Here is a 71,471-nt window from a genome sequence, read left to right as displayed (position 1 = left end):
ATTAAGCATTAATTCTAGCTTTATGACTGTTTCTGGGACAGTAGAAAGCTTGTTTGCAGTGGCATCCCTTCGCTGCCATTGCTTTCCTGTCTTTGACCTCAAAATAGCAGAGGTTAGTGCCCCCCTAGAGCTGTGGGCATCCACTGCCTTACAGGCAGCAGCTCAGATTACCCCTGTCTGCTCAGACTGGTAAAGCTACCAAATGCAATGCTAGACATTGATAACTAATGCCATGTAAAACATCCCAGATAGAAAACCTGTTGATGTAATAACTAGGGAAGACTTCTGTCAGTACCCGAATACAATCTGCAGTCTCTTCAGCCCCAAGTTCACAGCTGAGAAAAATGTGACTCAAGAGCCCACAATTGGCTGAAAAAAGTAAACACTGCTAGAACCGGGAGAGCCAGATTGGAGTCCAGTATGTGGCAACAAATGGGTCGGGTGGATGGACCTCCCATCAGTGGGGCAGCAGTAAACTCTGACACCTTCCAGCTGGCTCGTGGCAGTGGAACTCTGTCCAGGAGTGTAGGTAGCAAGGAGTCACTAGTCACCCAGGCTGCCATCTGGGTAAAGGCTGTTGTAAAATGCACAGGCAACCCAACAAAAACTGTTTCCTGCTCTTATTAATAAAGGATACTTAGGAACAAAATGTCAGATGGCCTGATTCTGAATATGAAACAGATGTTATAGGGAAAAGTCTTTGAGAAAGTGATTTTTAGCATTTATTGGCTACAGGACAAGAAGTTCCTCACCTGCTGCCACCAGCAGTCCTAGTTGGAAGTATGCGGCAGGGCTCAAGTTGTAGTGTCACTACATTGGGAATTGGAAATAAAGCAATTAAAATTCCCTTTGAAATATTTGTGAAAATAATTAAGGTACTGGAAGAACCAGAAAGCAAAGCAGGATGAGGAAGAAAAAAACAGTAGTCTTCCCATGGTTTTCAGGTTAAAGTTTTCAGTCTTCAGATCACCATCGTTTATTTGGTATAATAGAGCTCAATCGCAAATCCAGATTAACAGTTCCCTAATTATCTGTTACAGTCAAGTGGAAGCCAGAGCAAAGAAATTTAATACTATTCCTTTCTAGTATTATTAAGATTGATTATCAAATACTCTATTGCTTAAAACACAATTACAACTCCAGTTGAACTCAGAGAAAGTTAACTGTTGAGAGTGAAATTAAGCTTCACCCACTGTCTTGTACTTTAATATAATTCAAATCTATGAACATTATACAGAAGGGAGCAACATTAAGTCCCCTTAACCCTCTGTTCCTCCAAAATCACTAGAAGATTAGAAAACTGACACAAATGTTGTTGGTTTTTTTTCTGCAGAAAGCTGACTCAGATGAAATTTTGAAATGACGAAACCTTTTCCAGGTTGCCACTGACATGAGTAATAATTAGAACAATTAGCTGTAGTTAGTACATTATTTAACCTTTCATTTACTGGTACTAGAATGTAGGTGTTGAGATGGCCACTCTTGTCAGCACCAGTACAAAATATCCTTTGAGGAAAAAGGTTGGATCTGGAAACACTGAAATTTACAGAAGAAAATTCTAGATTTTCAACAACTTTTTCCCTCCTTCCCTGGTTTTCAAGAAACAAGAAATCTGATGTTGAAAAGCCAAATTTGAAAAGAAAAAAAAATAATTACTGTGTCTAGAAATCAGAAACTGTAAACATTTAGCTGCACTGTGCCTTGAAACTTGATATTCACATCTGGTCCCTTTCAAAGGCTCTTGGAGAGAACAGCTACGTGAGTGTGAGCTGGATGCTGAAGACTGCGGTACCTCAGGCACATCAATTACTCTGTCATTTTGGTGCTTTTGGCTGTTCTACACAAATCTGCTTTGCCGTCAGATGAGTACCCCTTGAGTGGATATATTCAAGTATGAGGAAAATCCACCATCTGTAGGGTGCACCCAGTAGATGCAGTGACTTTGTAGACAAAAGCACCTAAGAAAAGTTAAACAAGAAATCTAAATGTCAATATTTAGACTCTGGGTAATGAAACTCCCTCAGACACATCAGAGTATGCTAAATACTCCTTCGATACCTCAAATATACCCAAGCAATATTCAAGCACTTTTTTGAAGTGCACCCCTAGGTCTCTACTGTTGTTCAGATTGTCTCATTGCTCAGAAAGATTGATTATTGCCTGGAGCAGGGGCTGGGATTTGTTTAACCAGTGTGCAGGGTTGATATAAATCTCAAATCCTTTTAGTAGCTCAGGGATCTGATCATGCTTGACTTTCTTTGATGCATACATTTAGTTTTCTTCCTTCTCCCTTTTTTTTTTTCTGTTAGTTTTCTCTGTAATTGATGTAAATTTCTTCTGTAACTTATTCCTTTCTTGCATTAGGGTACAAATGTGTCTTTTTATGAAATGTTTGCTACAGCATTCTCATTATCAGAATGAAAAGAAAGGACGTTAGCATATATTCAATTTTAATTCAGTCACATTTTAGTTTCATAGTAGCATACACAAACATGCAGAATTCTTCAAAACTAACCCTGACTGGATGAAATAACTTTTATCTAATGAAATCAATCATTGCATTTCTTTTTCACTTTCTAGTGGCAGGATGTTTAATGACATGTAAGCGTTAATGAGTGCTGTACACAGACATCTGTCCTTATGTACAACCAGTCCACCTATCGATGAACTTGCTTCTGTTCTCCCACACTGATTGTTGTGTTTGCACTGTTTGGAGGGGTGAGTGGATGGCAGCATACAGAAAAACATACAAAATTATTGTGACTGGGGATTACCACCTCGTTTTCTGCTTCCTTTAGAAGCTGAGTCCTAATAATAGTAGTGTGTGTGCGCGCTCAGAACAAAAACAACACAATGTTCCTTCTCCAGCTGAGTAAGTCTCTTTATTTTTTTTTTATTTTAAGTATTTTCAAGTACTCAATTCCTTCTAAGAGAGCCTCCATTCTTTGCCTTATTAATTGCTCTTATTTTTTCAAAGCTGAGTGAGAACAAGTCCTGTGGCTTAGGTCGCACTCAGCAGGATCTTATTTACTAATGCTCCTGGCAAACAAATTAGTGAGTGCCTGTTTACTGAATGAATTAAGGAGGATGATTCCCAGTTCACTATAGAGTTACTGAGCTAGTGGCTATATGTGGTTTTCTTTTATTCACAGAAGTGATAGTGCTGATCCGTATTCTTCGTGTACTACTGAAACAATGCTCTGGCCACTTCACTTACAGCTCTTTTCAGCTGCTTGGCAACACAAGTCCATCAAACAGCTGATAACCTTCTGAAGGCACTGAAAGCTCTGTAGTTCATGCTTTATAGCTGTACCAGACTCACTCTGTTTACTACTGATGCTTCTGGTCTCAGTGTGCCTTAAAAATAGATATCTTTATGGTTCAAAAAGACTAGCCTGTCACGCACTTAAGTGTATTTAAAGTATCAGGGAACATGCTTTGAATTTAAGCAGTACCTTAGCGCTCAGTGGTTTCTTTTCTTTTAGCTCTGAGCATTAAAATCAGACCCTTTTTCACCTCCCTCCCACCATGGTATAAATTTCAGTATTTTCTTACTATTAAAAGTACTGATTTTATTCACTGATTTTGAAACAGTGTATTCAACAGGAGGCACTCTTTTCCTGAGGGCCTTTTAGTGGATGTTCATGGAGCTATGCACATGTATGGTTTGCCTGTGAGTACGTGATAGTGAGAACTTTCACTTTAGCCAAATAAAACTGAAGCATCTTTGATTTGCAGTTTGAACATTGATTGTTACAATGACATTTCAGTGTGAATGAACCTGAGAGCATTAGGGAACTTAGAATAAATCTTGAGATAAGAAGATAAGACATTACAAAGGTTAACTCATCTCTTTCAAAACTCAGAAGGAAGAGACTGGAGCATGTAATTACATAGAGTGAGGCTACTATGAATTTTCCAAACACACTTAATGTCTTACGTTTCCCCATTTGAATAAATGAGTGAGTATCCAAAGATGAGTAAGGGATCCGTTACACCTACTTCTTCACCTCATTTTGGAAGCTGAAAGTTTGTTTACTACTTGGGGACACTGAAGGAGTATTTTCCATCCAAAGTCCTCCCTTTGCTCCTCCATCTTTCCCAGAAAATGCTGGATTCCCAGAAGAAATTCATAACTGTGGAGCAGCTGTCATGGTGCATCCATCCATCTGCCTATGGCTCATTTTCTTGGTCAGAGGTTGACCTGTGCAGAGGCTTTATTTGCAGATGTGCCCATCCACAGCAGTCTGGTGGAACAGGACAGGTTGCTGGAGAAAATGTAGCAAAGATCTGAACCATCACCCAACAATCCTCTGCTTTGCTTTCTGGCATGCAATGGGGCTTTGAAGATACGTTTGGAAGGAAAACCCCTAGTTAATGATTATTAGGGAAGGTGACTGAGGAGGGCTGCTTGTTCCCATACATCTTTGTGTGGTTCCTACCCCTGACAGAAAGCACCCCACCCACTCTCCTCCCATTCAGTTACTTCAGTGTCTCCCCCACATCTCTGCAGCCATGGGTCTGTTTCCTGGAAGTGGGAGCAAGAGAGCGCGCCATGGGGTTGCCCTGCTGCAGTGCTTTCCGTGGAAAAAGATTAAGACAAAACAGTCAACAATAATTGCAAAATAACCCTGCTCTGGAATCAGGCAAGCTGCCAGAGAGCATTTATAGAAAAAAATAAAGTTGGAGAATCAGTACTCCCAAACAAACAACTTCCTTTCAAAGTCAGAGTCCAGTGCAGCAGCCACACAATCAGACACACTGCTTGTCTTCAGCAGGCTTGAGGTATCAAATGCATGATACCCTTTTGGTGTTAGCATTGTCATTTTCACTGGCAGGATCATGATGTGGTGCTGGTCTGAAATTTGGCGCTATGGGAGATGTGCTGTGTTTGGGTCATTAATTTGTCTTCTCTGGGTCTGCCCTCCTAGGCAGGAGGAAAGGCAATATTATCAGGAGGTGCTGCATGCTGGAGCACAGGGTGCCCTCTGGATGGCAGAACCTTGGCTCTACCAAACAGCCCCACGCCCTCAGAAGAGAAAACTCAATGTTCTGTATCCTTATGGCTTGGAACAAGCAGATATTTCATCACGAGCTGTACATTTCTAAATGGATCTGTCTTGCACAACATCACTGTGCATTCAGCAATTCGCTCTAATTATCACTTTATGACATTTTGCATCTGCTTCTGTTAAGGCAGTGAAGTTGCCGTATATTTTCTTTGAGTTGTTTCATTTTAAAATAAATTGTTTCTGTGTCTGGCTGTCAACAGCTGCATTTCTCAATTTATGCATTTAATGTATGCTCCTTTTCTGCAGTGTGTCCAAATACTATAGCTCAGCTTCAAACTTGAGACCACGGAAATCTTTCAATTTGGCTCACAGGTCAACTGCTCTTCAAGGTTTTTACCCAGATGCATGGAATTTAACCTTGATTAACAAACAATGCATCTTAACCCCTGGTAAAAGTATTGCAGCTGTTAGGGGATCTTCAGAGGGTTTTCTCAGCATGCTCAGGAGCTTTGCAGCCAGAAGAACTGGCCTGTGGGGGAAATGTAGAGCTCCTGAGATTCAGCTGGTGTCACTCTCTCCATCATTTGCCCAGACACTCATAGTCAGCAGCCAACCTCAGGTGGCTGTTGGCTCAGATGGCCAACAGCAGCTTGCTTCGCCAACCAGCACCAGTGCAATCATCTATGTAGAAAGGCTTGCACAATCCACCAGTAATGTGTCAAGTAATTTTCAGTACCGAGGAGGACATGGGCACCTCAGTTCTAAAATTTGGACTTGTTTCGTTATTAATTTGAGTATTGAGACAAGAAACCAGCACAAGCATGTGTTGTCCTGCAGAAGAGATGCAAAGCTGTGAATGGCTGTAGGGGTGACGAGGCGTGCTGGTCCTTGAATGGTGTTGTGTGAGAAAGGCTGTGCTGACTCCTGCCCATAGTGAGGTGCGGGTTGAGCTGTGTGCTGCTGGTTGAAACAAAGGCTTAATTCATGTTTTTTCTTCCTCTAAGGGAGCAAGAGAAAGAAGTGTAAGAAGAATATAGCAAAAGCTGTTGTGAAGCAAGATGTCACTGTTCTCTGAAAAACAAGTGGGCGAGGACTTGCTTTTGGAGACCTTTTCAGAGCAGCAGCGTGGTCACCAGCTCTGTTCCTCCAGGGGCGGTTGCTGCCCCAGGAACACTGAGGACTGGAATCAGCTGCCTTCTTAGAAGAGGATGTGGTGCTGACCGTGTGCCACAAAACATGGCTGCTGTACAAACCACAGGCTATTTCCCACTCAGAAGCAAAATGCTTAATAGTAGCTGTTCTTGCAGTAATTGGAAAAGTTATTCTGATTCCCATTTTTCTGGAAAAAATATCCCTGCTTACAACTTGTCTTCTTGAAGAGCAGTTTGGAAATCAGGCCAGCTGATCCAACAAAACCTCAGAAGCCATCAGAATGAAACTCATTCTTTGCTCAGCTGGAGTCAGAACAACACAGTCTATTATTGAGAGCTGGTTAGCAAAAAAACAAATTATGCCAATTATTCTAATTTATTATATTACACTTGAGATTTTATGGTCAAATTTTATTTCAAAGATCTCTCCCTCACCAATGATAATTAAGAAAAACACTTGGATATGTTAAGGTTGACACGAGAAATGTTATGAACTGGTGTGACTAGACAAGATATTGTACCTGTAGTCATGGTGTAAACTGAACTATGGCTAACTCTTAACATGCCTTGCCTACAGTGGAAGAACAAATCCACTGTCATCTGAAGTCTTATATATTCATCCGAAGAAGTAGAAATGTAGCAGTGTCTATTATATATTTCTGTGAAATTACCTGTATTACCAATAAGCAGTGGTAGCAACTCCACAGTCACCTGTGAAAGTGAGGCCTCTGCTGCTCTAGGGGCAAGAAGCATGCACGGGAAGAGATACTTCTGGTCAAAACCCTGCAGTTTAAAGGAGCCTCTCTGTATAAATCTGTAGCAGGCTCATGTCACTGCAGAAGTGCAGCATGACAGATGTTATTTGGCCAAATCAGCCACACTTTCTGCCTTCTCTGCTATGAAGTTGGGCTTTGGCACTTCCTTTGCCAATGTACATGAGCAGGAACCATGTGGGAGGATGGGGAGCACTGGCCTGATGTCACTGTTCTACAAACCAGCAGCAAACAGCTGTGTTGACTTGAGCAGAAAACATTGCAAAAAGGGGAACTGGACGATAAATGGATTGAGCCCAGAGGAGGCAGAGCGGCAAGCTTCTCTACTTTCTCTTATGGACAGTATCTACTTCCTTTTGTGGACAACATCTGTTTCTTCTTATGGTTGGAAAATATCAGCTCGAGTAAAAACATCATCTTGAGTAACTACTGGTTGAAAAACACTGGTTTGAGCAGTTCACTGAGGAGGAGGTGTGACCACCAGAGACCCTCACTGAAAACTCCTGGATCTTCTAGAGCATTCTACACAGACATGAGGAGGTTGCAGCCCCAAGTGCAGCCTTGGACCAACTGGAGTATATAATGGTGAGCAGGCACATTTACCTCTGTTGACATACATGGATCAAGGCCCCCAACTAAAGACAATACTGGATCCAAAGAGTGGTGAAAACTCTCTTTTTCTTTCTCTCTCTTCTTCTCTTTCCTCTCCATTTTTTTTTACTCCTTTTTTCCTTGGTAGCTGTTGCCTAATTTTGCCTTGAAGTAGTTCGTAAGGAAATAATAATTGCACCAAGTATTCTTATTCATAACACTGTCCTAGTTGAAGCTGGTGCAGAACTGTTGTTCTTCAGAGTGTTTGGTATGATGCCATGTTTCAGTTTTAGGAGAAAAACAATGCTGATAACACACCAGTGTTTCTAGTTGTTGCTGAGCAGTGTTGTACAGAGCCAAGGCCATTCCACTTTCTCAGCTTCTACTAGCAAGGGGCTGGGGGGAGCCCAAGGAACTGGGAGGGGACAGAATTGGGACAGATGGCTTTAACTGGTGGAAGGGATATTCTGTAACACATGAACCTAATGTACCTGTGAACCTATATGATGCAGAAGGAGAGTCTTGAAGGGCGTGGGGAGTTCATCTTTCTCTCTTCCACTGCTTGGAGGCTAGCTGGGCATTGGTTGTTTGGTGATGAGCAATTGCTTGTGCATCACTTGTTATATACATTTATATATATATATGTATAGTCATAACTGTTATCCTTTTTCTTTTTTCTAAGTAAATAATTTTATCTCAACCCATGAGTTCTACTTTCCTTTTTTTTTTTTTGTTTTCTGATTCTTTCCCCCATCCCTCTGGGAAGGACAGAGAGTGAGTGAATGACTAACTGTAAGGTGCTTTGGGGATTCCAAAGACTCACCTCTCTCACAATCCTCTGAGTGGGATGAGAGAACAGTAGGGGCTTGATTTGCACTAATGCTTATTGCAGAGGTGCACTCACATTGGGGAAGTCACGTGTGTAGACACAAACAGCTGCTAGAGTAGTCAAGCTGACTTGAGGGACAACTGCTGTGCACAGAGGACTCCTTGTTGTCAGCATATGTGGACTTGATGGGTTCTAGAGGGTGCCTGTAATCTCAGATGTGAAAATGAGCATTCATTTAGTGGCCATTTGAAAGGTTAACTCCAGCTGACCAACCAAATCCATCAATAGAAAACAACTGATGTTTTCTGTGGTTCTTAGGAGTAACGCTGACAAATTTCACCACAGAGAATAATTCTTTTGATTTTGGCAGTGCTGTTTGACCATTGAGAAAGTGGCTATTGCAGTAATTGTTAGTGCTGATTTATTAAGGGGTGGTTACTCCAACATTTTGAAGTTCAGTAGTTAAAATAATGGGAAAAGCATGGGAGTTCACTTCTTGCAACTGGTGGAACTGTATAGAACTGTGTGTTGCTGATACCTGCCTATGTGGTTGTTGCTGCAGGTGCCATAGCTCACAGTTTCAGTGGTTTCTTGCAAGTGCACCAAAATTATAAGTGAAGTCAGGAAGCAACAACTGTGCATGTCAAATAGCTTTAGGTAAGGTCACAGGTACACAAGGTGTACATTTGGAATGTACAGAGTTATGGACTTCAGGTTTTCTTATATGTATATATATATGTGCACATGTGTATTCTTATATATGTAGGTCACTCCGAAAGTAATGCCTCCTATTTACTTCCATGGAAAGGACAACAGATACAAAGAGCACAATAACACTATTTGATAGATCAAATTCTCACCTACAAAACGCTATTTTTCAACACAGTCACCACCATTAGCTCTGCATTTTCACTAGTGATAAACAAGAGCCTGCTTATAAAAGCCTGCACCAGTGGAGATGATCAACTGTCACTGACGTCACTGCTGACACACCCAACCCACTGTCTCACTGTGTTCACATCCACGTTTGGTCTCCATAAATATTCAGCAAATGTCAATGGATGTCAATGGATGCCATTTTTTGTGTGTGGAGGAATTCATTGACATGTCTTTGCTTCAAGTGTGCTTCCATGTCATACTTCATTCTGCAAGACTTCCCCTCTGCAGCCATCTGTCACATGGCAACGTAATGTGATGTAATACTGGTGGGAAGGATCAGCCTCTACTGTCATATGTCTGACATCTACATCTGACATTGCAGGCAACTCAATAAAATAGGAGGCATTAATTAGTTCTGGAGCAGCCCTTGTATATATATGTACCATAGAAAGCCACTAAATGGTATTGTACTATGTTAAGAAATTCTGTAAGAAAATTGAGGAATCTTTGTCTTCATATTTTGCAAAAATGTATTTGTTATGCTGCTGCATCATATCTTTAAGAGTGACTTTTATTCTGAATGTGCCAAAACCCATTAACTTTTCATGAGGCTTTTCGAAACAGGATTTAAACTTTTCAGTCCGATTGCAACATATTTTATTTGAATGCACATGCTGAAGCATAAAATGATGAAAACAATCATTCCTGGAAGGTATTAAAAGGCTGATCCATATGCATAAATTAAATTAGGGCTCTGGAGAGGGTGCATTACAAGCAAACAGATGCAGTATAAACATCATTCCTTCGTACTCCTCTAGCATCTAGTGCCAAGGTCCTCTAATCATTTTAAGTCTCTTCAGCCTGTTGCTGTGAGATAGCCTGCTTGTACTCATTTACACAAATACTAAGAGGTTAAAAAAATCATTCAGGGTGCACAAGTGAGTGCTTGAGAAGGTCCAAAAAAGAAGGTCAGCACAGAAGACAGTGAAGTCTTCGGGAGCTGTGTCCCAAGGACTGGCTCTTCAAGTGCATGAGCAACAAGGAGAAACCTTAGGGGAACTTCACTGCCAAGAAGTCCAAAGGCGTTTCAATAGCACATTTGTGGAGAATAATTTTGCAAAGACTTATAAACTGACCAAATTGGGAAGGTTTTCCTGGGATTAGCAAAAGATTCAGCCTTGCCATGAAAACTACTTCTCTGCCAGACTTGATGTTCTGCTACAAAGCATACTTTTCCTAATGGAATAAATGTTACCAATGTTTCTTGGATATTAGTGTTGTTAAATAACAACAATAACCACACCGAAGCAGCTCTCCAACATGGAAAATTTCCATATTTCCACAGGGCAATGCTAGCTGAAAGTCAAGGTGTCAAAATAGGAGGAATGAGGCAACCCAACAGTGGTCAGCGTTACCTACCCACTATGGCGTGGACTTCTAAGTATGTATATACTGGGATAGGTTGCCCAGAGAAGTGGTGGAAGCTCTGTCACTGGAGACATTCAAGATCAGGCTGGACAGGATCTGACCTAGCTGTAGATGTCCCTATTCATTGAAGGGGAGTTGGACTAGGTGACCTTTAAAAGTCCCTTCCAACTCAAATGATTCTGCTATTTTGTGTTTTCTTGCTGAGCCAGCACAAATAATAAAAACCCACTTCCCACAGAGAGAAAATAATGACAATGAAAAAAAAAAGAATGAAAAGCCATATCAGAGCAGGAGTAGTTCTCCCCTCTGGTCCTCAGTTCAGCAGCACTCACTTGCCTGTTTAAGCCTCTCCCTGAGACTCCACTGGGTACAGATGCTAGCTGCCCCAGAGCAGAGGAGAGTATGAAGGCCATGCAGGAGCAGCCAGCAGCAGTCCTGCTGGGGACAGGCACACAGCTCTCCCTCCCCATCATCTCCTCCTCCATGACACATAGAGAGCACCACTGCTCCAATCCCAAGCCAAACATGGGTGATCAAGCCATGAGTGTCCCATGGGTTGCATGAGGCCTCTTACAGCAAATGTAGGAGGAGTTTGAAGTTCCCAAGCGTGGTCTCTATCCATGTTTTGCCCAATACCTTTGGCATCTTTCTGTGTAGCACATCCTCCACAAATCATAGAATCATTAAGGTTGGAAAGACTTCTAAGATCACCTAGTCCACCACTGACCATGTCCCTCCATGCCACATCCACATGTTTCTCGAACACTTCCACGGTCAGTGACTCCACCACCTTCCTGGGCAGCCTGTTCCAATACCTCACCACTCTTCCAAAAACAAATTTTTCCTAATATCCAACCTGAACCTCTCCTGGCATGACTTAAGGCCGTTACCTCTTGTCCTATTGCTGTTAGCAGGGAGAAGAGGCTGACCCCCACCTTGTAACAGCCTCCTTTTGAGTAAGAATCATGTTCAGGGTGCCAATTGCATGAAGAAGCAGGGTGCTTGGAAACCATATGAAGATATAAACTGAATCAACAAGAAAAGAGGCAAGAGAAAACACGGACAGCCTAAGTAGTAGGTGGACCAAGTGCTCTGCAAATCCGGCCTGGCATAAACTAAAGCAAACAAAGAAAGCTGTGGAAAGTTAAATGTTTTAGATTTTCAAAACACAACTTTTTTTTTTTTTTTAATTTCTTTGTTTTATTTTGAAACAATATCCCCTTAAGGAATGTTCTTTCATTTTAATTTGCAGAAGGCTGACAACTCATCTGATTAAAATTTTTTCCTTTTGCTGGAATAATTTATTTTTATTTTTTGGCTAGTCCAAAGTGATCTCTCATATTCATCAAACCCGTTTTAGTATAACTTTCCCTCACCATTTCAGGGCGTGACCCAGCCCAATACCTAATGGGTGTTTAGAATAAAATTTCTGCAATAGGCAAATTTTCCCATCGTTGTTCCCTTTAATTATTTTTGCTGGATGACCTGATCTGATCTAACTGGTGGTTTGTGTACTTTGGGAGCGTAGGCATCCTGCTTTCTCAAGTGCTCAGGCTGTGCCCTCAGATGACACGAAGTGGAAATGGTGTCCAGCTCTTGCTGCTCATCACCAAAATGTGGTGCTGGAAGGAACCAGGTGAGTCACTGAGGCCGGATCCCCTTTTATGGTCTGGCAACATCTGCCACAGATGTTTACTTCAAAGGACTTGGTAGATTGCGTATGCCAAGTGGCTCAAAAATTGTCCCAAGGGCCTCATGACAACCTGGAGGTCTGTGGCAAAAGACCCAGCCATGCAGCTGCCTCATGTTATTTAAGGGCAATGAGAGGGAATGAGGGCACCAGGATGGCTGAATCTGTGTTGGACAGAGGAAGAGACACAGACTGAATGGCAGCAGGGGAAGATTTGGTTTAGACCTTGGAAAAACATTTTGTACCAACTCATCCCTACTGCAAATCACTGAGATTCTCCAAAATCTTGCATTTACTAATATTTCTCAGGAGCTCATGGCGACCTGAGTGTTAATGTTGCAGAAGCAGCTTCTGTAGGACACAGACATCTACGTGGTTGTTGGTGCAGGCAGGCACCGCTGCTGAATGCAGCCCTGAGAGCGTTGCAGGGACATGTCTGGCTGTCCTGACACCAGCAAAATAAATCACTCAGAGTTAGCGGTCCATTTGTGTGTGTGGCTGGGAACAGGAAAAGGAGCTAGTAAATAAGTCTGGATATGTTATGGCTAGCTGTCTTTTGTTCTATTTGATTACTTGAACAGATAGATGGCTGCTTACTTTAGGCTATTAGGCGGGTTTGGTATACATACGGAGTGATGGACTTCAGTTTGTTATCTGATTGTTAAAAAATTTTGCTAGGATTACACTGAGTATTAATTAATATTACAGGACTCTGCTTAATGGGGAATGAAAATAGAAGTGAATACCAAAGTTCCAGGCAAATGCACTCTTCTCTGCACTGCGATGTGATGCTTCCTTAAAAGACAACACAGCCTCACAGAAGATAAATGAGGATAAAAGAAGTGATAAAGTGAATAGCAAATCTAAGTATAAGAACATACATAAAGAAATAAACATTTATAACTTTATTGTACATGAATTACCAAAGCTGAAAAGTTTCCAGACCGGTAATTGTCCTTTGAAGGAAAAAATTCTTCTGTGGAGCTGTAGCACTGTAATAACAGCCTCTCCACCTTGTTTGGAAGAGGAAAATTTTATTGAAGTACTGAAGGACAAGTAATTTTATTTCATGAATTACTAGAAATGCAGGAAACAACTAAATATAGACAAGTCCTGAGAAAGGGCTCTCTTCAGTGCTTGTTCAGCGACATGTTCTGTTTTATTCACAGAAAGCTCGTCAGAAACATCACACTAACTAGCAAAATACAACTTTTAATGTTCACGTAAGATACGGGGGAAAAAAAAAGATCAGTGGAAGGAAAGAAAAAAGATGAGGTCGCTTTGCACATTAATTTCTTCTGTGTAGCTCTCTGTGCACATTAATTTCTTCTGTGTAGCTCTCTGTCAAGAGCTTTCAACAAGGGGCAGCTCAGAAGAGAGACTGATCCCAGCAGGACTGCAGCCTTTGGCAAATTAGAACAAAGCATGGTGTACCCAAGGCAGGTGGAAAGTCCCATCTTAGTGTGCCATAGTAGTTATAAATAAGCAATAGCAGTTGCACGTGGGATCCTAGGAGTGCTCTTTGGGTTTCCTATTGTAAACAGTAGGCAGACTTTAACAAACAAACAAACAAAAAAGCAAACTTTAACCCTGATGATGAACTGAAATGCTGAAAGTAATTGCTCGGAAGGCTGCAAGAGTTGTCCAGCACAGGCTGCTGCTATTTATCTAAACTCATTGCATAGCCCAAACAAGCAGTGGGAACAAGGCTTCAGGGCTTCAGATATCCTGAAAACTTGCCCTAGGACACAGAAAGTGTCAAGGACATCAAATATTTCAGGTGAAAACCATGGTCTCCTATGATTTTATCTTAGTCTCTTCTTTAAAACCGTGGAGAAGAGAGCTGGTTAAAGAGTGGTGGAAATTACTTTTGTCCTCCTCAATGTGTTTCAAAGGACCAAATATCATCATCCAGATTTTCAGAAGGAAACTTCCATGCTTTTCTTCAGGAAAGTGGTCATTTGAAAAAGAGCCTTCCTACAACCAAAACTTCAGTGTTTAATTCATGGATTAAATAGCCTGAGGCTTATGTCTCCCTTCTGAACTTCCTTCTGATGCTTGTGCCCTTGCAGCCCCTCTGAGGGGCTGTCCCGCTGTCCACCAGAGCCCTAAGTGCAGCCTTAGAGACTTAGATGCTGGACCAAAGCTCAGTGCTGTAGTGGTGGACACTGCACCATCCAAAGCCCCCATCCTGCAAAGCAAGCCATACAATAGTGGAACAGCTTCTACCTACTGCTCTCCCACGTTGGGTAGGATGATTTCCACAATAACACCTAAACAGCCCAGTGCAGACAATGAATCCGAGCCCCCTCAAGGAACCTGGAGTGTTGAATTTATCTCAAACTTCTCTTTGTGCCTTTTCTTAGCTGCCTGCTTTCATTTTAAAATCTAAGGCACAAATGCAAAGACATCTCAACCCCAAAAGCAGGCAACTGTGAGGGCTGTGCCTGTACCACACTATCTTATGAACACGGATTCACCTGCTGTCTCTTGGTGCCACAGGGGCACAGCTGGGGTCCTGGCCAAGCACTAAGGCTGATGCAGCCCACTCAGAGCGAGCTGCCTCCAGAGCAGCAGTAGCAGAGCTATGCAAAGGTTGCTTTCCTTCAAGGCCACCCTGGGGACAAGCTCAGTGGCCAAAGCACACCCGTCCAGCTTTTTCCACTTGGGTAGCACGTGAAAGTTGAGGGGGAGGATTTTATTTCACAGCAATGCCTGTAAAGGGCGTGATTCATTTATTGTTCCCTCGGTGAACACCCCAGCCGGGTGACTAAGGCAGATGTACCTACTGATGTCCCAGAAGGAGCAGTTAAACATCAAGAATAGAGGAAGGAAGAAAATTAATCAAAACACAATAAAGTGTATATGGACTTATACTTTCCATGTTCACTTGTTTACCTCACAGCCTGAGCCCCAGCCAACCCAGAATTTGCTTCAGGGCTTTTTTCTACCTCTTTCCTCTCTCAGGTCAGGGTAAGTGAGAATAGCTGCACCTGTGACTTCTTAAATTAGCAGCATTTAAGCTCACTGTAGGCTCTGGGTCTCCCATGTGTGAAGGCTTGGGTGGTCTGTGAATCTTTCAATATTTATCTTGTTCAAGTTCAAGCTTCTGAAGTATGGGATGCTGGTCTTACTGCACCTTTTTGCTCCCGCAGGTAAAACATTTGCACTTTGTGCTTTCTGGGCCTCAGAGGTGGAAAGAGGAAGGTGGGAAGTGCTGGGTGAAGTGAGCTTGCCTCAGTGGCGTGGACCTGCTGAGCCCCTTGAGGGAAGGCAGAAGGTCTGCTCCCTGCTCAGAGGATGAGTCTGTGAGACTGGAGGCTGAGCTGTTTACCGAGGAAGGGCTGGGTGTGTGTGTTGGTAAAAATGTCCCTTGGTTTTGAAAAAAGTTCTCCTGGAGGACAGCCATTATAGCTGTGGCTAATGCTGAGCTGATGCATAGCTAATGCAGAGGGCTTGGGTGCATTGTTTCATTGTTTAAGCCCCAGTGAGATTCCCTGCCAGGCTGTATCTGATGTGCAAGTGTTGGGCAACTGAATGCCCTCTGCCTGTGGTTCCTTGGTGCCGGTGGGGTGCTCTGTCTGTGGCTGTGGCACAGGAGATGCTCAGAGTGAATGGAGAACCTGGCAGGCCCCATCCCAGCACCTCCCCAGAGGTGATGAGTAGTAGACCTCTGCAGAGGGCTGGATTCTGCAGTCCTGAGTATCCTCTGCCTCCTGGCTGAAAAGCTCCAAAATTCTCTTTTCTAGTGTTACTATAGCTCTGGGCTTACCATCTTAGAAATGTTCTTTTATTGAATGTGACTGCACAATGTTAAGTTCAAGCAGCCTGTGGTCCTGGCCCCAGACAAATCTCTTTGAGAGTTCAGTCATCTAGTCCCATGTACAGCATGCAGAGTGAGGTGGGGAAGTTCTCTTTTTCCCGTAGTGTTCCTGGGTAGCTGTCTGGGCAGTATCAGAAGCAGTGGTATCAAGCAGTGGCTGTTATACGTGCTACTAGGTCAAAACTCCAACAACCTTATTCAGTCCTTTATGGCTGGTAGCTGTGAATTCCAGAGAGTGGCCCTGCATGGTTTAAGAAGACATATCTTAACCTGTATTCATGTCCTTTGATTTCTCTGAATAGTTCATCGTTCCTGTACCAGGATACAAGTTGTAAATAAAGAAGTGAATGTGTATCTCTCATTATGTAGTTTGAAATATGAGAATTGTGCTTCTTTCCTTGCCATCCTAAAGAGGCCAGACTCAGGAGCTCTCAGCTGCCTTCCTTGGCTTCCCCACCACTGTTCTTACCCCTTTTCTGCTTTGGCTCTGCCAGAAGCTATATTCTGTGGGGTATGACTTGCCTTTACATGGGATAAAGTTAATCCTTCATGGGGTCAAAATGAGAGGCATACTACATCACTTCTCATGCTTCTTCTCTCTTAATTAAGTAAAAAGTTTTGGTTTGAAATTTTTATTATCTAGAACAGCATATCTGCATTTCCAATACAATGGCTACAAGAAGTAAATAGTTCACATGCAATGTTCTTTTTAAGTAAGTGCTGAGTTTTAACGGAGCTGGGAAATCGCTTGGAGGAGTGACCTTTTCCAGAGGTTGACTGTACTAAGTCCTTTTTCCTCACTGGATGGGAAGAACCCATAAGAATGGGGACAAGTGGCTAAGAGAGCTTTTCAGGGAGTGACAGCATATGGGGGGGAGGGGTCTTGATTGGCAAATAAGTTTGACTGAACTTGTTATTTGTGCAAAGTATAACTATTGCAAAATGACTTGGGGAAGAGCAGTGAGCCAGGATAGATGCATTTGACTGGAAAGAAAGCCAAAGGAATGAGGTTTGAAGGAGGCAAGGCTAATTACACAAGGTCAATTCCAACAGAGTGCAGGAGTGTTTGGGTAAAAGGTATTTATTTGGTAGGTGAAAATCAATGCCTTAATTCAGACAGATAAGTAATATCTCTGCGGTCTGTTGGGAGGAAGTGTTTGGCTACTCCAAGCTATAGAGTTTGCTTTCATTATGGTAATAACTTATAGGCATACAGAGAACTGAGATTTGTGTTTACACATATAGTGATGGATGGAGCATGTACATCATCTTTTCCAGTACACAGAATTCTCTTTGATAGTATAAATGGTTCTGTGTCCAAAAGAAACAGCAAAGAGAACAACTTGCATAGCATAGGAATGAGCTATAGCATGAGGGGGAAGGGAGGAAATTCTGATTCTTTTTCTGGGTGAGTGTTTCTCAGTCAGTGATGGGAGTAGAAAGAGGCTTGCACTATGCATCTCCTCCTCAAGAAAACACATTTTATTTGTCACTTACCAAGTCCTTCCTGTTTTGCCTTGATGAGTTTCTTATGCAGAGTTGGGAAGCTTGATGGAGGCAGATGGAGACAGATCCCTTTCAAAAGTTTATACAGCTTGGTAATTGGATGAGGTGAGACATGTAGGTTTAAGCCTCCATAAGGAGCCTGACTTGCTGCATCACTTTTCTGTGCTCTAACTGCTGAGTGAATGGAGCTATCATGTTCCTCTTGCTCCGCATCTTTCGGCCATGCTCTGTGAGCACTTCTATTGCCTACAAGTCTTGCATGCCAAACTAACCAATTCCTGAGCATGGAAGTGAACCAAGCAACTTGACGGTCTCTGAACTGGAAAACTCTCATTTGCCAGGGAAAGATTTAGTGTTGCTTTGTTTTAAATGCTATGCCGGGGGGAGGGGGAGGGGGTGTGAAGGGAAAAGTGGAAATACTGAATGGCATGGGTATTTCTGGTATGTGATTTACTAGACTGTTAAGTACTTCAATCTTTCTTCCACTCATCTTGAGATGACAGGGGACCAGGAGGTAGCACTGAGTTGTTGGTTATGGGTATGAATTTCTGATCTGTGACTTAGAAGAACCTTTCCAAATGAAAAGGAATTGCTAACAAAGTTACTGAAGATCTGTATACTGGATCAATGAAGAACAAAGCAGAGTTCTGAAGACAAAGTAGTCTGCAAGTTTTTCCCAGGTTCTGCCCTGTCTCGGGAGAATTACTTTTGCTGGACATAACTGTGGGAATGTAAAAAGACAGATTTCCTTGCATTAAGAGCATGGGGCTTCTGTTTTGTTTTCCTGCACTGGTGTGAGCCTTGAGTCGGCAGAGTGACTCCTGATTTTCATGTGCTTAAATTTTAGCAGGCTCCTATCCAGTGTACTAAGCACCCTGAACTAGTAGAGCCTCCTTTCTGTTATGTACAAGACTACTCTGAAACTTGTTCTAGGTCTTCGTGAGCTCTTGAGTCACTTGTAGTTGAGTGAAGTTTTGTTCCAAAGCAGCATTTTGCCTTTGCTATATTCAGTGAATTTGGACTGACCTGAGGCCTCCATCCAGATAGTTTTGCAGTCTACAGAGCAAAAACTGAGTAGCTTTGAGTAGTTCCCCTCTGTGCTGCGTGTATGAACTCACGTGTGGTTTTATTTCCACCTCTTTCTTTGCTTTTTTTTATTTGCCATTTGGTTCTGATTTGCATTTTATTTGCAATGTGTTATCCTATTGTGACTATTGCTCATGCATGTTGAGTTAGGGTTCCCCAAGGAGTCTGTCTGGCACTGAAAAATTAAAATGAACAGTTCTGGTTTTGAACTCTCAAAGCCCTTTATAAGCTGGATCTTTTGCTCCAGGGTAATAGGATGTTGAGAAGGACTGAAATGTGGCACTGCTGAGAAGCAGTTAACAGAAAACCTGCACTAGTACCTAACTGTTAGCTGATTACTTCACTCTAAAAGGCAAATGTGTTTTCTGTTTAGGTCACAAGTGAAATGAGCGTTTTGACTCTTATTCTAGCATACCACTTTCATCTCCACCTTCATGCTTTCCTCTAATTTTATGAAGTCTGTCCTGTTTTAGACTTCCTTGGCCTGTGTTTCATTTCACTTTGCAGCTATAGGAAGAGTCACTGACTACTCAGGTTACTTATGGTAACAGCAAGTGAGGTTTTCCTAGTGTAAGTTTTGATCTACTCTTCCTGTGTGCAGTTGCTGTTAGAGCAGCAGGGGCTTGAGCCCCATGTGCTTGCCATTCTGGTTGGAGCTGGGCAGTGGGTGGCACAGGGAGATTTAGTTCACACCATGCAGCGTGTTCAGTATGCCTCAACATCCCAGATGGGAGCTGATGGGATGTGGGGCTGGGGCATGGGTCTGTCTTTTTTGTTTGTTTGTTTTTTCCCTGTCTCTTTGTGCAGCTACTGGTGGAATGTGTTTCCCAAGCCCCTATCTGCAGGCTTGTTTATTTTCCCTCCTTTGAGTCTTTTATTTGTAGAGTAAGATGGAGAACAATGGGGAGCAATGGTCTGAAACTGAGCAAAGTGAAGAGGAAAAACTAGGCTAGACATCAGAAGCGGTTTCATAACTGATGGAAATGACTACGGGAGCATGTGCCCCTGGGAAGAAGCTGAATATTTGTCGTTGGATTCAAACTAGACAATAGAGGAGAAACCTATTAAAATAGAGGCGGGGAAAGCAGTGGGGAAAGGGATTTGCTGGCATTGCTTGAGCCAGACAAGCTCTTGTACTCCGTTCTGCCTGTTCACTCAGTACACACTGATGACTTGATTGTAGGGCGTTTCCTCTTAGAGACACTTCAGCGTATTGTTGTCTTTACTCACATTTACAGGGTCACATGAAGGAACTCTATTAGAACCTAGGGCCATACCTAACTTTTGGGAGAGGGTGTCTGGACAGGCAGATAGCTGAGAAGAAGCCAGTATGAACACTTAAGCTGGGCATTAGCTGGCATTTGCAGTATACAAACAAGACCTTTGCCAAAGCTGGCCTGATTGTTGGCTGTGGCCAGAGATTTGTACCTGGTCAAGTTACAGTGCAAAAATTGTACAGTTTAGTACTGTTTAGTAGCTGAACCCTGATAGCTCTATTTAAAGCTCGTGCTTATGAAGTAACCAGAATAACATGTTAGGCATGGCAGTTACTGTGCCCCCTTTCCCTCCTTTGGCATTCTACGTTTTTAACTTGGATTCTGGCCAGGTCCTCACCTCTCATGACTGGCAAAGCTGGGCTGTGATGTAGCTCTGCCCACAGAGTTTCACCTGACCTTGGGTATGATGTAACACCAGAAGACTGAATATATCTGTTCCTTCTCCTCCTCAAATCCATCCTGCAACTCCCCGTGGTTTCGGTATGTAATGGAATAAAATGGGAATTACCCTTGGGTGACCTCAAGCATACAAAATATGCTTTTGTTGTCTCAGCTTTATGCATGGATCCATAAATGATATGTAAAGGCTGTTACTCTGTGAGGGGTCTGGCTTCTCTAGAGGCACCCACTGAGCATGTTGGGCTGGTTGGGCACCAGATTCATCTGGAAGAGTTGCCTGCTCTTTCTGGAAAATTGTTTAACATACAGCTGTACTGAAAGAGAAATTAATGCTCTAGGAGTTAAGTCTTCTTAATGCTGATGTCCACGCTTTTGTCCTTGTGTTACAGTCAGTTGAGGACAAGATAGAAGTGACTAGGCTTCAGCCTGGTTCCTTCCGTTTTATCCCTACCTCTTTTCTGGACCTGCCAGTTTTCATCAATCTCAAAGCATGGTCAAAAGTGGTACCTTAACAAAAACTTTTTCCTCACTTAAAACTTAGTTTACCAGTTTAGCTTCTGGGCAAGAAAGTTCTAATACTAAAGACAATAATAACGCTGAAGTAGAATTGTTTTTTGTTTGTTTTATGAATCACAGTTTATAGAACAGGAAAGGAGGCTCAGGGATTTATTTATTTTTTTAATCTTAAGGGGTAAAGGCTCTTGCAAAGTATTTAGGATAGTGCTAGGTCTAGAATGGCTATAAGATGCATATGCAGCATGCTATACCATACCACACTTGTATAGGAGCTCAAATGTAGAACCACAGGCTGGCCTGTGATTTGCTAAGGCTCCTCAGCTGAGGTAAAAGAAATGAACGTGCTTATCATGTGTTTGGGCCTGAACTAGCTTAATGGAGTGTCAGCAAATGCTTTAGTCAGGGTAAAATGTTTCACTCCATACATTAATGGATGCTTACATTTACGTGTACACAAACTTGAAACCCAATTAGCTCCCTATTTCTAACTTTCACTTGAGCCGTGAAACAGTATGATGCCGCTTTATATCTACTGAAGCAGAAACTCTTGTTTCAAATTTAATGGAGAATGTGCCCTTGAATGAAGACTGTTTGGCTTGAATGAGTAAGGCTGTTCTCAGGAGAAATGTTCAGTTTTATTTGTTGTCAGCTTTGCAGCTTCAGTGTTCGTGGTGTTAGAACCTCTTAGCCAAAAGCCTGGACTCACCAGCTTACACGCATTTGCTGTTCAGTATAAATAACCAACTGATAAGACAACAAGAGGTAGATTTTGTGGTTTTAATGCTAATTTGAACAGTTTCCCAGAAGAAGGAAGCACCAAATATTGGGTCTCTTCCAGCCAAGCCTGATGGTGTCAGATTAGGAACCTGCTGGACACTTCATTTTCAGTATTCATCATTGAAGGGATACTCCGGATGGTCACGCCACCTGTGGAGAGGTCAGATTGAACAAGTGAGCTTTCTGGGATATCACATAACTGATGTATTCATGCTGTGCCTAGCAAAGCTCTTCTCTTCCCTAAGGAGAGGAAGCCTTAGCAGACCATTCTGCTGATTCTGATAGTATCTGCCCCGAAGAGATGGAAGTACACCTGTACATTTAAGGAGAGGATAGTGAAGAATCATTTTTCAGGTGTACAGAATACATTTCAGATCTAGGTCTAGTTGGTTGTTTTTTCAAGTGGCTGCCTTGTCCAGACTGGCTGCCCCTGTTCCTCAAAACACCTAAGGTGCAGATGTGCTGCCAGATTAATAGCATCAGTAACAGAGTGTACAAATAAGTTTTGGGATGACTTTTTTCAGGAAAGAAAGGGATATTCCATCTTAAACGCTGCCTTCTCAAGGAAGGCGCATGGTCCAGGAATGTCATAAAGGGCAAGAGGTAAACTCTGAGGGTGAAGTGCAGATGGAAAATAACACTGGTGGTCTGCTAATAGCAACTTAAGAGAGTGGTAGTTGAGTGAGGAAGTGTGGGTTTTATTGTTTTTTATTTTTATTTTTAGAAGATGCTGCTAAACCACAAGCCCTGTCTTGACAAACATTTTTCATTAGCAAAATCTAGAATTTCTGAGGAACTCTCTCAGGTACTCCATGGCAGCTGGTTGCCTTGCCTTACAGCAGAGCACAACAAATACTGGCATTTATCCCATATGTGAATCCTTCCAATTTGGGAAGGATACATTTCACAATATTGAAGTTAACTGACTGGAAGACATCAAGCATTTTGAATTGGTTGTCAAAACATTTCTTTCTGATATTCAGCCAAGCTGAATTGTTTACGCATTAACAGACTGAGATGGTTCAATAAAAACTGCTTTGTCATGTTTTGGTTTCAGTGTAATTTGACAATCTCTCAGCCACCACTGTCATAATATCTAGTTTCCATCTTGGGAGCATGCTTTCTACTCAGATTGCATATGTTCGAAGATCAGAGTCCTCTTGTGTTCCAAAATGATTCACTCAAAGGAGATGAGGTAGCTTGGAATAACCGGTAAGGAAGAATGTCCATAGCAGATACTGGGAGCACAAAAATTCATCAGATAGATTAGCATGAAACTTGCCAGAATAATACTTTCAGATTTCTCAAGGGGTGAAGAAACCTTTTCAGACGGAGACTTTCTGGGCTGCTCATATTTTTATGAAAATATATGTATCTTCTGTTCAGTGGTTTAACTTGCTAACTCATTACAATTAGTTTAATATCGTGTTCAAGTGGGCTTACTCACACCATCAGAACAAAAGATTTGCATGCAGTAGCTGATAAGTGGAAGAGCCATGGGAATGTTGTATTTTTCCATTCTTTGGAGTTTGCAGTGAAACAGTGGAAAGCCTTCCACAAAGCTGGCTAACCGGAAATCTTTCTGTATGGTGGTTTGACCTTCTCAAATACCTTTTTCTAAAATAAGGCATCTCTCTAGGCTAGTGAGTCATCTATTGCAGTGTCAATTCCAGATGCGTTAGCGTAAGAAGATAAAAGTGGGCAGATATAGGTTTAATAACATAGCAAAGTTACTTTTCCAGTGAGTTATTTTTTTTAAATTGAGGCCAGACTGTATTGTAGTGTTTTCCCCAGACATGGCAGTTCTGTGAAAAATAAAGTTGCTGATGTGTACCCCATAGTGTGCTGCTTTCTTTGTCCTAGGTAGCCTCCTGTGACCAAATTTAGTCTAATAAAGCAAAAAATCTCATTTATTAGCTTTGTATTAGTGGCCTTGAAAGTTCTCTTCCTATGGGCGTTTTCTTCCTTTAATTTTGCTTCTGAAAAAGGCTCTTTCTGCACCAGGGTTACTTTTAATGTATATTCTAATGAAGATTAAATGATGTTATAACTCAACCTAACCTAAAACCAAACAATTTCCAGTACCAAAACTCACATAAGAATCTACTGAGCCATTTGTGAGAAGCTTTTTGGAACTAAGTGCTGCTAATTAATGGAAGGCTAATTAAAGTTTTAAGAAACTAAAGCTTCAGAGCACATTGCAGAGCTTAAATGTGAAGGATGAACTCTTATTATGATGCTTTTAACTTAGTTAATATTTCCTGTCATATTTATCACAGTAAGTGGTTTATTTGTTCCTTTGCAATGTTTTCCCTGTCTTTTGAGCAACAGTCAATGTTTTAGAGAGCTATTGATTCTGCTGTCCTGTTTTTCGTTATGATTAGTGCTTGAGCACACTACAGTTTAGCAGGATGCAGATAACTGAAGGCAACAAGAGAAATGCATGGGAATTAATCCCTTTAGCATTTGGCTACATGCTGGGTGCCCTGAAAAGGGGAAAGCATAGTTTGGCCATAAATTGTAGATACTCTTAAGCTTGGCCTTTTTCTTCAAAAGCAATGTTGGGTCAGCCTGAGCCTTCTAGAACAGTACAACCTTCAGGTGAAGATAAACTACTTTTGGACTAAGGTTTAGATCATAAACAGCAAGAAATGAATTAGGAAGTGGTCTAGCAGTCAAATAAGCTTCATGGCTTTCTAGTTTTCAACATGAGAGGTGCCTGAAGACTGGAGGAACATCAAGGTCACTCCAGCCTTCAAAAAGGACAAGGAGGAGCCAGGAAACTACAGGAGGGTCAGCCTCACCTCAGTCCTTGGGAAGGTGATAGATCAACTTATTCTGGATGTCATCTCCAAGCAAGTAGGAGATAAGAAGGTTATGGGTAGTAATTAACATGGATTTGCCAAGGGGAAATAATGGTTGACATATCTGGTAGCCTTCTATGATATTTTGACCAGCTGGGCAGATGAGGGGAGAGCAGTGGATGTTGCGTACCTGGACTTTAGCAAAGCTTTTGATACTGTCTCCCCTAACATTCTTGTGGGTAAGCTTAGGAAGTATGGGATAGATGAATTAACAGTGAGGTGGACTGAGAACTGGCTGACTGGCAGAGCTCAGAGGTTTGTAACCAGTGGCACAGAGTTTAGTTTAAAGCCTGTATCTAGCGGTGCTCTCCAGGGGTCAGTACTGGGTCCCATCTTATTTAACATCTTCATCAGTGACCTGGATACGGGGATAGCATGCACACCTCAGGAGGTTTGAATGCTTGTTGAGCACTGAGAGAGTTGGTGGAAGAAATGAGGGGAAAGGCATGTGCTCCTATTTGAATATCAGATGTGATAGTCACACCGGTGGTTAGACAAGGTCAACACTACAGCTTGCGACTGGCTGAGACAACTATTGCAACACATAGCGATTAAGGAGTTGTTGTAGAGATGGAATAGCCAGCAACAGTCATCTTCTAGGTCGGCATTTGAAATTTGTTAGCAAGTGTCACACACTTATTTTTGCAAATGGTCTGAGGCATATTCAGGCTGCATTAAAGAGCACCTACTTCCAAGTTCTATCTTAATATAAGGTTGTTTATACAAAAATTAAAATTAATAGGAGTGTTTTCCTTTTAAATCTCCAAAAAAAAACCCAAACAACAACAACAAAAAAACCCCAACAAAACAAACAAAACATAACCAGGAATGTTTGGTGAGAACTTAGCACTCAACCTGGACTTACATTAAAAGTTCCACATAACGAACGTTTTTGTTCAGGGCTTCAATTTCTTTCATCTCTTTCTCAGTGAGAGAGAAGTCAAAGATCTGTTGGAAGGAAGTGTTGGGAGAAAGTTAGAATTTGTTGTCACAGGCAACATCAGTATGTTCCAGATTTCAGAAGTCCAGAAAAAAACCCTCCCTATTATTCTTCCCAAACTCATACCTGCTTGAATTTATATTAAATGTCTTGAGTACATGTGTAATCAAACGTGACTGAACTTATTCACTTTTCCAGGAAGAGGAAGCTGGTTTGGAACGTACTGAGTCAGTCATTAGCTTTGAATGTAATACATTGCCATGGAAAGTGGACAGCAATGTAGGTAGAGTGCTGCTAGGGGCACAGGAAAAAATACTTAATCTTATTTGGAGTGCATGGAGAGTGGTCAAGTCAGTTGTTTTCAGGTGATGTGATTGTGATCCTTTTTGGCATGTCCATATACAGCACCTTCTCTTCCCCAGTAATGCATTACCATAGCTGAAGATGAATCAGAACAAGCCAGTCATCCCTGTACACCTCCAGCTAGTAATTTTTGGGCTATTGATCTACCAAGTGTATGTCTCACTTGTGCTGTTCAGTGCAGTAATGGGGATTAGAATTCTTTCTCTGTTTTACTCTACTATCGTCATATTATAGTGCTATTAATTGATGGTGACAAAAAGAATCAAACTGATATTGGTCAAGCTTTATGTCTATGGGGAAAGGGAAAACTGCCTTTCATAGGGGCAAGTCAGTGTAAATGGATTAATTTTTGTACCATTAGAGTGCAAATCTACCTGAAAATTCTCTCTGATGCGTTGTGGATTGAAGCTTTTTGGGATGACCACCACTCCTCGCTGGATGCTGAAACGCAAAGCAACCTGTGCAGCTGTCTTGTTATACTTTTTGCCAATAGCATTCAGCACAGGATCTTTCAGTAAAGGAGGGGAGGATACATTTACCCTGGAAGAGAATTGAGGAAAAAAGTAGTCTCCCTATTTTTAATGTTAGAACATACAGACATCTACTCATTCATGGGCGGAATTTTGCACCTTTGGACAATACTGTGAAGGATAGGAGAGAAACTTTGACACAAATCATGGAGGACTGTCAATGGCAACTTTCTATGTCATGTCCTAGCATACACTTATTTTCTACTTCCTCAGTAGAGACTTCCACAGTCTCTTTCTGGCATAGGAGTCGTAAGGAGACCTCCCATGCAGGCACCTGGCACTTTTAATGATCACATGCAGCAGGAATGGTACAAGTTTACATTCACAACTGTAATATTTAGACACTCAAGTTCAAAACTACTCTGAAAAGGCATTTCACACAGATCTATTAGTGGAGACTTATTATTACTTTTCTGGACAATGGCCCTGATATTTGAGAATAGCATGGACGCTTACCATGTTTCATCCCTTGAGGTTCCCAGTGGGCTGTACCCAACAATAACAATGTCATGTTGCCTGCAGAATTCTAAGAGTTTTGGTTGGGTGAAATAGGGATGGCATTCAACCTACAGGAGTAACATAGAAAGAATGTTTAATCAGTAAGACCAGATATATAAGCAGATGAAGTCCCAGTATTTGTGATTACAGATTAGAGGTGACTTCTTGGCTTTCAGGAAAGGATGTTTGTAAGTTAATGAATAGGGGAATTTGATTGCAGTTCTAATGGTATACTGCTGGGTGGCGGTTATTCTTTGTTGGGCAGTGGATCAACATCTATGATTATAATTTGGCTGTAGGGTATTTGTATCAGTCGCAATGGAAAGGTGGCAATAAGTGAGGAGGTGGGGGAGAGGAGGACACTAGAGATGTGAAGGCGACCCATCTCATAAGGGTCAGATCATCGTTTCTGTCTTTTACATTTAGGATGACTAATCTGATACCATTTTTAGGGTAAGTGTTGGCGGAAGCTGTCCCACATAGAAAGGTGAGCAGGTATATGAAAAAGGTGAGATATTTCCACAATGGGTATGATCTTGTTATGAGCTCTGCCCTCTCATATTGTAAATGCTGTCCCTAATTCCCTTACAGGAAGGGATTTTCTGGCAGTGCTCTCAGTTTCTGGGAAAGGGATATCTACAAGGTGATGGAGAAACCTGTTTGAAAGATGTGCTGGCCAGCTCCAGACTTCTATGTCTTCTGGCCAACTGCGTTTATCTGGGTTTAATATTTTGCCATTTTTATTGACCCCATGGAGCAGTAGAAACACTCAGTGCAGTCCTAGGGGCACTCAATGAGCAGCAACTGCATTTTGCAGCCACTGGGAATGTTAGTGCAAGGTAAGGTGCATTTCAGAGATTTAACCTGGCTATGAAGCTTGGCACAGAAGCATGATTTTTATAGTCCTGGAATAGGAACTGAGGAGAGCGGTTGTTCTAGTACCTTCAAGTTTTACCTCTAGCTTAGAGAAGATGAGTAATATTTTCAAGCTAGAAAGTGTGACTATATAGAGGGCAGTAGCTGAAGCAAAGCGCCACGCTTCTGCATATGGCTGCTTAGGCCTCGTGTTGCCTCTGCCTTCCCTACTGGGCAGTGGTACCACAGCAGGCACTGCCCTTGGCTTGAGGTCATACCTGGTTGCTGACAGGCTTGTGCTTAAGTCCTGGCTTGTTCAGGATCATCTCCAACTGCCTGCGGTTGAAATTGGATACTCCAATAGACTTTGCCAAGCCTGCGTCTTTACACGCTTCCATAGCCTGCAAGGACAGCAAAGATTAGTGGAGTCTCAGACATTGGCTTGATTCCTTAAAGCACGTGTTTTGGAAGGGTGGAAGCCAGTCCATTACTGAAACTGCAGAAAACCCATGCAGCAGCAGAGCAAGCAGCTCTGTTATGAAGGTTAGTGCTATCCAACTGTTTTAAACTTTACTCTCATGTAGCTCCACTTCCCAGATCAGACCTTAATGTTCTCCCATGAAGGTAGAATTTGTCTGGAAAGCAGACAGGTTAATCTGAGATACAGATACTTAACTACCAGACATATGTTTTCAAAGAGTTTTGCTTATTAAACTCTTTTAGTACTGTTTCAAAGCTGGAATAGGAAGGGTGAACAAAATATATTCCTTCTCTTGTCAGTTTGTGTAGTGATTTTAATTATGTGGAATTATTTCATACCAAGTCTATCCAGTGAAGTCAGCTGAACTTTTAGGAAGGCATGTCACAAAACTGTGACAGAAAACGTCAGTGGAATACAAACTAGTAAAAAAAAAAAAGGGAGAACGGAATTCTAGATATTTTGCATTTCAAACAAATTCTAATAGCAGAGAAAGTGTTATGAATGCGGGGCACGAACACATGCTTCAGTCTTCTCCATAATTTCATATGCTAGGAGAAAAGAGGCCCCTTTCCTACAGTCTTCCCCTTTGCTCCCAGAAACTGCACTCAGTTGATTTAGGAGCTGTTCAAGGCAGCACAGACCTAGCTGTGGAGCTGGGTGCCCCTCATGCAGGTTTTGTTATTCTTTCCTGTCTCACAGGAGCTGAAAGCAGGGAGGTAAGAGGCACCAGGTACTTGACGACCTCTAGTTGGCCCCATATGCTTTGTATCACTCAGTGACAAGTCAGCAAATACAGTCATCTGGAGCCATTTTTTTTCTTGCTGGCACCATGCTGAAAGAGTGAAATTATCTGGATCGAGTTTAGCCAGGTTTATTTAGATTGATGCTATTATTTGCAAGCAGTCACCACTACCTATTCCTTTCTCAGCCTTTTAGCTGAATAGAGAGACCTTCTGCTATATATCCTTTACCAGCTTGAAGTGTTCGGACAGCTGTTGTTTTGAGCAACTAGTAATGAAAAAGAGAAATGAATTACATCAACCCCAGATGGGGAAATAAACAGCTAATGTGGGAGTCCTCAGCCCCATGAGGCTCTGCATGGTTGTCTTTACTGCCAGAAAAGCCCGTGGGTTCTCTTCTACTCGGAACTTTTGCTCAGGATTTCATCCGTTCTCTATCTTCATCTACCAGACCGCAAGTCGAGCTTTACTGGGATGTAACTGGGATGCTTTACTGGGATGTATTTATTGAGTTCAGGACAGAACAAGCTGAAATGGAATACGGAACAACCCATGTTGACTCCGTTGGTGTGAACTGTGCTGAATTAGCAATGCTTTTGCGACTTGCAAGCTTGATGCAGATGGAATGCTGAACATCTTTGGCTATTAATTAAGACTATTCAAGGCTTCAAAAAGCAAAAATGTGAGGAAATCACCACTATTGCTCTCTGCTTTATATGTGACCAAGTGACAGTAGGCTTAAGGAGGTATGTGGCATCTTAACTAATGCACCTCACAAATAATTTTAGGATGCAGCCTTCTGAGGAAATGCTACTTTTCTCCAGGCTTTTTTAGCAGAATATTCTTACATTCTCATCCTATAATTAAACTTACAATGGAGATAACTTATTCTGATGGCAACTTATTATTATTATTATTACTATTTTTTTTTTTTGAATGAAGAGCTTTAGGGAAAACTCTGGTTTACCTTGAAGGAAAAGTTTTCCTTTTTGAGGAAGATCCAGTTTCTTATTCCTTTAGGGCTTCAACTTTCTACTGCTGTTAGGGTCTGATAAAATGGAGAGGCAGTGGGGGGAAAAAAACTGCAGGTATATCAACTAACAAATGTGCAGTCTCTGAAAGAAGGAGTACAGGTATCAGATATCTTAATGATATTTTGTTTTGTTATAAAAATAATTAAGTGATGGCAAGAAACAACATTTCTAGAAACAGGAGTCAAATCTATCTGTGAAGCTAGTAGAATTTGTTCCATTTCCTCTGTCAGTATGTCTCAGGTCTGCTTATGAAGACCACAAGTAAAACTGAGAATGAGGATCTCTTTGGTTTTGTTGTGGTTGTTTTGTTTATTTTTTAATCATATATGGATATTGTTTGCTTACCTCCCAAGTGGCGCATAAATTTGTCTCATGGTAGATAAATTTTCCATTCTCATCTCTTGGGTAGATTGCATCTCCAGGCTGAAAAATAAAAATAGGTTTTTTATTAAAAAAAAAAAAAGTTAGAGAGGTGGGGGTGGGAGAGGAGAAAAGTAAAACTTTCACTCCTCATAGCAAAGAATTTTTTTCCTGGTCTTTCTACCGGCAAACATATAAAAATAAATAAGTACACTCAAAAGCTTTCTGAAACACCCGAAGTTCAACAGGTCATTCATGCTGGGCTTTACCACATCCTCCACTGCGAGACAGTCCTTGGATACACTTCTGGACTGTCACATGAGTGCATACTTAGGAATTCCAGGGTGGCCTTATTTTTCAATAAACTTTTGACCCTCACAGTATAGCAAACAAGGAACTAATATGTTCCCAAAGAGCTGAATTAGAGTGCCAGTCTGTATTCCTTTCCTCTTCTTACTGTCCCTCCTTTCTTCGTAGCCTTCCTCTGATCCTGTGTCCTGGGCATCCAAGAAAAGTACCAACTCATTCCAGCTCCAGCTGGAGTGATCATTTCCAAGATTTACTGACTTATTTACTATTGTAACAATCTAAATGCACAGCTATTGTACATGCTGCAAATCTTTTAAGTGCATTATCTGTGTTTCTTGGGGCACTAGGAACTTTTCCTCTCTGTGCTCCACAAACAAGACTTCAGGGATGAGTTGTGAGCTGATATCTCACAATAAGAGCTTTCTTCCCCCCCAGTGTATATCACGGACAATGCATTAATATCACCTTCTCTTTTGTCTGATTTTAACTTCACTTTTTTTTTTTTAAGTCCTTCAGTGATGTTTGATATTTGATCTGACTACAAACTGCTACATTTCAAAAGACTGGATGTAAGATGTTGAAATGATAATTCCTTGTGAACAAGTAGATTCTTGAGTTCAAATTTAAGGCATTTCATGGGAAAAGTGAGCCTAGGGAAAACACAGTCTTGGATTACTGGCATCAAGTTACAGTCACAAGCCTATCTCCTTCAAATGTGCTGGCTTTCCTCAGTGAATTCCCTGAAGATGACTTATTGCCTTTGTTGCTGCGTCTTGTTGGAAATAAACTTGCCTAGAAAGAGGCAGGTGGTTATTGGACACATTTTTCTACCAGAAGGAAAACTATTTGTCATTGTAATTTGGAATTGAGAGACTTTATTTACAAAACCACACTGTAGTATTTTTGGAACAAACCATTTATCCTCATGATATCTCAGCAAGCTATTCAGAGACTATGAGCTCAGGGCACACAGACATAGTGGGTGGATTTCTTGGAGTTCTGGGGATGGTTCTGAATTCAGGGGTTTTTACTCTGTTTTAATTCATTAAATTCTATTCAATGTTACTTTTTTATAGTAGTCAATATTATGTTACATAAAGTAGTCAGCAATTACACTAGTTCATACATGCAGCGTTTTTCTCTATTTCTAGCCCGTGTATTCTAAGAAGCCAACAAAGCTGGGATGAAAGTAGCTTGAAGATGGACTTATTTTGACTGAGTTTGTGGTGCCAACTACTCTGGATTTCCACGAGAATAAATCCTTGCTTCTGCTTCCAGGGATCTGCACAAGATCTCTGCTTGGTAGTCTCCAGGCAGTACTTCCTCCACCCAACTCTTTTTTTATGCGTGCAGGTCCCTGAATGACAGAATGGACAGCAGATGGATAAGGAGGGATGAAGTGCTGACAATGTTTTTCTGGTAACAGGATGGTGGTTGCTAAGTCTCTGAAGTCTGGCACATTTCTCACCTTGGGTTCTTATGGACTACCCATCAGCAGTCATGGGTACAAATGCTCATCCCCTCTTGCAGTTGTCTTGGAGACTGGCCACGCAACTTAGACCAAATACAATGTGGCTTCCTATCATGTTATGTGTGCACTGAAACAGTTGGGATAACACTGCACTGTCATAGCATAGTGCTCAAAGTCTGGGGGCACTCCAAAAGCTGCCAGACAATTTACATATTTATAGCACAGCCGTGGGTAACCACTGAGAGGAAAAGCCTACTCCTGTAATTTCCTCACCAACACAGATGTAGAGTGACAGGTCTGCATGTCCCTTTGCCTTTATGTGATGTTCTTTGACACGTGCTTTCTCAAGAAGGCAGCCTAACAACTTGTAAATACCTATTGCGTAAACAGAAGGTCATAAAAAGTCAAGTAGCAAGGCTTTAATCTGTTTTGATTTATTATTTTATAAACACAAAAAGAAAATGAGCTTGTTCAGTTTAAGGCTAAAATATCAACTTTTCTGAGAGATGATAGAATAATTTAGTTGGGAGGAATCTAGACATCGTTTAGTCCGTGGGTACCTGCTTACTATCTGACTAGAGGCATCTGGAAAACCTCCCAGGGGATAAGAGCTCCTGAAGGAGAGGGCATGTGTTGACCCGGAGAAGGCCTGCGACTGCTGGAGTGTGTCCAGAAAAGGGCAATGGAGCTGTGAGGGGTCTGGAGCACAAGCATTATGGGAAGCAGCTGAGAGAACTGGGGTTGTTCAGTCTGGAGAAGAAGAGGCTTGGGGGAGACCTCATCATTCTTGACAGTGACCTGAAAGGAGCTTGTGGTGAGGTGGGTGTGGGCTACTTCTCTCAGGTAGTGAGAAGTAACAGCCTTGAGTTGTGCCAGTGGAGATAAAGGTTGGATATTAGGAAAAACTTCTCAGGAAGAGTGGTGATGTGTTAAAACAGGCTGTCTAGAGAGGTGGCGGAGTCGCTGTCCCTGGAGGTGTTCTAGAACTGTGTGGCTGTGGTACTTAGGGACATAGTCTAGTGGGGAAATATTGGTGGTAGCTGGAGGGTTGGACTAGATGATCTTAGAAGTCTTTTCCAGCCTTTATGATTCTATATCTGTCTTGCCAGGGAAGAGATGCAGAGCACCACTGCTAGACAAAGGGGAGAGAGGATGGAAGTCCTGAATAGGGAATCCCTATAAGGGGGAGAACAAAAAGAAAAGGGATATGCAGGCTTAAGTTAGCAGGTCAGTGATTAACGTCACCTCACATATCAGCCATTCTTGGTGTACTTACAAGTACTGCCTTAGTAGGCTTTCCTACTTTGAGTGATGCACTCAGGAAATAGATTCCTATCTACCTGAAAGTCCCTGCGAGAACTTGCAGCGCATGGCTGTGCAGAGGCATTTTCCTTTCTGACTTCAGCATGGGACTGTGAGCTTTGGCTCAAGATCTTCCCTGATTCCAAGCAGAAAGTAGTTTTGTTAGAAGGAATTTAAAGAGACAGGAAAGTTCAGGCATTGGTAGAGTAGGGCAGAGAAGGAGTCTGTTAGTGTGTTTTATCTATGCACTTCTTGCACATTGAAGGCAACTGTCGTGTTTGGAACAGGTGTATTTTGTGAGAGAGGTAGCAAAAAAAAGGAAACATTTGGCATAGAAAAATGTGCATTTTTTTTAAGCAGAAGGTGACTTCTTTTTTTTTAATCTCCACTCAAAGGGGGCATGAATGGATCCACGGACTGCTACTCTTTTAACAGCTCAGCTTGTTGATACAAGCCTCATGGAGTCAGATGTACGATACTTTAAAGCCAGCTGTCTGTATCTTTATATTGTGAGACAATGACCTTCACTATGTGGGAGAGTGAACTACTAGAGAATGCAAACACAGGAAAGGGGAAACAGGAAATTGCACGTGGTGGGAAATTTTTAAAAATGTACCCAAAATGATTCCATACATGGGACTGGATAAATAAAGTTTTAATGTCTAAGTCCAGTACTGCTGTAGAGGTCTTAATGGGAAAAGGGAACTGCAGGTCCAAGGTGGTTGCTCCACTGGTAAACTGCTTCCTATCTCATGCTTCTGGCAGTTCGGAGTCTGTGGTACAATAGAATCTTAACAACTGGAGAACTACCTTCCTTGCAAAAATAAAAATATAAAAGGTGTAGTCAGTTTAGCACTTTTAACACCCCCACAGAAACAATTAGGTAGGTCATTTCATAGCCTGTTAATCGGTTAAAAAAAACCACTAAACATTTTTTGAATCTCAATTTTCAAATTTCAAAATTATTTAATTTGTCTTTATATCATGTACTTGCAAGTGAGAGTTTTAGAGCAAAGTACAAATGTCTGTGAAACCAGAAAGTTCAGGGAGACTTAGAAGAGCTGCTTGCAAGGGAGGCATACAACTCTGATCTGAGCTCCTCACATTCAAAGGTTTTGTGACTGCAGGGAGAAATTACTGAGGCTTTTCTATTTTTGAGACAGAGTAAAGGATGTCAACTTAGCAGCTCTTTCCCTATCTCCCTCCCCACGCTTTACCCCTAGCCCCTCACTGCGTTGTATAACACCTGTAGTTACCTCACCTACAGTAGTTCTTGAGCATAGTGAGTTTTCTACCTCTACCAGGAGTCCTATCTTTCCAGAGGAGATACCTCATGCTACAACTGTTACTAATGAATCTCATGTACCTGTAAATCCCTCTGTGTGGGTAATGCAGAGAAATATGTGCAGGCAGTGTACATAGAACATCATCTTGCATAAGTGCTATTTTCAGTGCAGACTGAATGCTATAAGGATGAAGCTAGAAGGAAACTTTGGTTTAAGCCAGACATATACTTTTTAGAGCAATTTTTCTTTTTACCTTGAAAGCCATTGGCAGCTCAATAATGTAGAGGTCGACATAGTCCAGCTGCATGATCTTCAAGGTTTTCTCCAGTGTGGGACGTACCAGCTCGGGTGGATGGCAGGTGTTCCACAGCTGGGGAAACAAGAACGGGTGTCCTGAGTGACAATGAGCATCCTTCAGCCAATTTCCCCCCCCCGAACGCTCTTCTGACAGAGCCCATTACACACAGAGCAAAGACATTGTGGTCTATGTAGCTGCAAGAAAAATACAAGGGACCTTATCTAATCTTCTGCCAGAAGGGTTTGTAGAATCCTTGCCCAGGACTGCCTGTGTCCTGCCTCAGTGAAGCTACCAGATACCTGCTTGTTATGAGACAGGTTATTCAGAGTTGTGTTTATTGCAAACTCTTGCTCCATGAACTTAGGCAGATTTCTTTTGTTTTATGAGCTTTCCGAGCATATGCTTTCACTGGAAAACTTTGTTCCCACAAGAAATCTGTGGTCAGGTTTATGCTTGAAGGCTGAAGCTCAGATCATGTGAGCTGGCAATTGAATTGCCAAGCACCTGGCACAAAGAGGATCTTTTGGTTTTCTCCTGAGGCCATGGAGCCTGAGTGAATGCCGACGTAGCAAAGTTTTAACTTACTCAATTATCCTCACTGAAAGATGTATTATTATTTAGTTACTGTAACGCAGGTGTGACTAGATAAAGGACAGCCTTTGTAACCTCTTTAATCATAACCAGAGTTGTGGCCTGATGTTGCTATGTATTGTGCTCAGCTGATAAGCTTGTGGTGCTACCTCTAACAGAACTCTGCTGATGCAAATATCTTGCAAGAACAGAACCATAGCATTGTAACTAGTAACCAAGAACTCTTTTACGCCATTCTCTGAAGCTCAAATCTACAAAAAGTGGAATTAACACACAAGAGAAAGTTATAAGTGACATCTGGTTGTATAGAATAATTTGGGCTGTTCTATCTTTATTGTGCAGGGATGATGGGGAGGGGTTGGCTGGTTTTGTTGTTGTTGTAGTTCTTGCTTTTTTCAATGCACAAAACTGACATTTGGAGTTGCATCAAGATTTTTGGCACCTTCATTGGCTGGAGAAAACTGATGTTTGTTGGTATAGTGATTGTCTAACAAATTCTGACACCAACACAGACAGTCACAGTATGCGAATCATAGAATTACCAAGGTTGGAAAAGACCCACAGGATCACCCAGTCCAACCATCCCCCCATTACCAGTAGTTCTCACTAAACCATTTTCCTCAACAAAACGTCCAAACATTCCTTGAATGTCTCCAGGGTCAGTGACTCCACCACCTTCCTAGGCAGCCAATTCCAGTGCCTGACCACTCTTTCAGAGTAGTATTTCCTAACGTCCAGCCTGAACCTCTCCTGGCGCATCTTGAAGCCATTCCCTCTAGTCCTATCACTAGTTACATGAGAGAAGAGGCTGACTCCCTGTTCACTGCAACCTCCCTTCAGGTAGTTATAGAGAGCAATATGGTCTCCCTTGAACCTTCTGTTCTCCGGACTGAACAACCCCAGCTCCTTCATCCACTCCTCATACGATTTGTGCTCCAGACCCCTCACTTGCTTGGTTGCCCTTCTTTGAATGGGCTCCAGGGCCTTAATGCCTTTCTTGCAGTCAGGGGCCTGAAACTGGACAGAGTACTCAAGGTGTGGCCTCACCAGGGCTAAGTCCAGGGGTACGAAATTGTACAATGAGACCATTCTTGAGACATGAAACATTTGAACTGAAATTTTCAGAAGATAAGGATTATAGGTGTCCAGACATAGCCTGACTAAGTTTTGAAGTATTTTAATTATTATTTACCTAGACAGTAAACTACCTGCTTAGTTGTGCCAGCAAGGGCAAGGGCATGTTATCTTGAAGCTTAGCTGTACCAAGAGCAGCGCTAAGCTGCCCTAAGCTGACACACCAAAGAAGGCACCAGCACCTGGAAATTCACAGTGGTTCTTAATCCCGTTGTGTGTTGCAGGGCATGAAGAATTTATGATTGGCGAAGAGTTGGCTACATGGGCTGAGGTGTTGCACAGTACAAGGCTCAAGGTCCTGCTCTTAGAGTTTTAAGCTGTTATACTGGATTTCCTGAAAGCCTTTGGTCTTGGTGTTTTTTAAGCATTTGCCAATCTTTGATTTTCTTTTTACAAGTAAAATGAGATGTTCTTTTGAACTTAACATAGGTAAGGAAGTGAATCTCTATACCCTTCGTGTTTAGTTTTTGTTACTTTGATTTAGAAATTTAGTAATTGAAGGTATGTTGACAGCTTAGGAGCTGTTTTTCCAAGTGCCCTTTGTAGCTCAGTGCTGTTGAGCTAAGTTCTTGCCAGTGAATATTCATCACTTTTAAAAAATGCAGAGGTTCTAAGGAAACAGCCTTTAGAAATAGCAAACATTTGTATTGCCTTAATACACAAATGCCATGGAAACTTAAGAATTTCACAACTGTTTTCACGATTTGTACAAGTTATTGTATTATCTACCTAAGTAGAACCCATGTAGACATTTGAGCAGTCAGTGCTGCCAGCTGGCTTCTGTGTTTCAGGACACCATATTTCCTGGAAATGTTACTTTTATTTTAATGAAAGAAATATCCTGGGATGAAAGAGGAGACCAAAAAAGGTCTTGCTATATAAGCCAAGAGAACTGCTGGCAATTGATAGAAAACCTCTAAAATTTCTGGATGCTGAGCTGCTGTGCCTGAGCAGCCAGCCAGCAGCATGAGCCAAGTGCAAGTGCCGATGATTTCAACTGGCAGTTGTAGCATGGTTGCACCAACTCACTGTTCCAGTAACACTGCCACTCAGTGGGGCTGTTCTTATTAGCCCTTGCTGATTGACCAACCTTCGACTGACATCATCTTTGTTTAAGGGAAGGCCTGTATGAAGGAGTTGCATGTGCAGAATCTTGTGTTTTTGTTTCTGATTTCAGTGAGATTGAAAACAAACGTAACTTTTTTTTTGTGGCTACTTTCAAAAATGGTCTATTACTATGTTTCCCAGAAGACTCAACAGTTAAAGTCTGTCAGTTACCTATGAATGTCTGATGTATGCATTGGTTTGATATTTGCCTATAGTTTGTACAATGCATAAATACATAAGCTACACAAAGCTGCGTAAGCTCATGAGACAAAGGCCATCTGGTCCCACTCTTCCTGTGAGGTTCAAAGTGGCTGTTAAAATGTCCAATTAAACCCGTGAAAATCCTGTACTGTGATGGACTGAATTACTGCAGTATATTTTCCACTTCTGCTAAAGACTACAGAGGCTCTCTAATGAACTATCAACATGATCATCTAAAATTAATCCCTCATTTTGTCAAGCACAAATGGGACACAACAGAGAGATAAATCTGTGTCTCCTATCTCACAGACACAGGGAAGGCTGGAACTACAGGTACTGACCACCATGGTACTGCAAGTTCCAACCTTCATCCCCAACCTTGATTTTAGTAGGGCATGAAGTTTAGGGAACAATTGAACTCATAATCTAGAAACAAAAGATAAAATTTCACGGCTGTCTCAAATAGTGGGCAAAGGTGTCTGGTGATTAGATCAGAAAACTGAATGTAGAAAGGCTAAATAAATACAGTTTGGATGATAAAATTTTACCAAGAGGTGCTCTTTTGAAGATCCTAAAGGGGGAAGCAGTTGGGAAAGAAGTTCTACATAAAGGTTAGAACTGGATAATTTCATTATATATTTTTAATTTTTATTTTAAATGTTACTGGTAATTTGCAGTAACGGAACTAAAAAACAGTTGAAATAATGTATTTTAACGTATTGAAATAAATCTATTGGCATATGAGAAAATGAGAGATTACCCTGATAAAAGTGGAAACTCTGAGGAATTAAAGTTTTTCTCAGGATGGTAGTGCTGAGCAGGGAGCTAGGAGAAGAATTGCATACTTCACAGACTGGAAATTGCTTTACTTGGAAGTTGTTTTATAGTTGTTGAAAATCCTCTTGGTCTGCAAACTACCCAATCTAAAGCTTATTTTCCCAGATCATAAAGCTTAACTAAATTGCTTGTAGTAAAACAGGCCTTTTATCCCATCAAAACTTTCACTCTAGGAACCGTATATTTATTTCCAAGACTGTTGAGTAACTCCTGTGGATTACGTCTTATTTGGGAAGGGAGAAAGGGAAAATATTAGGCTGTTATATTCAAAGAAGCATTGCCGGAAGGGGAACTTGAGGCCATAAAGTCCATTAGAAACTGGACAGGGACCACAGGTTTTCTGGGAGTCATCTGATCTTTTTTAGCAATATGCTCTTTCTTATGCCCGCAATTTGGTCATTTTATTTGTGTCAGCTTCTATCGTATGTTTCATTAGTCAGTCTTTCTTCTAGCAGAGAACCTGCTCTTACGGCTGGGATTTAAAAACATTAACTAATTCATGCACTACTCCAGACTTGTCGCTCGAAAGCGGAAGTGTGATGACCTCTTCTCTCCCATTGTGTTGATTGACGAACATAGAAGTCTTTAATGACAGATGTTACAGTAACTAGGGTGTAGCTAGATTAGTAATCCCCTGGCAGTAGTACCAACATAAGCACTTGCTGTTCTCCTGTACATAGACACTTGCGTGCACGTGTTTGCTCCCGCCCCTTTCATTGTGCAATCTTAGGGCAAACCTTCATGGGGAATTGCTCTAACATTTGTCACTCATTTGCAAGATCATTGTCCAGGTCTGGCTCAGAATGTGACTATACAAACGCTTGTGCCAGCACAACACGTGGGACATAAACAGCTCAGGTAGCACTACTGAGTGTAGCAACGGTCTAAACTTTCAGGTACCTACAGTACCAGGCAGAACACATATTCCATTGTTTTCACTGCTAACTCAGCTTTAAACTGAGTGCAGTGATTACTGTGCTTTATAGCAAATCTAGTGCTGAAATGCTAAGTCATCATGGTAAAAGTGGGAAAGCAGGTTTAGGAATACACTAGTTGTTGACCACTGGCATTTTTAAGAAAGCCCATTCACAGAAATCCCATATTTGGTGTAAATATTTTGAGTGTAGTTCTAATCTGTCTTCTAACCTTGCCACAGTAAAAGATGTCTTCTCGCTTGATCTTTCCTTCAGCAATCTTCTCCCGGATGGCTTGTCCCACTTCATGCTCATTGAAATAGACATAGGCGCCGTCAATATGGCGATAACCAGTATCAATGGCAATCTTCACTGATTCCAAACAAGTGCCTTTGGGAGTCTAATGGGAGAAGGAAAAGAATAAACATAGTTTTAGCATTCTGCTCGTGTCTCATGCAGTGCTATGGTCATTGAGATAGGCACAAGGTTTATGGTGTTCACCCTTTCTAATCATCCCTCTTGGTGTCCAGGTCTGGTTCATTATGTGACTACACAAACATTTGTGCCAACACAACACATGGGATAGTAGCTGCTCAGGTAGCACTCTGATTGCAGAGATGGTCTAAACTTGCAGGTACATATGGTACCAGGCAGAATGTGTATTGCATTGTTCCCATTGCTAACACAGTTTTAAACTATGAATCATTGAATCACCAAGGTTGGAAAAGACCTTCTAGTCCAGCTGTCTACCTCCAACCAACATTTCCCAACTAAACCATGTCCCTGAGTAAAACGTTTAAATGATTTTTGAACACCTCTAGAGACTGTGACTCAGCCACCTCCCTGGGCAGCTAGTTCCAGTGCCTGGCTGCTCTTTTGGAGAACCCCTGCTTTGTCACACGCTCTTTTCTGGTCATTGTAGAGAGCGAAAAAGTCTCTCCTGAGCCTCATCTTCATCAGGCTGAACAATCCCAGTTCTCTCAGCCACTCCCCATAAGCCTTGTGCTCCAGACCCTTCCTAGCTCTCCCACTTCTCTGAGCCAGCTCCAGCTCCTCACTGTCTTTCTTGTTGACACTGAGAACTGAACTAAGGTCTGGCCTCAGAGCTGAGTGAGTAGAGGAGCCAACGCCTCCCTGCTCCTGCTGACTACAATTTCTTATATAAGCCAGGGTGTTATTGGCCTTCTTGGCTACTTGGGCATGCTGCTAGCTCATCTTTAGCTCAGCCCAAATACCTGTGTTTCAACATCTGTAGCATGCTTTTCTTTAAGACCGTCATACATACGGAATTAAGATTGGAAAAATGAGCTAGAGAAGAATATTTGCTATATGTCTGGTAAAGAAAAGCACAAGAGTCTTCAGAGAGTAAGAACTGAATGTACTTGAGATGGAAATTATTTCAGAATTTCTCATCTAGAGAGTAAAGATTTTCTTGCAACAGCTTTCTCCGATGGAAGAAAGCTTTTTGGTTGAGAAGAGCTGGTCAGCCTTCTGTGTCTGGTTAGAAGCTTCATGAACAGCTTATGACCCAGCAAAGCAGGAAGGAATTTGGGTGTGTCTTCCTTCTTTTCAAATCAGTTAACCATTGGAGGCATTGCTGTTCAAAGGGTGATGGTTCACTACTGGTATTCCCAGTTGTGGATGTACAGTTGTTTTGCAGTGTGGCTAAGAGTCAGCAGGCTATTTAGTGTATATGAGCTACTGTTTCTTTGTTTGTTTTTAAGCCATATTTTCTACGAGTCAATGTGGCAAAATACATGCAAGCGAAAAAGCATTAGTCTGGTCATAGAAAGTATTTGACTGATTGTTGAAACTGAACCAAAAACATCTTATTGTTGCCACACTTTGCATAATGAGTGGGCAGCTTTAAGGTGGTCAAGAGCATTCCATGATGCAATGGCAACGCTTTTCTCCCACTTTTGCATAAGCATTGCTCTGCTGAGACATGGTCATCTGGTTCACATCCACGGAAGAAAGGTGGATGAAGGCTTATTGAAGATACATGGGATCAACGTCTCTGTCTTTAAACCCCAGAACTGCAGCTGGCAGTAGATTATTTGGGAGTAATGGGACTCTATCCTTGTGTGCTCACTCTGCTTTTCAGCATCGTATCCAGGCTGGCCATGTTGGACAGGACTGAGCTGGCTTCTGTTCAAATTCAGAGGGAACTGTCTGCCTAAGTGTTATTTAAAACACAAAGCTGCTCATGCTTGCCTGTATTTACTACAGACCGGACTGAGGGCTGAGAGGCAGAAAAACACAATTTGACAAGCTCAAATAATTAGAACAGTGATGATGCAATATTGTCTGCTTAATTGTGAGAAACAACGAAACACTTGTTAGAGTGCTTTGCTGCTTTCACTGCAGGAGCCCACAAGGGCTTGCTCAGCCCCACCTGGATCCTTGCTGAGCTGTTAATAGGACGTAATGAAGATGAAGGCAGCTAAAAGCCTTTCAGGAACAGTCAATGGCTAGTTTTCACTCAGGACATGTTAGGAGCATGAGGCATTGTGCAGTGACAACATGTTCACTGCTTGCCTCTGCCTGAACCTGCAAGGGCCAGATTTAAGGAAGATGAGAGATGAAAAGCTCCAACATGGATGCTATGAGTCTGCATTTACTGGTGGCAGCAACATCAGACTTGTCACAGCTACGAGCTGTGCAAGGCTGTAGCCATGGGTGCATAGCTTGGGTTGACCATGTGAACACATGTCCAAGCAATGGGTAGTTATCCGAAAGATAAATATATTTTTAAAGTGCAGTCTGTTTTCTCTATTAAACCTATTTTTTCAGACACTATGACTTTTAGACGTTTTCTTTGAGACATTTTCTGCCTGTTTGCTGTCATTTATGTGTAAGGAAGTTGTATATTTGAAGTACAGTGACACGTTACCTTAAGTACAGATTAAGAAGTACCTCTTGTATGTTTTTTTCCTCTTTTTTGAAGAGCCTAAAAATGGAGTGAAGATCTGATCCCAAGATTTCCTCACTCTTTTCCTCCTTGCACTCTTATGAGATTGCATGAGCATAGCTCCCAGTTGTTTCCTCAAGCTGTAAACTAAACTCTACAGAGAAATATTGATTTCTGAGTTCTGTCTTTGCTCAGGCATCAGGGCTATTTTGATCAGTGCTGAAAGCAGAAGGAATGGGGAACAAAGAGCAGTCTCCCATACTGAGGAACAGTATCACTGCATTCTTGGGAGGAGAGGGTAACAGAGGGAAATGAGCAAGCTTGCAGCTACTTCAGTTGGCTTTGCCTGAATAGGCTAATTTATATTAGTGCTGAACTTCTATGTATTTCTTGATTTTTTATTTTATTTTTTTTTTTTGCATGGGACTTGCTCACATCTGTACAAATAATCTTGTGAAAGACTCCTCCATCCCAAGGATTAATCTTATTCTTTGGGGGCTGGAGGAGGCTTTTTTTGGATTGGGCCTTGATTACCAAGGGCCAGAGATGGGTTTACATTAAATACAAATGTTTTCATTGCACTCGTTCATTTCATCTGATGTGGTATATTAGCTCTGACAGATTCTGGTTTAAGGTGCTTCAGATAAAAATGCAAGGGGGAACCTAGGGAACAGTTTTTGGAAAATCCTGCCTGTATTGAACCCTCCAAGCTGAAGGCCCGGGACATCTGCTAGTCTGGAAATTTTATACCATATGTTTATTTTCATTCTGATGGAGAAACTATCATCTCTAGCATCCTTCCAAATCCTGCAGTAATGTGCTGTGGTAAACTGTACTGATGAGTTGCACAGGCTTGTCGTGTTGTGGTTTTGCCACTTTTTAGAAGGGCTGCTTTAAGTGTTGTATCTTACTCCATTGTTCCTGACAGGCCATTTTAAAGCAGGGTTACTTAGGTCAATTCTGCTCATCTGTTATTTCTGACAGAGAAGGCACAAGTCTGGGTCTTTCCCTTCTAGCCAAGTTGAGATGTTTTATTCTTTTCAGTCTCTCATGGAGATAAAATCCCTTGTGAGCTAACACGGTGTTGCTTAAGGTCTGGCACCTCTACCAGGTCAGCTAGGCTTCATTGGCCTCGCTGAGGGCTGTGCAAAAAGTGGCTGTCCGTGATGCCTGTTCTCTCCAGGCAGCCCTCTATATTCTTGCTCCATTTCCCTACTAAGCAAGGGTCATGTGTAGAGCAATACAAATGCCTGCTGAGGTACCAAAATGTCCCAGCATAGTGCTATGAACCTTTGTGCTTTGTCAGTAGTCATTCAGGAGGCACTGGCCTTAAGACAAATCTTTTACTTCTTTATTACTTTTTTATTTAACCATAGATAAGAGGTGTGTGCTTGACTCTTAGCTGTAATTAATGCTTCAGCTTCTAATCAGCATGCCCTGCCCCCATGCTTCTTTGATCAAGGGCTGTTATTTTCGAACTGGAATTTTATAACCACATGTACATTGTAGGTCAGATTTTATCTGTGGTGCTCTTATGCTCAGTCACTAATGTGTGCCAAAACAGGTATTACATTTATTACATCTGTTCTGATAAAAGAGGAGCCAGTCAGTTGAGTGGAACCACTCGCTGTAACACTAATAACTCCTTTAATAGCACCTAAGTTATTTTTAAGATCATACAGTTTAAAGAAATAACACACAGTTTTTTCCCTCCATCAGTCAATAACTTGTAAACCTACCAGTTTACCAGCACGCATGAGGGATTAAACCTGCAATCATTTCCTTCAGATTTCCATGATAAATAAATCTGGCAAAAGAATGAGGGAAGCAGACTCAAATCTGCAACTTCATTGAAAGAGAAAGAAGCAGTTTGGCTCCTTCTCCACAGATGAATTAGCCAACTGGCCAGTTACCACATTTTATGAGTCTGAAAAAGCAATGTGCTTCATCAGGTCTGCCTGTCTGAAAGGGTCTGCTCTCTTTTCCTCTGAGACAATCAACTTTTTTTTTTTTTTGTAATGTTTATTCCAGACACCTTCCATCACATCCTATTTTGTCAAAAGCTGCTCTCCCTACCACGGAAAATGTAGAGCTTCAATTTTGCTCAGGATTACACGTGATCAAGCCACTGGAGAATATTCTATTGTGCAGACATACCCACAAACTTTGCTGTTGCCTCTCCAGCAGAATAGTATTTGCTTAGCAGTGCTCGTGGTAGTCCTACTCATTACTGCAATTTAGTGTTGCATTTCAGCTTCCTGCCAGTCATTCTGCTTCTTCTATAGCATCCTTTTCTGGTCAGCAATTTCCATCAGCTTTCCAGCTGTTTAAGAGGGATTAAAGTTACTTCCAAAGACAAAGCTAGTGGGGCACATCAGCAACAGATAGCAATCTTGCACACAAACAGCTGCCACAGGCAGTGCTTTTAAATGTCTTAGTATCACTATTGTAATTTATTCCTTATTAGTGCATATGGCGAAAAGTTATACAGTCTGACTCAGGCTCCCATGCGCTACTCTGCTTTGCTTTGCTTTGCTTCATGCATGCAGCTTTGCAGTTGCTCCAGCCTCAGCAGCCTCTGCAGTGCATGGGACATGAGGCAGCACCAATCAAGGGAGTGAGTACTTTGCCTCAGTGCTGAGCATCTCATCTAGTTAGTGGTATCCAGACCCCCAGCTGGGACTGATGAGCCTGGGAGGAAGAGCTGGAGGTGTTGGGAAAGACAGGGCTATCTCCTGGAAAAGTCTGACTTGAGCTGCAGCTGAATTACACGAGGAATCCAAACTGTGGGCTGAGCACTCCAGTGCTAACCTATAATTTAAGATGTGAAGCTGCTGTTTAGGAATCTTAGTCAGCTAAATACAGGAAGGAGAAAGTAGGTACATTCCTGGGCTCAGAGCCTCCGTCGCCAGAGCTCGGCACTCACACACAGATACTTATGCAAGTTTCTTGAAGCCCAATTGCTTATTTCCATTTGCCTGTTTTCCGGACAAGCTGGCAAGAAGGACTGGCTTAAGATGTCAGGAGGAGAGCGTAGAAAACGTGTACTGAAGACATTACAGGAAAGCGCAGGTTGAGTTTACAAAGCCAGAGGATATAAGCCACACAAGGGTACATTCTTAGAATTGTTTAATCTTGTAAAGGAGAAGCTGTACTGTACACCTCTTTCTTGGAAAATGCAACTGCCAGCACATCTCTCTCTCGTACACAGGAAAATCTGGCTTTCCTCCCCCGGAAGTACTGGCAGGCACCATCCGGGAAGCAAAACCCAGAGAAGGGATCTCTGCAAAGGCAGGGTGGAGAACGGAGACAGCACAGATGAGAGCCAGGGGCTGCTGCGCTGTCCTGGGGCTTTGCTCTGCAGCATAGTGCATTGACTTAGAAAGTGGAGGGTAGCAAATGTGCCCACAGTAGATGTGGTGAGCGGTGATGCTCCTTCCTCGAGTCACACAAATGAGCATGGATGAAGGGTGCCTTTGTCTCTAGCATGATGTCCCACTAGTGGTTTAAAGCCTGAGGTTTGATTGCCCAAACAGCAGCAACTTAGATTGCATAACTACAGATTTAGCATTTCTAGAATTCCTCTGACTTTGTTATTCTGGGATTTAGTCAAAGCTGTGTTCAGGAAAGCCTTATTATTGTAGCTGGCAGAGGTTGCTGGAGCTTTTCTTACCACTTGATTGCAAAATCCTCTGTTTTAGGATCGCTGCAACTTATCACTTAATGCAAACCTGGGCTGAAGAGCTGCCATGCCTCAATTTGAAGCAGCTAATGCATTAAAGCAAACCAAGCAAATGGTGTGCACACCAGGGTCCCATGCTTTCAGCATCAGCAAGTTGTATTGAGGCAGTTTCCTGTAGAGCTGGAGCATACTGAATCCAGCCAGGCCTAGAAAGCACACATCCAACTGCACCCTTCAAACAAGAAACATGATCCCAAGGATGCGAGAGGCACAGGGGAGGGAAGGATGAAGCACTAGCTTCTGAAGCAGCAGAGGGGAAAGAAAAGATTGCCAGTAGTTCCTCCACTTCATTCCCTAGAGTTAAAGGAGAGAGGTTTCTGGCACCAGCTGGCATAAGCATTTGCAAAGGCAGATGTAAAGCCTGGGGAATTCCACCACCTAGTTAGCTGAACCAACGAAAGTTGGCTTTGTTGATGCTTAGAGAGGCATTTTCTGCACAATGTTTTCAAGCTTTGACAAATGTGGCCTCCTAGGTCAACTGAAGACACAGCCCAGATGTCGGCCTCCCACGTGAGCCGCAGGAACATGATTATGCTGTTCTTTGGGGATCTGCGGGGAATCAGGGACACATGGGAGCACGCAGCCACATTTAATGTATGGAGTCACTAAGGGACATTTTAGAAAATGTAACAGGTTTGTCTGGAAAATTGGGTTCTAAGTGTTCTTGCCAAAAAGTGTATCTTTCAGTCGTATTAATTCAGATGACTCACTTGTGGGGGTTCAATTTTTCCATGCTCTTCAACAATGCTGGCAATTCCCTGTCTCTTCTCCATAGAACAGTCTTGGTAACTTTGATTTACAGAGAAGGGCTTTCCCTGAGGCTCTTGAACAGAGTTAAAAATTCAGCATCTTTAGAAAGCCAGAGAAAGAGGAAAAAACAATCTTTCTTGGTCAATATTTGGGCTGCACATTATTGCATTGGTAACAGCTAGCTTTGTAGTTTTTGGAAGAGGGATATATTGAAACAGCTAGTGCTCGTCACTGCAGTGCACGGCTATGGAACGGAAAAGGACTGCTTCCCATTTGGTTACTTTTCAAACAAGAATCCTTAAGACTGTTTTTGGGTAGTGCTACTGTCCTAAAAGTTTATCTGGATTAACCTGCTGTTAGTTTTGCATCCGGACCGATTAAATGCAATCCCAACCTCCATCACAGCCAGACAGCCAGCTCAGTGGGTGATATTAGCATCTCATATCCACCATCCAAAAGCCATACCAGCAACCAGCCAAGGCTGTCATCTCCTAAATGTTTTGCTCAGGGAACGCTTCCCCCTGGAGCTCTCAGGCAATGTCCAGCTCCGCGTGTGTCAATGCCGTGTTTGGGAGCCAAGGGAAGCCGTGCCAGGCTGGCTGTGAGAGCCGGCTCCTGAGCTTGGATTACACAGGCACCGCTGCACCGGGGCCAGGCGATTATCTAGCTGTCATCAGCTCCATCAGCTGAGGTCCTCCGCTCTGCAGCAGGGGGTATGTCTCCTGCTCCTGGAGGAGCGTGGAGATTTTCACACAGCAGCTCTGGTGTCAGCGATGACTACAGGGCTTATCTTTTTAAGAAGAGTGTATTTAGTTTAAGGCATGCTCAGGTTTCGGGCTAAGAGGTTAAGGCACTCTGACTTACAATCTACTCATCAGGGCAAAGTAAGGCATCTACTGTTTCCTGCAACTAGGAGTTTTGTGGCTGCTTTGCTCATAAATCCATCATAGCTTGATAAACACTGTAACTAGAAAGTTAGTCCTTCATTCGCCCTCATCTGCGAGGCTGGGCCCATCCTCATAGAGCATTTCACATGTTGATCATTTCAGTGAATGCAGCTTTTAATGTGCTCCATATGATTAGACACTAATCATGTTGAGAGCTGGAAACACCACAGAAGCTGCTGGCACAAAACAGAGGTTAGTCATACTATCAGTTTGTTTTCTCTTAAGCTTCATGATTCATAGGAACGAAGAGCCACAGAGATCTCAGCAGAGAAGATACAGGAAAGTAAACAGGCATTTCTGTGAATTCAGCAGTGTCTTAGAGACACAGTTTTGTGCAAATAAAAAGATTAAGAACAAGCTTACATCCTCAAGAATTTTGCATGCAAGAATCTTTCCCTCTGCTTGGCAGAGGGAGATGAATCACTTTGTCAGATACAACTTTACTGGTAAAAGAACAGTTTCTACTCAACAGGTAGGGGTTTCTGAGCATGCCGCATATCAGAACAAAAAAAAAAAAACAACCAGCTTCCTTTTCTGATTGCCTCATCTTTCTAATTAGATGACTTAATTTTCTTTTCTTAATGAGTTAAAGATGCAATCTTGTGTTTATGCAAGCCATAAGCATTCCATTGTATAACACAAGCCTACAAGGAGTTAGCAGGAACAGAGGTGTCAAGAGGTGGTTGCAGGCAGGGGAGGAGAGGTCATGGCTGAGCACCAAGCAGAACATGTTCTACAGAAATGTAGAAAGGCTGTTCCAGCTACAGAGGTGATGTATGGCAGAGCGGGAAAGGCTCTGATTGTCTGCCAGATAAATGAACTCTGATTTTCTCTGGTGACAAATATTGAAAGCATAGGGATAGGGAACTTTAAGATGTTTCATGCAAGTAAGGTTTTTAGCAAAAATTGGTGACGAAAGTGGGATTTTGGTGAGAGACATTTGATGGTGGAAGGATGAGCCGCAAAAACAGTACTGTAAGTGTTTCTCTGGTTATTCCTCGTCCTATGGTGTACTTGCCATCTCTGTAGTAAACAGCAGGAATGGATTCAGATGGTAATAAGAGCCCAGAGTCACTGCAGCTTCTTCAAGCCTCATGCAGGCTCCTTCTCCTGTCACTTCTTACTTATGGTGCTTTTGATTGAGCTTCTGAGCCAGCGGCTCTCCTGCCTGAGAGCCTGTCATCTCGCTGCCTGCTAAAAGCTGGCATCAGTATCTGTCGACCAAATATTTAGAAACCCTACCTTCATCTGATCTTTGCAACCAAGTCTAGCCAGCAGCTGACTTAGTCGAGGAATAAGCATTGAAATCTGAGAGACCAAGCAGTGATGGCATCATTCAGCAGTTTTGCTTGGGAAGTTAACTTCACTTCTTTAGTTCAGGGAGTAAATATGAGGCTATATAGTCAGCCATCTTAGCTGACTCCCCCCCAGCCCCTTTTCACACTGGGTTCCCAATATCATTGTTAAGAATGAAAAACGTAACATACTTCTGTGGCCTACACCTGGTGTAGGTGGTGATTTTGTGCAGGTTCATTGCAGACCTAACTTCAGGTTCTTGGAACTTGCTGAGCTCAAATACATCTCTGGGCGTAACTGTTCATGTTAAGAGTGCTGCGGTATTTTTTATTTTTAACAGTGTGTTGTGGGAAGTGAGCTGGGGCTGTAAGGACATGTGCATGCTACAGCAGTTCCTGCTCCTGCCTTTATTATCTCTTTCAAGTAAAATCTAGCAGCAGAGTGGGAGGTTTACTTTGGGATGAAGACCAAAGGCAGTTTGGATTATGAAGGAGAAGTTCATAGAGAAGAGATCAGGAAATGGAAACCTTTGCGTTTAAGCCCTGCCTCCAGAGCTCTCAGGTATTGCTTCTGCCTGGGATGTTCAATACGTGCTCAGTTTGATAGCTTTGGGTCAAGCCAGGTGACTTTCCTATGAGTCACCTGAAATATTTGCTATCTCCATTTGATCACGTTTCAGAAGCTGGTGATGGCTGGGAGGGAAAAAATGCAAATTAAATGGTGTGTAATCCCCTATTCTGCAGCTCAGAGATCTCTCCATGGGTACAAGTCAGCTGCTGCTTCTTTTGTCTTCAAGGTAGCCTATGGCCAGCTGCAGTGAAGGGCAGCCTGCAGCAGAGATTCACTATTAATGGTGATCAAAACAGTTCATATGCACCAACCTTACTGTGAGGAGGTTTTGGTATAAAAGGTCCTACAAAAGCACTAGGGGCTGTCATTACTATACAGTGAAAGGTTATTTTGTTCAGCTTCTAGCCTGGGTGCAAAAAGCAATTCAAGGTGCCAAAACAGTGCTTTTACTTATGCAAAACACATTTTTGACTTGGTCATTCAGATTGGATGTGGGAGCTTTGGGTGATCTTCTCCTCTCCCTGATTCAAAACAGCGATTTATTTTTAAACAGAACTCGGGCTCACACTCACATGAGTGACTTTGTGGCAGGCAAGAACTTTGGGCACAGCCCTCTCCCACCTGGTAGAAGTCACGCAGAGCTTGTTCAGCAGCCAAAGCCGTAGGGTTAAGTGGGAAGAGTGCTTTCCTGCAAGGCATGTGAGATTCTTCTTGCTCCTCTCAGACTATCACACGTCCCCAAGATTATATTATTTCTCTGGGCTGTGTGATATGAATTCGGTCCCCGGAGACTGAGAAGAGGACTGAATCTGGTTTTCCACCACCCATGTGGGTTCTCTAACCAGCAGACTATTCAGGGAAAGGCAACCACTACCTTCAACTACTTTAATAATCCTTTGATTCCTCAGCTTGTACTGCCAGTGCCCAAAATGAAATGCTTTGCCATTTGTTTTGCCTGAAACTATTCCACAAAACTGCTTCCAATTTATAAATGGATTTGGCTACCTCAGAACCTCATTTTCAGCAAAGAAGTCACAACTTGCCAGAAGCCCTCACCCAGTGTTATACTTGAGCACTTTGCCCAATCTTATGTTTCAGAAGCAATGCTTGTTGTACAATGTGGTTGCCCCAACCTTCCCTCCGAGCCCTCTTCTCCCTCAGTTGAAACAAGAAGGCAAGAGAGGATCTGTGGCCAAGGCCCCTTGACCTTCCAGAGAGACAGTAAGTATTCACACGAAGGCACCATGCTGGTGATCCTAGCTGCTTTGAAAAGGATGAGTTATGAAGTAAAGTGGGTGTAAGTGTAGTTTTAATGAGGTGTAGGATTTCCAGGATTTAGGAGAATTTTGTACCTTGCTCCTCCATTCTTGTTCAGCTCCATTCCCCATCTGCTCCCTTCTGGATGCAGGTCCCACTCACTGGCCTCACTGGAAACTGAATGCTGGTGTGGGGGATGACCCCGCTCTGCAGCTACACAAGGCTCTCCCTACCTCCTCTATCCTTCCCTCCCAGCCCATTGGGGCTTCCCTCTCATTCTCTCCTAGCTGCACTCCTCTGTTCCCCCAGGAATTGGGTTGGCAGTCTGGGAGTCTCTGAAGGGGGATGCACAACCCTGTCAGACCCACTCCTGCATGCGTGGGGCTTTGCTAGGAGGATCCATGCAGTCAGACACAGAATTGGCCGCACCTTTTAGAGATGTCTGGAGGGCCTTGATAGCCTAGACTCACTGGTCCCGCTGTTGTTCTCTCCCAAAACCATGAGAAGGGACACAGGAGAGTAGAATAAAGAAAAGCAGGAGTCAGTGATAGATTTTCCTTGCTGGGATTTACTGAGAGGCAAGACTACTCCTTTCTTTCCCTGTGAGAACAAGGGAGAACACAGAACCAACCTAAATGCCATGGAATCTGCACCAGAAAGCAAATCAGATGCTTTGTTGATATGGATATTAGGAAACACCAATTAATAATCTGCAAAAGTGATTTCTAAGTGCCTTTTTTGAAATTATTTTTTATTTTTACATCTGAACTTATCAATAATTGTAAGAGGCAGTGAAGATTCTTTTCTTTCTGCTGAGACGTGTACTGATGGCAAGTGGAATCATTGCATTTTTCTGCTGTGCTGGGAGAAAAAAAACAGAAAGAACCCCCCCAGCACTGCCAATCTCAAGGAATTAGCTCAGCATCCGGACAGAAGAAAAGCTCTGATGTACCTGGGGGGGAGAGGGGGGAGGGGAAGGAGCTTTCAATAGAAGTAATCTGATCATCAAAAGGACCCCTTCGCAGCAGTGCAGTGCTGCTCCAGCCAAGCGATGTGCTTCCCTGACTCAGAAAACTTGCACATGGGACTAAATATTGGCTGAAGATTTTTTGTTTGGAGTTTCACAACTGCAGAAGTGTGGCTTAGCTTCCAAAAGAGAGTCCTTAGGAGAACAATTAAGTCATTTAAGATGAGCGAGGCGAGCTGCTGAAACGTTTCAATCCTTCACAGTGCCTGCTGTGCAGTTTGCCCAGACAAAGCCTGAAAGACGAAAACTGTCCTCCCGCTCCTGATTTCTTGTAACTGACTGTCATACGAGCCCATTTCCCCGTGGCTAACAAGATACGCCTGGTTTGCTCAACCAGAGCATGCATTCCTGCACTTCAGGAAGAGCGCTCCGGGCTCATTGCGAGCCACCAGGCTGCAGCACAAGATTGAGAAAACAGATTTATTTTGGACCAGGCAGTCTGACATGGAGGTGCCAGGGTGAATAACCTTTGGAAGAAGCCTGCCTCCAAGAGCAAGATGAATAAGCCAACAAACGAGCGGCTCCGCACTCTGTATCGGAGCGCAGAACGGCAGTGTGTGTCGCAGAGATCTGACTCACGAGCAGAAATAGCATGCTGGGGCCGGCTGGCACCATCACTGCCACCCGCTGCCTGCCCCCGCTACAGCAAGCGGGTGGATCGGAGGCTGTTGCTTAAAGAATTCAGCCAGGAAAGGCTGCAGCTGAGCGTTTTAAGGGAGATAGTCCAGTGCTAGCCCTTGCTCGCTGAGATAAACCCTGCAGGGTCCCTCGCTGCCACGGCTCCTTTCAGCTCTCTAAACAGGAGGCATGGGATGAGAGTGCAGCTGGGTGCCCCACTGCTCGGCAGAGCAGCTTGTCCCAGCTCAGCTACGCTTCACCGCTGCGGCAGGATGCTAACAGGAGCCCTATCAGCAAGGCAGACTTTTTGAGCCACGACTCTCGTATTTATCCTGCCCCATGCTCAGCAGCTGCAAACACTTTTGCAGTGCATCCTGTGGCACCCAGCTCAAACGCTTCCTCAGCTGCCCTCGCCTGCACCTTTCTCAGTCCGGTGCCCCATCCCAACCCTGGTGCCAGGCTGCAGCCCAGCACTGTGGATCAGTGTGTCATGCTTCACCTGATCTGCTGGGAAAGTGGGACTTCTGCAACGCCTTAGCAGCTCCTCCTCCTACCCATAACTTTATAACATGTTTATCCCGTGCGAAGAGATAGCTCAGAGAATCAAACTCCTACAAGTGCCGGGGGAGGGAGAATGGGTGCTGGGACACGCACCCGTCTCCCACCGGAGGTGCAGTCACCAGCGGCTGCAATTGCTCCAAATTGGGGTTGCCATAGTGATGCCATGCTGTATAGTCCCGTCCCCCATTCTGCCATAAAGACACATGCAAAAAGCCAGCATCCCGGGGCTGGAAACCCATCCACCTACAGATGATCCGTTTGCCGGCTCTGCTGGGGCACCCCTGCTACCAGCAGCCTCGCCCGTCAGCTTCAAACCCACAGGACTGCAACTGTAAGGCTTTGGGGCACGATGCATAGGTCTGGAGCGAGATGCTGAAAGTTTGCCCAGAGCTATTTTGTCACCAAATTATGCAACGTGCTGCTCCGCTACATAAAAGCTCCCATTGGAGAGTTTAGTTTTGTCTTGCTAACCCCTCGTTCAAGGAACACCACTCGCTAAAAATATCCCCAGAAACCTCAGAGATGCGGGGGATGGTGCCCAGCACCTGAAATCACAGATTCCCACTGGTTCTCCCCGTGAGAGCCCCGTGGTGCTCGGCGGGGAGATGGGCAGCGCTGGGGGTTCTCACAGCCCGCTGCACCACTCGCGCTCTGCCTGCAGCTGCCTTTGTAGAAGTCCTCTGACGTTACCGGTAACGTACATCAGTGTATTTACTTGTCGACCGAGAGCTGTCTTGACGAAGGCATCTTTTAAATACCCTGCGGCATGTGGAGTCACACTGAATATTGCATCTCGACGCTGATACTGTTACACAAGAAGGGCTCTGGCTATGCTCACTGTTTCTACTCTTTCAACAAAGAAACAAACGGAAGGATCGATCCTTCGGGAGCGAGACCAGCGAGCTGCCTTCGCTCTCTCAGGTGCGCACAGGGAAGAAGCACCAGGTGTGCTCCCACCGCCCCGACGCAGCACCAGATGCGACAGTTCCACGGGACGCCTGCCCGGGACACACAGCACCGAGGGATGCAAAATATTTAAGAGTGGTTTGGCCGCTGGCACTCAGCTGTGGGAGCTGCAGGAATCAAGATGCAGGAATTTGGGGCTTTGTTTTAGGAACATTCCTTGGAAAGTGTCGGGGCCAGCTGCGAGACGCTCCGAAATCCCTCATCTTATCTGTAAAGGGGCCGGTCCGGGGGACCCGAAACTCGGCGTCCCCGCCTGAGGGGAGGGGCGGCTCGGAACACCGGGATCGGGGTTCCGTGCCCGGGGACGGCCGTCGCAGCTCCGGGGTGCGCGTCCCCATCGCCCCGAACCCCGTTCTGCCCGGAGGGGCACCGCGCAGCGCAAGCTCGACGGGATTTTTATTTTCCCACCTTTTCCTCCTCTGCGCGCTGCCGGCGCTCTTAACGGGTGCACTCTGAATTTTTAAGTTTGCAGAGGAAAGGAGCAGAAAGAAAAACCGAGCTGGGAAGGGAGGGGGAGAAGAAGGCGAACGCAGCCCCGGCTCGGGGGCTGTGCAGCGAAGGCTGCCGTCACCTGCGGGGGATGCCCGGACCCGGACTTACTTTCTGGGGGTCGGCGTAGGTGCCCAGCCCCAGCAGCGGGATGCTGTTCCCGTCGCTCAGCGGGATGCGGTGGCTCTCGGCCGTCAGACTCATCGTGCCGCCAGGTAGAGCCGCCCCAAGGCCGGGGCCGCCTCCGCAGCCTCCCCGCGGATCCCTCCGCACCGCGCTGTCACCGACGGCGGCCGTGCGAGACCCGAGGTGCAAACTGCCCTCTGCAGCTGGCGGGGAGCGTCTTTTTGGGGGGCCGAGCCACGTGTGCCCGTCGCGGCCCTGCACCGCGCCCCGTCGCGCACCGCCCCGCGCCCCGCCCCGGCTCCGCGGCCACCGGCGGCCCCCGCGCACCGCCCCGGCCCGGAGCTCCCGCGGCTGCTGCGGTCGGGGGCCCCTGGGAACCCCTAACCCGTCCGGCGCCCCGAGGGGGATGCCAGGGTCCAGCCCTGGCCCGTGCCCTCCCTGCTGTCTGCGAGTCCAAGGGCATCTATCACGCAAGCAGTCTTTGCAGGGTTCTGGAGATCTGTAGGTGCGTGCTAGGTGCATTTAGGGAAACGGTAGTGGCTCTCAAGGCTGGGATGTGCCCAAAGAACACTCTTCTGAGAGAGTTCTTCATATCAGCTTGGACACCTGCACGGTGGAGATGGGAAAAGTTCCACTTTTGCTGATAGGGACCTGCTGAGCAGCTTGTGATCAAGAGCAAAGTGAACGTACTGCTGCCAGTGGACCTGCTGAGCAGGTATCTCGTGGTTTCCCAGGCTGTGGGTACCTGTGTGCAGGCGTTCCCTCGTGGCAGGTGGAAAGGAACCCAGTGAACCCTCTGCCTCCTCGGTGCTCCCATGTAATTGGCTGCTGTGGGCAAGCTACAGGAGAAACTGTGATCTCTCTTCATACCCACCATGACTGAGCACACTGTTCAGAGGACCAGTCGATGCCAGCTGCAGCTCTTAGCCACGGTCCTACTTCTGTGTTCCTAGCAGAAGAAAGCATGGAGCGAGATGGAAGTGGGATGATCTGGGAAGTCTGGTGTGGCAGAGGGCATGTGGGGCACTCTCCTGCTCCAAACTGTGGGTGTCCCATGAGGAGGCTCTGACACTGGAGCTGCACATGATCTCAGTGAGCCCTGCCCAGGGTGCCTGCCAGGGGCACGTGCACAAGGTGACAGCTGCGGAAGGCAGATAATCAGATTTTTTTTCTCCCATTTTGTCTTAGTTACTGGTTTGAAATAGCTTTATTTCACAAAATCTAGAAATACTTTTGTCTTTAAGGTCGCTGATGAGTATCCTTTAAAGAACAAAGGAAGCCCAGCGATGCAGCCTAGAGCCCTTCACATGTAGTTCTTCTTTGCAACAATTCAAGTTAGCTGCTCAGAGAAATAGAGCAGTCCGTTTCAGAGCTCAGATGACTTCACCAGACATTTTACGAGGACGCAGTATCTAGCAACTCCCACTGAAAAACAATGCGAGTTTCTCGAGGCAAAGCTTTGGCTGCTGGTTGTTGTTGATCAGCAACTATTCAGGAGCTTTTATAAGATGCAGATGTGATCTCAGCTCTTTCTCTAGGAAACAAAAACAATGAGGTTTCAGCCTAGCCTTAGCAGCAAGTAGCAAGAATCACCATCCTATCGGCACCAGCCTGCAGCCCCTGGCAGGGCTTGTAAGGCACACACAAACACCTTACAACACAGCTGAGGTGGATCCACCATTCTTGGGCTGGTGGTGTAGTTTTATGGTTACATGAGTCAGAGTGGTAAAGAATAGGGTTTTCATGAGCACCAGTTTTAACTTAAATGCTTTCTTTCCTCTGTATACACACACAGATGAAAAATTGAAAGAGAAGAACAGTAAAAGTTTTAAAGGAAAAGCTGATCAGGCAGCTGAGGTTTCTTACTGTTAAAAAGTAGCAAAACTCTTGGGAAAAGAAAATGCTTAGTGGTTCCTTACCTCAACAAAACTTGTCAGCAGTCTTTTAAGGTAAAGAGGCCACAGCCTTTGAATGTACCCTCCCTGGTTCTCAAAATTCAAAAGATGGGAATGAGCAGGAGTTGTTGACTGGGAAGGATGGAGCTTCAGCTTTCATGTCATGTTTTCTCTGAGATTTGTGGGTTGCCTTCTGTTGTAAGCAGGCTGATGTTTTGGACAAGGGATGATGTTAAAAATAGTATTCACCCAGTTCTTGTAAATTCAGGCGTGTTTACACAGTGTAGATTAGATTAGTGAGTTTCTAGATGTGGGTGACCTGTAGGAAAATAGGAAGTGCCGTAATTATGCTTGTGCTTCTCTATGAGATAATAGTATTAGATTAAAAATATGTTTCTCTGTGAGATTAAAAAAAAAAAAAGATAAAAAGCATGTTGCCACACAGCTTCTACTTTCTGTAGGAGCTGTGCTTCACTACGTGCAATTATCTGCTAGAATGCGCACTGCCCATGTGTTTTTAGTTAAGATTTCTTAAAACGTGGTCTTAAAGTCTGCATATTTTCAGCCTAGTCCCTTAATAACTCTCATGAACTAGCACGTGTCCATTGTGCTTGCGGAGTACCTGTTTATAATACATATATTTACAACCATTTAGTGCAGAGGTTTCGGTAGCACGTGTCTGATATTTCTTTTCCTTTTTCCTCACTCAGTATGATAAATGAATAGGTCTAAAGAGAAACTTCCAATATCTCTTCTTACCCCCGGTAAATAAATAAGGTCTCACAGTTTTTTGTAAGGGGGCTATAAATGGAAGTGAATGTTTTCAGATTTTTCTTACCCTTTTTTCAGTATGAAACAAATGTTCTAAATTGAGATTGAGAATACTTCTATGAAATATATACATATATGTTGCAGCATCTACTTAATCTTCATTCCCAGCTTCTAATTATCTTCCTGTGCACCACGGTAGGACTTTCAAGGACACCCAGCAAGATGAGCGATACCTTATATTGCCGGGTAATTCCCTCTCACAGTGGCCAAGGGTTTGCTCGCATGGGAGCGTTCCTGATCTTTTCCCTTTGATCATGTTTGTTGCACAATGCGCGTGATTGCAGCCGGGATAACAGTCGGTCTAATGGGCCTGCTTGGGAGTTTCTGTGCAAACACTTTTTCCTGGCTCCCACTCTTGCATGTCAACTGCTTTGCAAACAATGGAACACTTAGGCGACATGTTCTGGTTTATTTAAATTATTTTTGCCTGCTAAAGATTAGTTCTGGGTGAGTGCTGCTTCGGAGGACTAAAGTTTGCTTTCAGGCTATCCCTGACTTGCAGCTCTGCAGTAGTGGGAGTGTGATACGCGCGTGCATTTGCTGAAACTCTTCGCTGCGAGACCCAGAAAGTAGTGAAAAATCTCCTAATTTTTCCAGCACTGGTACAGCACTTCTGCTAGATCTGTAAGGAGAGCACAAGGAGGGGGAGAAAATGTGCCTACCACTTGTGCCTGTGGAGAGAATTAGGAAAATACTTGACGGCTGGGCCATTTACCCTTCTGCTTCCTATAAACGCGCTGCGGCTACAGCTGTGATAAAAGGGAAATTCCTAGGTATCCTTGACGCTGCTCCATCGCTCTGAGTAATGTTGGAAAAGTCAGGAGACTGCTGGGTTGGGTGGCTCCTGGGCGCACGTGGAATGCCAGCAGCTGCTCTGCATTATCCTCCCGCTGCCTCCAGCACTGCGCTGCCGCGCCTGTGCCCGGCCCCACCACGGCCACCTCTGTCTGTTCCTATCCCTGTGCTGCCTTGGATTTGGTGCAGAGCTGGGGACTTTGCTGTTACCTTGAGCACAAGCTGGCATGGATCCTGTGCCAGGAGCTGGCTCCACATCTGACTCTTCTCTTGCTTACAGTGTTGGACCTGAGCGCATCTGCAGTGGATACTGTATAAGCATTCATGCTAGTTCTTTACCTGTGTCATTTTCCCAGGCATGGCAGAGTCATTTTCTTCTCAGCCTGCTGTCCACCAGGCACTGCTCTCATTCTTGGATTCGATTCTTTGATGAATGAAGCAAAAACAGCTCAGCTTTTCCTGGTTCTGGTTACTGATAGCATCACTTTCTTGTAGCAGCACTATTTCAGTTCCTGCTCCGGTTCCTGTCTACTGTGGCACATGCCTGAACCTGAGGCTGCTGAACACCCTTTCTCAACTCCCTAGGCAAATGTCAGGAGCTGCACAGCTGCCTCTGGATTCCTCGGATACCTGCCTTCATCATGCAGGAAGGCACAAACCTTTGGTCCTAAGTGAGCATCCTCATATCTCAACTCATTTAGCCTGGCCAGCTACTTGATCCCATCTGACAGAAGCACCTCTCCTTTGGCACCCTGCAAATCTGAGCCTTCTCTTGAGGGTTTCCAGTGTGCCATCCATTTGGTGCTGGTGGAAAACACCTTGCACGTTGCACCCAGCTCTGGGTAGGCTCTGATAGAGGGACTGCAGGAGGGGATGTGCAAGAGGGCCTTGTGAGTCACTCTTAGGTCATGGAGAAAGCATTACCAGATCTCAATCGGTTGCCCAGACTTGAGCTTTTCCTTGCCTTCAGTTCATACAGAGCTCAGCTGGGGCTCACCTTACCTCCACGCAGCACTACTCTCCTGTGTTTCCCCAGCGTAACCTATCATATGTTTCTCTTGGGTCCACCTTAGGGCTGTGCATTAGCTCTTCTAGTTCAGTGGTGATGAGCTATCATTTTACTTCCTTGTACCGAATAAACAGATGTTTTCTGTGTTACCTACTCTAGGAGTCTCACTGGCACGCAATTTCTTTCCTTGCCTACAGCAATGGGCAGACATATCTGACTAATTGCAGCAGAGCCACACTGACGCCTTTGGTACAACTGGGACAACACGCAAAAACACACCAAGAGTTTCCATGGCACAACACCTGGTGAGATTAAAAAAAAAAAGTAGGGAATAAGAACTTGTAGACTTTCCCCCCTATCTTGTACTCTTCTACAAGGCGAAAGCAACACAGGCTTGGAGATGAGGTTGCCAAAGTGTGCAGCCTTGTTGCTCACAGCACTTCCAGCTGCACATTCCTCCCATGGAGGCTCTTCCTTTGAAGCACACCTCTCACCTGTGCCAGAGCCAATATCAGAAGGAGGAAGTGGTTCAAAAAGTGAGTCCCACAGATAAAGCCTAACAGCCTTTTCATTTCTCTGCTTGCAGGTATTCCTTGGGAATGCTTTAAAAATCAGCAGCATTGCGGGCTTTGCCAGTGCCTCCTGCTAGTGGGAAACACCTACTGTAAGTAGAAACAGGGCATCCAGAAGGGTAGGTTCTCAAGCAGCCTGCTGGTGCATTTTGGTCTACCTGCATACTTCATAAAGTGTGACAAAACACTGTATGAGACCGGAGAGCTTGGCTTTGTGTGGGCAGGAGCAGGGGTGCAGGAAGAGATGTCTGTGTTTCGGTGTGCATTGGAAAGAGGGTTAATCAGGCTGACTGGAGGAACAGCTGCACTGAGCTTCTCATTCCACGATATTATTTGGGTGTGGAACAGGCTGCCCATGGTAGTGAGTATGGCCCTAAGTGCCAGAGTTCAAGGAGCAGTTGGACACTGCTCTTAAACATAGGGTTTTGATTTTGAGTGGCACTGTGTGGAGCCAGGAGCTAGGCTTGATGATCCTTGTGGGTCCCTTTTAGCTCAGGATATTCTGTGATTCTGTGATTCATTACCAAGGTGCTGCTTGCTGACCACAAAGGGTCTGTCCTGCTTTGTTCTCTAAGAACCTCTCATCTGAGAACAGCCATTCTTTTTGTCTGATTTGCAGTGCAGGTGAAAAATAAATCAGTCTGCTTTTCTTTTTCCCATGTTGCCACTGAATTTTTGATGTTCACATGCACATTGAAAGATTGGGAAATCTCCTGGTGTATTGTGTAACACGCTTACCGTATTCTGCCAAGCACTGCCAGCCTATCATTAGTCTCCCAGACCACCTTACACATTTGAAGCTCATTGACAGGTTTAATTAACTTATGATCAACTATCTGCCTCTTATTAAAGGTTTATTCTTTCACCCTACCACATTCCCATGCTTTGTGCCATCTCATGCCATAAGGCAGACAGTGTTCTTTGCCCAAAACCCTCCTGGCTCTGAGGAATAGCGTAGCATCTCTGCAAATCAAATGGTGGCGATCCAATTTCGGATTAGGAAATGGAGGCAGATAAGCTGCTTCTTGTTTGCGTAAGAGTGGAAAAGCAGGGGGAGCAGAGCTAGGGATGGACCCAGAAGAACTCATGGGCTGCCTGTCGTAACAAGAAAGGGGAGCTTGCAACAACTTCGTTTTTCTGAGATGATTTATTAATTCTTCTGTAATTACTTTAGTAAGCATCAATAAAGAACAATATGTTCTTTTCTATCTTCCACAGGTTATTTAGGGTCTCCCATGGCCATAATAGATTAATAGCGGCCCTAGGGTAGGCTTGTATTATTAAACTTTTATTAAGTGTTTTAAAACTAATTGAAGACATTTCCAATTTGAGCTTTCTAAATTGTTGCATGGTATTATCATTCCATTTTTGGCAAAGCATCCTCAAAGCACTTGAACCTGAAACTCTTAATCATTCTGAAAACAAAAGTAAAAAATAACAATGTACATTCTCTGATGCTGGCCATATAACGTGACAGCAATTCCAGTTATACACATGCTGTTGTAGGAAAAAGAAGAAATAAAATTTTCCAAAAAGGAAAATTACTTTTCCCAGCTTTTTTCCCTTCATTTATAGGTGTATTTTGTCATACTCATGGTCTCAGTAAATGATGTTCTAGGAGGTTTTTGAGTCTTCCTTCCAGTTTGATGTTGTGATTTTCAGAAAGTCCTTCCTGAAAACTGTCAAGTCTCGATACTGGCAAATGAGAGCATGCATTTGCCAACCTAATAATAGTTACTGAATAGCCTGTGTGTCTGAATTTCACAGAGAGGGGCATAAAAACCCAAGCTGACATTGTTCTATTTGCTGTGGACATGCTCTCTTTCTTCCGTGGAGAACGTTAGCCTGAAGCAGCTCTAAAAAATGAAAAGGCTCTGCAGAACTCAAAGTTTGGGGCAGAAAGGAGAGAAATGAATGTAGATCCAGTCATGGTTGGATTTTGCAGGTAAAGATGCACTTGCAACAATATCAGCAATATGTAGAGGAACTACACGATTCATTGATGCTGGGTCGTAGGATTTGCTATGAGTTGTATGTGGTTTGGGCTGGGGACAGACTGGGACTGAGAGGCTGCCTGAGCCCTGTGCTCTCCCTGTCACCACAAGGCACAAAGCTGGGACTATAAACTTGTGGAACAAGATACAAGAAGCAGCTTTGAAGACCAGATCTCTTCACTGTGGTGCTTTCCTACACTGTTTGATTTTGAAACAGAAATTACTTTTGTTGGGATCAATCAAAATGAAATGTGTGCATGCTCTTTTTGTTCTCTCTTGTCTCTTTGGGAAGCAGCTGATTTCATCCACACTTAATTTCCTACCTATGTTTGTTCCTCGCCACTCATGTCTTTTTACTTCTTGATACCTCTGTTGTTGTTGTTGCTGTGATTAACTCCAGGATCCTTGCTTTTGAGGAAGGAGCCTATCAGGGCAACCCTTGGGCTGCTCTACCATCCTTTGAAGGACAGAAGCACCTCCTCAGCACTTGGTGCCCACCTACCTCTGTCTGGGAAGGGCCAGCAAACTCTAAGGCAGCAATATCCTGCCCACTGTGTGCAGCCTATGCACAGCCACCCACAGTGTCCACCCTCAGCCCTGCACGTTGTGGGACATGACACATCCCCACCGTGGTGGGCATGTCCCCACCAGGCTCCTGGTGACCTCCACTCTACAGGGCTGATGTGTGCCTGGGGGAGCAGCAAGGCTGGGCTGAGAGCCGTGGCACGCTGCAGCTGGCACCCCACAGACCATTCTTTAGTTCTGTTTTGTATAAACCCTTGTGGCCGTAGCACTTCATCTGGTGTGACGAGCACGCATGGTTTTTCTCTCCGCTTTCCCCCGAGGAGAGCCTGGTGTGGGCAACACAGAATTTCTGCTTCGCTCCAGTTATTTTAGAAACAAACTTAAAAACATATGTTCATTTCTGTTCGTTTATGTGACAGAGGCAAGGTCAAAGAGATAGGCCTGGGAAGGGGAGCCGAAACCTCCCTCAGAGCTGGGAGATCCTATTACACAGACTTTACTGCAAGCTGGTGTTTAAATTTCACTATAGGCTGCCCCACCACTGTAGTTTTAAATGCCCCTTTCTTCTATAAATCTCTTTCTTTTGCCTCCTTCTCCTTCTTCACTTTCTCCTTGTGAACAATTCCATGCTTGGAACTACCCTCTGTTCTGCAGAAATTGTCGCATAATACTATAGAAACACATCTGTACAATGATTTATAGTTTTAATCTTTACCCTATCTAGATTCTTGTTGCATTGCACACGGTGTTCCTGCTCCACATTTCTTACCTGAGTCTCTACTCCTGTGAGGGCAGCCTGTACCTCTGAAAAAGGTATGTGTTAATGGGGCAGCAACAGGGACTAGCAGGAAACGCCGATGGAAGGCTTCTTTGTGAAAAAAACAGAACTGCCAGGTCTTGTTTCCATTCTTCATCAAAGTAAAAGGAGAGTTTTGTGGTGCTGGTGGAGCGAAACACGGAGGGATTCCAGCTGGGGACAGAGGTAAGGAGAGGGTGGTGGGGTCCTGACAGCTTGTCTGCTGGGGCAGCTCCCTGCCTGGGCAGCCCTTGGAGGTCTCAGAAGTGAGAGGAAAAAGAAGAAAGCAAATGAAGATTAAGTTAATTGTGAGGAGAGAGCTTGGGTGAGATGCAGTTAGCTCTGGGCACTGATGAAGGCTGTTGATGTGTGTTGCTGGGGTGTTTCGATAAACTCTTGCACTTTGTTGCTGAGCTAGTGCTGTTGAAAAGCAACTGTGGTAGTCAGGGAGACTCTGGGTTGTCTATCTTGATGTGAAAAAGTTGAGATTTTTGATAGGAGAACTCCTTATTACTCTTTCTCCTCATGACATTGGTGGGAATTCAGCTGCACATTTCAGTGGGAGCAGTGTATAAGACATGCTGAGTCCCTCTGCAAACTGAAAAACATCCTCTCAACCACTTCTGAGATGTCTGGATGTCAGTAAAAGTGATCAGAGTCCCCTTTGTTGTTTGGAGAACACATTTGCCATAGTGGAGCAATAAGCTTTCCCAGATTTTGTCTCCTAAAAAATGTTAATTAAATAACAGGTCGGTTGCATTTGTAAACTAAGCAGTCCAAATGTAATGGTAACAGAAAGTGTCAGGGACTTTTACAGTTTTTATAGTTTTTGCCCTGGGCAATTGCTTTTTAGAAAACTCAGTGCATATGATTCTCTTTTATTAGGAAATGAACAGAAAACACATGCCCAGAAGCCGCTTCAAAAGGTCCAAGCTGCAATGCCAGCGATAGAACTGTATACAATCTCCTTATGAAACGAGAAAGCAGACAAGTTGTTTTCTGGTCCTTTGGTTCAAAGCTGGAGCTCTGGCCAGCGTAGTGAAAGGCTTATGAATCTTCTGAAGAGTCTCCACTGCATGTAGGCAACCTACACTGGTGTTCTGCTACTCTTTTGGGACTAGGTAAACCACCACAGCCTGAGGGTGCAAACCAAGCAGTAGGAAGGGGAAGGGACAGAACAAAAAGGTAAGAAAATAGTAACAGAAAGTATAAAGTGCAGTCACCGAGTATGCATTGCCATTGCTGATCCTGATCCTGATCCTGTAAATAATCTGGTTCACTGTGGTTTCTACTTCATTTCTGCATGATGTCTGGCTTTGAAGGTGCTTGGTGGTTTCCTCTGCCCTTCCAAGGAAGAAGTTAGGTAAGGGCAGGCTGACTGCAGCTACAGGATCCTGGGGACTCAGGGGCTTGACTCACTCTCCATGTGTGCTGAGGGAAGTAGCACAGTGCCCAGGCAAGCAAATGAGACCTTGCTTAGTTTAGGTAAATTAAGAATAGACAAATTAATAGACCATTTTCATACCTCCTCACAAAGTTTTGTGACATGGTACATATAGAAAATTTTGCCCTAATCAAGCTGGATAAAAGCTCCTGCTTCCTTTCCAGACAGATGAAGAGAAATCAATTTCTTTTGTTCCACTGAGGGTCTTCTGGACTGGGTTTTGCACAGCAGTTCCTGCTTTGTCTCCCTATCCCCAGGGCTCCTTCTAATGACACCAGAGCTGCAGTCTCCTCCAGCAGCTCCCGAACTTTCAGTTTGTGACCACTGAAAGAACAGACACACTTCTGTGTTGGAAAAGGCATGGATGAGGGTGTGAATTCTGATTTCTGAGTTCAAATTTTAGAAGTGTCTATTATTTAGAAAATAAAATTTAGAAGTGTCTAGTGTTTATAGTGAAGTAGCTAAGAAACTGCTGAGGCCAAAGGAAAATCACTGGAATATCAACTTGTATGGCTCGTGATAGCCCACATCTCTTCTGGAGCTGCTGCTGAAGGGGTGCAGCTTTTGTGCCTGCTGTCTCTTGGGTACAAGGGAGCCTAGTTCTTTGAGAAGCAGAGCCCTTTTCTTGCCCACTGAGTCTTTCAAGCAACCAGCATGAAACATAAGTGATGCAGCATGACTTCCAGGCTCCGTGATATGCATGGGTGATTTTGCCAGCAATTATTCATGCAAAGAGGCCAGATAAGCAGGGGAACTTCGCACGTGGCACTTCCCCTCTGAGCTGTCCCGTGGCTGCCATCTCGACAGACCACCCCTGTGCAGATTACAGCAGCAGCTTATTAACACAGAACAGAGATCCGGGGCTGGCCATAGGAAGCACAAACCCTAAAAGCACACTGCAGGATCCTTGTTCTCCCTTTACAAAGCGGCTCTGTGTTAAACTATGGTATCGACCTGCACTGGCGTACAAATGCCTTTCATTAGGGTTTGAATGCTGTGCTGTAGGAGGCTTCAGTTAAAGAACAAAATCTGTTGCTGGTGATTTACTGTTTAGTGGCATTGAGTTTTGATCGGGAGGACCAGCAGTGTGGGCCTCAGTGCTGCAGTGATTTCACCGTCGGCTGCTGAGGAGATGGAGTTTTCAACATCTCATCTGACGCGGCTCTCCCGGAATGCAGCCTGCTCCAAAGACACAGCTCTGCACCCTTAATAAGAGCAAAGACACAGCTCTGCACCCTTAATAAGGTGCTACAGCAGAACTTGAAATGTTCACTCACAGACCCCTGTTCTGGATCATTTCATTGATCACCTGGTGTCGATCTTTTTAAAGGACACATTGCGTCCTGTGCACTGCATTCTGTTCACCCTTTGGCCCCAGCTTGGCAGAGTGCCTGGGAATGTTCTGTCCCTTCCCAGCTCAGCTGGACACTGAAGACGGTGTGTAAGGATAAGCTGTCATGTTGCTGCTCCCACTCAGCAGGAGAACACCTCCCAGCACCTGCTAGAGAAGCATCTGGGTGCAGGATGTAAGAGGGATGGGAATGCTGTACAAACAGAGCTTTTTGTTCCAGGTGGTTCTTAACACCTGTTTTTAGGGCTCTCTCGGATTTATTTGCTTGAATACTGATAGCAGATGGGTGTCAAAGAAGTAGAAAAGAGAACAGTTCAAAGGAAATATTGCTCCTTTTGTAAGTCCAAGCAGAGTTACTCTTTGACAAGAGCTGACAGACTGCATTTGAGTCTGTTTCCCCTGTGTATTGGTACTACTATTAGATGTAGCTGCATGCTGCAGTCTGACGGTTCAGTTCATTTGCTTAGCTGAAGAAAGTCTCCTCTTTCTGCAGTGACCAGAGTGAAAGGCATATTTAAACCTGGTGAAGAGCTGGCAGCTGCAGAGGATGTCTGCTGGAAAGTAAAACCCAAGAAATTACACTTAATGAGTGGTGGATTGCATGCATTTTTAGTACGTCTGTGTGTGTATGCATGGGAAGAAGAGAAAATGAGGTAAGAATAACCTAGTGCCAGTCTTACACCAGATCTTCTAATTGTGCTTATCTGCATGTCTTTGATTTTGTCATGCTGATGAAGTTCTTGCTCAATTTATTTAGCCAGCATGGATGTTGTTCTCTGCTCTGGGAGGCCTCTGTGGTTCAGGTGGTACCACAGCTTTTCTAGGAAGAAAGCTAAGATCTTTCTGGTCATCAAAGTGCATTTTCATTTGCTCACTGGTGTTTTGCTGCCCTTATCTCTGTTTATATTATGTTGCCATCCAGGGCACTCCTACACTTGTCCTGTGTTTGTGTGGCGCCATAAGAATCACCCCTCTGCAGCCTGAGATTAGCATGTGGGATGGAAAGACCAGAGAGGAGTGGGTGGAGGTTGTTAGAAAGATCTCAATGGTGCATTTTTTCTTCTAAATGAAATCCCTGCCACAGGTTTCCCTACATGCTGAAGCATAGGAATCCATGTGAAAGTGTTTTAACTCCTTGTGTGTTTACTATCAAAGTCCTTCAGGTTTGTTTGACTATTTTGCTGTGTCCAGTTTCTTATCTGATGACTTCTGGTTACCTTTCTGATTCAGAGACAAAGTCCAAAGAAAGATTGGTATCTACTTCTGGAGGGAGGAGCTGACAGAAATAGGTTAACTCTGCCCCCTTTTTGATCTGAAAACTGTCCTTGTAAAATTACTGGAAATTCTGAAAGAATTGTATCTTCTGCAACTGCTATTGTTGTAGTTCCCACAAAGAATATGTGCCATCTTAAATTTGGGGAACAGAACTTCCACTCCATGAAGTTGTGATCTCATGGGTGATGGGACAGGGAGGCATAAAGAGTAGGAGAATCAACTACAGGCAAACGTTGCACAGGGCTGCTTTCAAGGATGCCCAAGGATCAAGGTCTCATGTCATTCCCAGGAGCTCCACGCTGCTGCTTCGTCATCCCAGGTGCTGGAAAGCAGGCTCTCATCTTCATCTGGATCTTTCTGTCATGTAAAGACTATCATTTCTTGCCTTATCCCAAAATGTCAGTGCATATGTATGCTTTGCCTGCTTTAATGTAGTGTTTTCATTTCAGAGGGAGCGCAGAAGCAAAGAAAACTAAATTATGCCTTGGAAAGTGGCTGGCAAGCCTTTATGGCTAGTAGGGTCTTAATCGGAAGACAGAAAACTCAGCTTATATTTTACCAGCTTGGCTTTAAAGCCAGGTTTCTTGGCTGCTAGCATTTAATGAGTGGCTATTGCAAAAGGAGTATGAGAAGATTCATTGCAAAAACCATGACATGGTGGGGTCACCATCCCTGGTTCAAGAAACATGTGGATGTGGCACTGAGGGATGTGGTTTGTGGGCATGGGAGTGATGGGCTAGTGGTTGGACTAGACCACCTTAATGACTGCTTTCTTAGTCTGTGCTTGTGATCTGTTGTTCCCCATTGCCCCCCTGTACTCAACACTTGTGAGGCTGCTCCTCAAGTACTGTGATCAGTTTTGAGCCCCTCACTGCAAGAAAAACATTGAAGCCCTGGAGCATGTCCAGAGAAGGGCAACGAAGCTGGTGAGAGGTCTGGAGCACAGGCCTTATGAGGAAAGGCTGAGGGGGCTGGGATTGTTCAGTCTGGAAAAAAGGAGGCTGAGGGGAGTCCTTATTAGTCTCTATAACTACCTGAAGGGAGGTTGTAGTGGGCTGGGAATTGGCCTCTTCTCCCATGTAATTAGTGGTAGGACAAGAAGGAATGGTGTCAAGTTGCACCAGAGGAAATTCAGGCTGGATGCTAGGAAATACTTCTTTGAAAGAGTGGTCAAGTGCTGGAATGGGCTGCCCAGGGAGGTGGTGGAGCCACCAACACTGGAGGTATTTAAAGAATGTTTAAACATTGTGTTGAGGGACATGTTTTAGAGAGAACTATTGCTGATAGGTGGACGGTTGGACTGGATGATCTCGTAGGTCTTTTCCAATCTTGGTGATCTCTGATTCTATCTGCCATGTGGCAGGAGCAAGGAACAACAGTAACCAAAAGCTTGTTCAGGTGAAGGTGAGCAAGCTTGAGTGCATGACAGAGAGAACATGAAGTACTTGAGCACAGCAAGACAGCAGACAATCTTGCAGTGGTTATTCATGGCGTATTTATAACCATGTCCAGGTAAATAACATGGCGAGTTATTTTCAATACTCCCTTGGGGTAGAGAGAATACTGCACTGATGTTAATTAAGGTGAAAAACGAATATTGAGAAGGTTAATGTAGGTAACTTCAGCTGGAGAGCAGAAAGAAAATCCCCTCCGGGGCCACTAACTCTGCTCTCTAGATGCTCTGCTAGAGCAAATTCACCTCAGCCATCAACTGCTTCCTCTGTTCCCTCTGTAAGTACCTGACGTGATGGTGGTGATGTCACTCTCACAAGCCACGATGCAAGGTGCCAGTGAGTTTCAGTCTCAGGAGATGAGCACAACTCTAAAGTCTCCTCAAGAGCCAGGCTAATAACACCTTTCCAGGTGTCCAAAAAACTGCTTCAAATGGCCATGCAACTGCAGATTTCTCCTTGTTTCACCAAAACTTCAGGAAAAGTGGTGCTTTCCAATGGCATTCCACAGCCATTGCATTGATTTTGGAAAATTAATTAAAAAACAAAACAAAAAAAAACCAACCAACCCAGCCTAGCAAGCTGAATAAAGCTGAATTAGCAAATCACAGATACCCAGAAGGAACAGTGTCCTGTTTATAAGGAAAGAGTGTGGTTGCTGTGGTCAGACAGCCGGGCCACAGGCCAGATCATGCCTCCCCAGCATATTTTATCTCACCTCATGTCACAGGCAGGATGTGGGGGGATGGACGGGTTCTTCCTCCAAATGGTGAGGGTGATTCACGCAGTGCAGGTGTTGCTCCTTTGCTATCTGCTTCACCTCACACCACCTGAGCATCTGCTTCTTCACAGTGGTATCACAGGAGATCCCCAGATCTGCTGCCAGCAGGGCCAGTGCAAAGGCACCTTGGTGGCTGGCCCTGGGGTGGAAGAGGCAGGCCACGACCAGGCCTGAATGGACCCTTTCTCCTCAGCCAAGTGCAGCACCTATATAGATTTATAATGCTCAAACCATGCTTTGGAGGCTATTGGTCTGTGGCAGCAGCCCTGCATGTCCTTGCTTGTGCTGCAGGCTTCTGGTGCAGCCTGTGGGCTCTAGGAGGCCAGCGGGGCAGAGGGGCAGCTCTATGCTGCTGTTTGGAACTGAGGGGACATCTAGCAGTGACATTTCAAGACATTTCCAGCTTTCCCCATAACTACAGGCATCTGGTTATTCCACTGTTGCTGCAGTTTTCTGGAGTAGCAGTGAGATTAAAGGTGCCTTGAGAAAGAAATCCTCAATCTCACTTGCCAGATATGGGTGAAATCTAGTTTTTAGTCTCCGTGCAGGGATTCCTGAGGCACTTCAGGTGCCACAAACGTGCCACAGGCACAAAACTGATGCTGCCCTCCTACATGGCCTGATGGGCTCACTGAGGACTCAGGCCACAGGCAAGTGTGCTTTGGACCTCACAGAATATGTATGATATTCACATGACACAGGCTCTCAGAAACTGGCTGCTGCTTTCTCAATGCTATACACTCATTTTTGTGGTGTATCTCCCCTCAGACAGTTGTTGATCTGTAGCATAGGTTAAAACTGAAAGAGACATCACTGTATCCCTATTTTCCACACACATATACTGCTTAGTCTTCAGCAAATGTATATAGCTACACATATCAGTGCTATGTAATACAACAAATAAATTCCGAAGGGAGAATGTAGGATTGCTATCATTCTATGTTCTTTGGGTTTGCAAAGATTAAGCAGTCTTCAGTTCGTGGTAGCTTTCCTCTGAGTTAATATGCTCACTGAAGGACTGCTGCTCTGGTAAAATGGCCATCAGGGCTATGCCAGTATCTCATGGAGAAACTCCTGTGTGGCTTCCAGAGTGTGGTTCTCCTGACGAGGATTGTTGCAACAGGCAGATGTGCTAAGGTGCTGCTGAACAGCCTACTCTTTCTCCTCACTCCAATAAATTTCCACGTTTTAGACAAAATATTCATTTTTCAAGCTAATAAATAAAGTGCAGTGTAAATATGTCCCCTGATACGCTCTGGAATTGCTGCTGCAGTCACAGGAAGGAAGGATTTCACTGCTGCTGTCGTAGTGTTTTTCTTGTTTCTTGTAGTATGCTGTTTAGACAAAGCCCCCTTCCCTTCTCCATGTCTTGTGAGGTACTGAAGGGTTCAGTGATGGGAAGAGAAGGCAAATGCCTACCTCTTTTTATGAGCAGAGGAGACTCCTGCTCTTCAGAAGAAAGATTCCACACCCTCATTATTCTTAGAGTGAGTTTAGAAGACTTACTGCTTCTGTGAAGCGTTTTCATTGAATCGTTAAGGTTGGAAAAGACCTTGAAGATCACCTTGTCCAACCATCAAGCCACCCCCACTGTGCCTGCTGGCCACATCCCTCAGTGCCACATCCACTCTGTTCTGGAA

At 43.8% G+C, this 71,471-nt stretch overlaps 1 protein-coding gene and 1 long non-coding RNA gene across 2 annotated transcripts; one reads left to right on the top strand and one right to left on the bottom strand.

Moving 5' to 3' along the window:
- Positions 1-21,723: 21,723 nt before the first annotated feature.
- On the bottom strand, positions 21,724-55,320 carry AKR1D1 (aldo-keto reductase family 1 member D1). Its single transcript, XM_065743187.1, has 9 exons — positions 55,098-55,320; positions 40,085-40,252; positions 35,024-35,140; positions 30,388-30,465; positions 28,066-28,188; positions 26,891-27,000; positions 26,279-26,444; positions 25,467-25,549; positions 21,724-21,887 (listed from the first exon to the last, which is right to left on the bottom strand). The coding sequence occupies exons 1-9, from the start codon at positions 55,188-55,190 to the stop codon at positions 21,845-21,847; spliced, it is 981 nt and encodes a 326-aa protein (XP_065599259.1). The 5' UTR covers positions 55,191-55,320; the 3' UTR covers positions 21,724-21,844.
- A 1,436-nt stretch (positions 55,321-56,756) lies between these two features.
- LOC136052806 (uncharacterized) lies at positions 56,757-62,293 on the top strand. The gene is made up of 3 exons (XR_010622570.1): positions 56,757-59,304; positions 60,229-60,306; positions 61,982-62,293. It is a non-coding gene; the product is annotated as an uncharacterized LOC136052806 (long non-coding RNA).
- Positions 62,294-71,471: the final 9,178 nt, after the last annotated feature.

This window comes from Cyrtonyx montezumae, unplaced genomic scaffold, assembly GCF_038088225.1.
Source record: "Cyrtonyx montezumae isolate F1298 unplaced genomic scaffold, pur_monq_1.0 scaffold_3, whole genome shotgun sequence".
Lineage (NCBI taxonomy): Eukaryota > Metazoa > Chordata > Aves > Galliformes > Odontophoridae > Cyrtonyx > Cyrtonyx montezumae.
The sequence above is the reverse complement of the archived record's forward strand: the minus strand, read 5'-3'. Positions and strand labels throughout refer to the sequence as shown.

Excerpts from the sequence above, each read along its gene's own strand:
- AKR1D1 (XM_065743187.1), bottom strand. The coding sequence starts at position 55,190 with ATGAGTCTGACGGCCGAGAGCCACCGCATCCCGCTGAGCGACGGGAAC. Across the intron at positions 28,189-30,387 it reads ATTTATGCGCCACTTGGGAG|GCTATGGAAGCGTGTAAAGA; the intron begins GTAAGCAAACAA and ends CTGTCCTTGCAG. Across the intron at positions 27,001-28,065 it reads ACAAGCCTGTCAGCAACCAG|GTTGAATGCCATCCCTATTT; the intron begins GTATGACCTCAA and ends TTACTCCTGTAG.